Genomic DNA, 72,089 nt, shown 5'->3' on the forward strand with positions numbered 1-72,089 from the left:
ACCTCTACCTCTACCTCTACCTCTACCTCTACCTCTACCTCTACCTCTACCTCTACCTCTACCTCTACCTCTACCTCTACCTCTACCTCTACCTCTACCTCTACCTCTACCTCTACCTCTACCTCTACCTCTACCTCTACCTCTACCTCTACCTCTACCTCTACCTCTACCTCTACCTCTACCTCTACCTCTACCTCTACCTCTACCTCTACCTCTACCTCTACCTCTACCTCTACCTCTACCTCTACCTCTACCTCTACCTCTACCTCTACCTCTACCTCTACCTCTACCTCTACCTCTACCTCTACCTCTACCTCTACCTCTACCTCTACCTCTACCTCTACCTCTACCTCTACCTCTACCTCTACCTCTACCTCTACCTCTACCTCTACCTCTACCTCTACCTCTACCTCTACCTCTACCTCTACCTCTACCTCTACCTCTACCTCTACCTCTACCTCTACCTCTACCTCTACCTCTACCTCTACCTCTACCTATACCTATACCTATACCTCTACCTCTACCTCTACCTCTATTTCTATTTCCACCACCACAAGAATGCATAGATTGTCGAATAGTGAATTCACACGTTATCTACGCCCGTCTCAAACAGGATAGATAGAGTTAGACCTAGAAAAATCTGCAGCGATTTTGATAGCCCACGGAGTGCAAGTGTTATTCTGCCGTCATAATCCCGATAATTCACAACAAACACCTATAACGAACTCTGCGAAACATGAAGTCATAAATGTCATGTGAAAAATGTCGTTATGACTTTTTGACTATTTTATTTTAAGGTTAGGCTACAGGGCAAACCCTTAAACCGATCGTCTTTATTTTAGGCTCAAATTCTAGCTGACTAAATTGTCCAGAGCCGTTTTTCTCAAATTTTTGATATCATTCTTCGTTTCCAAATAATCGAGCACCAAAATCAAAAATTCGGAAAAAATTTAATTTTATTTTCACTATTTCGACCATAACTTTTTTCAGTTTTGACTTTCTCGAATAATTATTTTTGCACCTTACAGCTCTCGTGATTATGCGTCTTTTGAGCCTTTTTTTAATATCATATCTTCACAACTTTCCGAGATATAAGGGGATCGCACTTTTTCGTGAAATCGGACCCTATACTGGAGCGAACGAAAAGACATTTCCAATGTCAAAACTCTAAGGTTAATTACATCGAATAACTTTTCATCTAATCTCCACTTTTCAAAAAAATTTTGAAAACTAAGTCGTTTAGTAACTTAAATGTACCAGTGATTCTCCAAATCACCGACTGGATAAGCGACACTAAAGTCGTCAGATGGGTACGAAACCTAGTCCATTCGATGCAGAAAAATCTGGCGATTCCAACGATGTATATAACTCAATATCTCTGAAAATGTCGCTTATCCAATTTCTCCTTTCCAGCGTAGATATGTAAAAATAAAATGTTATCGGGGTTTGAATGTCAGTTTTGCACCTACTCACCCCATTTTACGGTACTTTGTCATACATTTCTACCTGTGGAAACTTGTAATTGGCTTACTGTTTCTATGTTATTACCTAACTTGTTACTCTAGCTGTAAGTTTTCCTAACAAATAAAATAAATAAATAAATATTTGCCTATATATTCGTGTTGCATCTTTAATGTCTTTATAAAACGCGATAATAAACCAAGAAGTAAATTGCTCGCATGAGAGTGAGACCCCGCTGGTTATGAATTGAGACCTCTCATAGCAGCTGCAGCAATTCGGCACTACTATATGTACTTACTTGTCATTGTCACGCCGCCGCCGCCGCCGCGCCAGTGTCACACTGAGCCACAGAACGCAACGTAAGGTGTATTCGGGTATTACCGAATGTCGGATAATTCCGAAATTCAGATGAAAATCACCCTTAATTCCATCGTAATAAAAGTCTCTTTCGGAATTATCCGACAGTTTTCGACATTCGGAATTACCCGAGTAAACCTTACGTTAATTGTATACATATATACCTACATAATACCTTCCTACCTATTTAAAATTATAAATCCACGTGCCAACAAGGACGCTACGTTTAAATATGATAACGCTCTATTTATTTATACATCGTAAATCCGTCAATTGTGATAAATCCTTCACTTATATAACACGAGACTGAATCGTCAGCTTCTGTAAACAATGTAATAACAAGGAAGTAACGTTAATTAAGTAATATATTATTATCTCATTACCTAATTATTATTTGACATGCGTTTCGTTGATAAGCCGAGCCGCAACCTGAGGACCTTAATTAAAAGTCTGCCCCATAACGCGTAATGTGAAATTCGGGATTTCGTTAATTTGTTTACCGTATTTTCGTGCAATGAAATACAAGTTTGAACTGATTGTGAGTTACCAAACAACTGGCATGCGTGTTGGGGTAGAATACGCATCATAATCATCGTATCACCACAGAATAAATAATAGTACTACCGTACAGAAAGGAAACTTCCTACAAAACCGAAGTTTGACAGCGGTTCAGGGTCGAACCATGCTGTCCCTTTCTAATATATGGCACTATCCCTTTCGGCTATTTAGGGTTATCAAAATTCAAGCCATTATCTTATCTGTGGTCGTGCATGCAAAGGGACGTTAAGTTGTGTCAACCCTAATAATTGCTTGGAGCAATGCTGAGCCGAGCGGAGCCGAGTTTGGCCGAAGTCAGGAGTTTCGCACCCCTGGTATCACCTAAATGAACACTTACAAGAGGTTTCCCAAAATGGTCCTTTCTACAATTCTAGACGCCTTGTACGTACAATTAGGGAATGCAAATCGGTTATAGCCGTAACCGAAAAATCGATTATAACCGAATATTTTGACAACATTTCATAACCGAATATTGGAAACTCGAATAACCGGTTACGGTTATTTTCGGTTATTTATTTATGACTTAAATTCTATGTTTTTGTCATCCAATGACTACAAAATCCTGCCTTTTTTGGCTGTAACTATAATTTTTGTCATTCGTGTGCTTTAATAATTAAAATATACTTCCCTTATTTATCAAATATTTTTATTGAATATTGTATCACGTCCAAGGTCATATTTTACTTTTACTGTATTTTTGTGTTTTATTAAAAAACGAAGACTTATACTCACATTCCCTAATACTGTACCTTTGTTTTCGTTTTTTTTAATTATGTATTTCATTGTAAATTTATAATTTTTTGTCGAAAATAACCGTGACCGATTATAACCGATATTCGGTTATTTTTCGGGCATAACTGTAACCGAAAACGGTTATGAAGTTTGGCCGGTTATTGCATTCCCTACGTACAATGTACATCCTAATACTGTACAGTGTTTCTTCAAGCTCATTCAATTGTTAGAATTTTAATATAGCACCTACGAACAAACGTTTGTGGAGCAGAGTTGTCTGCATTAGTCTTACAAATAAGGGGTTGTGCACAAATCACGCGAGGTGTTTTCGGCTACTTTTTGACCCCTCCTCCCCTTTGGTGATATTTGGTGAGGTTTTTGGCTACCCCCTCCCCCACATAACCTCACGTGTATACTTTTTAATTTTTCTATCCGACCGGTCAAGGCTACGTGCTTCAAAATTTCGTAACCGAAAAAAAGTATCTACGCATGTGGTAGGTATTTTTTCTTAGTTTCGTTCACTGTATAAAAATACACGTGAGGTCTCCTTATAGCCCCCCTCCCCCAACGTGATCTGTCGTGATTTTTTCGTGACCCCCATCGAACCTCGCGTAATTTGTGCACAAGTCTTAAATAGTAGAAGGGTAATGCCAGAATTATGTTGTCGGCGACTTTTTGTACGAAAGATGTCAAATGCAGTAAGGAGGCCGGGCAATGCGACGACAAACAAAGGTTATCGCACACATGACCACTTGCCCGGTGCCGCTTCGCCTTATCGGCCCGTTACATAAAAAGCGCCTACGTAATTTATTAAGCAGAGCTGGCGCAAAATGTTTATTATAATGTAGGCTGATGCCTGTGACAGTTCAGTACAAAGCTCTTATAAATGTACCGCGCAAACGACCCAACTTTTTCGTAAGTAATATATTGTCCCAGTCTCAAACTAAGGGATGTTATAAATAAGTTTGACGTGTGTCTGTCTGTGGCGCTTTATCTCCCAGACAGATATAATAATCTTAAGTGTATATAAAATAAAATTCATTGCTTCGAATTGCGGTCTTTCCTGGAACCGTACCTACCATGAGTTACTGACAGTGTCAACACTGACATATATACGCCTACGTCTACGTCGCACTAATACCTATGTCAATTGTCAGTACGTGCGAGATGCATAGAAACTAAGTTCCGAACTGGTGGTTGCCTGGTAGCCACATAGGACAACGATCTACGGGCACAATATTGCGAACGAAATATATGAGGTTATTAGAATTGTCCAGTGAAAGTTTATACGTTGCATTTTTTTGCAATAGATTATTTTTTTAAACTTTGACATGTCTTTTATTGAAAAACGCTTAAAAACAGTAACTCTTACTTATGAAACCAAAATAATGTAAATATTATATGATATATCCGTGTTACTTTATAATATATTATAGGTATTATGATTATATTGATTATAATAAAATATTTAAAGGGTAATTTTAAGGGCCCTAGAAATACAAATAGCAATCAGCATTACCTTATTGTTTTTTATTGTAATAAATCTGTTTGGAGGAGTAAAAAAAAGGCTATACCTAAAGTTATTTTACGTAGAATAAGTAGGTATGGATATATGTAGTAACGTTGCTTCGTTTAAAATATTTACATTAGCATTTCTGGTACAGTCAAAGTATTAATTATCGACACGGACAAAGTGGCAAAAATATGTGTACACAACCTTATTGCCCATACATTAAGGTGATGATGATGATATCCTGTTATCCCTCATCAGGGACATAGGGTTCTCAGAAGGGATTTCCATTTTTCGCGGTCCAGCGCGGCCTCCTCCAGCTCCGCCCAGCCGAGTCCAACTGGTGCATCCTCTTTTTCCACTGTGCGCCTCCAGGTGGTACGTGGGCGACCTTGCCCTCTTCTTCCGGGAATTTTTCAAGTCAGCCCTTGCTTGGATAGGTGGTTGTTTGGCCTTCGTAAAATATGTCCTATCCAGCGCCATTTCCGCAGAACATTACATTTAAAGTAGTGTGTACATATTGTTGGCACTTTTCCGTGTCGAAATTTAATACTTTGACTGAACCTAACACCAAGATCATTTTATCGATTTAATATGAAGCGACGTTTAGTATTATAATTTATTTCCATTTATAAATAATAAAGATTGTGATTCGATCTAACCTGATTTTTGCAATATTTATATAAACAGAGTCATTTCGTCCATTTTACTTATCTGACCCCATTATGAAAGCTAGGTCGTTGTTATTTGACCCCGATAAGGGAATGTGTGACTTACAAGTGATAAGGGAAACATGTATGTCATCGTAATAAGTCAAAGTAATAGTTGCGAAAACATAAATAATTTAACCGAATTTATGTATATCACTTTTGTTTTAAACAGTCCAGAGCACAAAATCTAAAAAAATTTTTGGTCATATGCAATAGGTATGCGAAGCAAGCATGATCGATTGAGCTTAAATAATAACATTGCGTTTTCTAATTGTACAGTCAACTGCAAAAATATGGGTGTAGACAACTTACTCAAAAATATGTCCCATAGTTCTTAATTCACTGACATAAGAGTTATGGGATATATTTTTGAGATGATTTGTACACCCATATTTTTACAGTTGACTGTACCTACCCCGAGTTCGAGTAATTCTAGCACAATACAAAATATTTGTCAAAACTTATATTGGAAATATTATTTGATGTTTACCAGTTTTTGGTCTAGTAGTCAAACGAAAAATAAGTTTTTGGTAAAAAAAAAACAATTTAGGACAAGCTTTTATCTATGACTATAGGTACTTTTGTTTCCACAGGCAACCAATACTCATCGAGACAGTTCTAACTACTATTATCAGTTGACTTGACTGATGGTCTACCTATACGGGGTTCCCAGCTGTTGGTTTACGAGTAATTTGATGCGAAAAAGCGTTCTTCAAACCCATCTTGGTTTGTTTCATAAAATAATTTAAAACTGATTCATCTAGCGTATGATGAACGTATTAGGGGACTCACCAATGTTATGAATATTATGATATCAATGGCGACCACTGGGTAACAAAAGGACGTATTTGAATGGAACTTGTAAACTGTTACGATATTTTTCTAATATGTTACAAGACTTCATTGTCCACACATCCTACAAATAGGATGGTTGAAGACAAATACCGCTAGTTGATCACAAACAGACTATAGGATCATACAGTATTGTTCCTGTAATAAAAAACCGTTAAAGATGCGCGTCACTGCTGTTTTATTGGTTCTCGTTAAGTTTTGTGTTGGTCAAGATAATGGTATGTCTTTTTGGTGAATAATTAATAAACTTCAACAGTAGGTATAAAAACGCACAGATGGCTGATTTAATGCCAATGTAATTTTTTATCATTCAACATTTGTTAGAGTTCAATAGCTGGACAAAACATTGTATTACATAATTATTCGATATTTATGAAAAAATATTGTTAGTTTTGTACTTTCCGCGTGATCGCCATGAGTCCAGGAGTAAAATACTAGTTTATAAATCTTATAGGAATCTAAAGATACCTAGCGAACCTAATCTACTCCACCACACACTGTTTTCTATAAGCCTATATTTTGTGTCACCACTTTGTAAATCAGCCTTTACCATTATCTACTTTTCTCTAGAGTGCGGTGTTGTGCCAATGACCCAGTGGGCGGGCCAGCCTAGTCTGCGCGAGGATCCACTGCACAACCCCGTAGACCTGGTGATCATCCAGCACAGCGTATATGGCGCGTGCACCACCGACGAGGACTGCGAGAAGGCCGTGAGAGGAACCCGAAAATACCACATTAACGAGGAAGGGTTCACTGATATAGGAGAATCGTGAGTGTTTTGTGCATTACCTATTTGTTTTAAGGCGTAGGTAGGTACTTACTTATATATTATTCTCTTAACAGTACATGCAACGAAAATGACAAATTAGAGTTCCCGAATTAGCGCTTAAAGTATTTTTGTCTAAAAGCCTTATTACAACGAAAACATTACCTACCTATTACAAAGTTAGTAAAACAAAAATTCAATTATCGCTTTTTAGGGTTCCGTACCCAAATGGTAATTACGGGACCCTATTACTAAAACTCCACTGTCCGTCTGTGCGCCTGTCTGTCCGTCTGTCTGTCTGGCACCAGGCTGTGTATCTCATGAACCGTGATAGCTAAACAGTTTAAATTTTCACAGACGATGTATTTCTGTTGCCGCTATAACAACAAATAAGGTGCAGCGAGGCAATTTCGACTGCAGGGTCATTTCAACTAATCTAAATATCTTCCATGTTTTACATTATTAACTAGAGTCTCACACAACACACACAACACATCTTTTTCGCTATCTGGACATATATGTCACTCTAGGTAATACTATAAAACATGGAAGATATTTCGATTAGTTGAAATTATCCCGCAGTCGAAATTGCCTGCACTTTACTAAAAAGTACGTAACCCCCGGTGGGCGAGTCCGACTCGCACTTGTCCGGTTTTTTATTCTTCAAGATAATAACTTAACGGTAACTTTTCAAGACGAAATTATATTAGAGGAAACTTAAGCGCTTCATTCTACTTAGATTGTATTGATATTCTTAACGTTGGGCTGCAGCTGCGTACTGTTTTTCTTAATGCTCTTTAGGATAGTGCAGCTAATAGTTAAATCTTTCGAACGCAGGTTCCTTGTCGGTGGCAACGGCAAGGTGTACGAGGGCGCAGGTTGGTCGCTAGTCGGCGCGCACACCAGACATTACAACAACCGTTCTATTGGAATATCCTTCCTTGGCGACTTCAGGAGTAAGTAGCCAGATCAAATGGAAATTATTCTTTGATCGGACGTTCCTTGTCGGTGGCAACGGCAAGGTGTACGAGGGCGCAGGTTGGTCGCTAGTCGGCGCGCACACCAGACATTACAACAACCGTTCTATATTGGAATACCCTTCCTTGGCGACTTCAGGAGTAAGTAGACGGATCAAAAGGAAATTATTCTTTGATCGGACGTTCCTTGTCGGTGGCAACGGCAAGGTGTACGAGGGCGCAGGTTGGTCGCTAGTCGGCGCGCACACCAGGCAATATAACAACCGTTCTATTGGAATATCTTTCCTCGGCGACTTCAGGAGTAAGTAGCCAGATCAAATGGAAATTATTCTTTGATCGGAGGTTCCTCGTCAGTGGCAACGGCTAGGTGTACGAGGGCGTAGGTTGGTCGCTGGTCGGCGCGCACATGCACCAGGCAATACAACAACCGTTCTATTGGAATATCTTTCTTCGGCGACTTCAGGAGTAAGTAGCCAGATTAAAAGGAAATTATTCTCGGAGGTTCCTTGTTGGTGGCAACTGCAAGGTGTACGCGAGCGCAGGTGGGTCACAGATCAGTGCACCCACCAGATATTACAACGACCGTTCTATTGGAATATTTGGAATATCCTTTCTTGGCAGCTTCAGGAGTAAGTAGCCCGAACAGAAGAAAGTCATTCTTTGAAAGTGAGCCTGGCGACTTCAGGAGTAGGTAATTGAAACGCAGAACACAGGGATGTAATTCTATTAGATGCTTATAGGAATTATTATTTACAAAGGACAAGAACAAGGGATGAAATTGATTCGAGAGACAGTAGGTGCCATCGCCGCTGCAAGGCAATGGTAGATATATTGTCCGAGATGTTTAATTGAAACATGTGTGACAAGTCGAATTCCAAAATTATAGTTGTGTCGGGAAACCCACAGTGAAAGGTATGTGATCATAGTTTGGTATACGAAGTTTATTCAACCAATAAAGTCGACGAGTAGAAAAAATAAACGAACACTTTGCAAACTTCATTACTTAATGATGAATGGTCAAGTACTTAATTAATATATGTATATATCTACTTGTCTTGTGCTCTTTAAATAGGTATCTCAAGTAGCAACGAAGGAAATAACTTTTGAAATCTGGTCGATTTTCCCATTGGAGGGCCCTTAATTTGCGCTGAATTAATGAAGCAATTTAGTGGAGTCAAACTGTTTTAATTAATTAACATTTCAAGTGGGACTTTTGAGACACTAGGTATGTAACCTAGGAATTCGTTATAAATGACATTTAGCCGCTTGTTTTAACTTGAGCTAAATCGTAGTTTGAAAAATGCAACTTAACTTATGTTCCATTTCCACGTTACAAAGACACTGCAAGTACCTAACAATTAGTTAATTGTGCAACGTGGGGGGTAAGTGGAATATTGTACGAGAGTCTTATTATATTCACGACAGCCATAGGCTGGAGTGAATTAAAGACTCGACTAACAATATTCTCACTCCCGGAGTTACACACAATGTTTTTCATCACATTTGCGAAACTAAACTAAATTTTAAGCGAAATTATTGAAGGTTGAGGGAGGCGATGGCTGAGATAAGGATAACTCACGTTAGACCGCACCGTGTCCGGGCCGGAGCTTCCGGCGCATCGTTTTCTATGTAAAGCATCACGTGATCACCTGTCATGTCATAGAAAAGTAAGCCCCGGAAGCTCCGGCCCGGACACGGCCCGGTCTAACGTGAGTCATCCTATACGCGTCATATACTGCTGGGTGCTTTTTGTGGAGACTGGTCTGTTTAAGCTAACACGAGTTATTATACTTAGCGCCACTTGTACCATCTCACTAACCCAAGGTTAAACCTGTTAACCGGTTAAACCGTTAACCCAGTGTCAAATTGTACTGGTAACCATGGTAACTCCAGGTTACACCGGTTAACCCGGGTTAGTGGGATGGTGCAAGTAGCGCTTAGTAACTTTACGTACGTACCTATGTTTCTTTTCACTTAATGAATGTGTTAATCATACAGGATTTTGACTCTTGGAGACCTTGGAGAGATTTGATAAACTATATAATCTTATAGTTCTGACACTTAGAGACATTTACACCTCTAAATATTATAGCATTTTTTTGTTGTGTTTTTGTATTTGTTTTTTTTTTGTATATTATTGTTATAGTGGTATGTTTTTACCAAATAAAATCATCACTTATTATACCTAGTTATTTTATGTAATTCAACATTAAGAGACCATACCTATACATCTCTAAGTAATTGTAGCACGTTAGTTTGAATTGGTAGTTGCAGTTAGTTTTATTTTATAATTGTTGATGTATTATTATTATTTTTGCTTGTATGTAAATTCAATGTTGACATGTAAAAGTGCCCTTGTGGCCTATTTGCTGAATAAATGTTGAAGTAGAAGTTAAAGTTGAATTCGTCCGCCATTTTGAATTTTTTTGGCAGTGTAGGCATCGAAGGCACAGACCCATCGACATTCAGCCACAATTGAAAATTGTGTAAAAATATTTTAAACGGCTATTAAATTACTCAAATAGCTATTGAGCTTAGCTATTTTTTTCATAAACTATAACTTCCACGGGAACAATATAGGCCTTAAGTTCTTCAGTACACCTGCATGAAATAAGGTATTTTTCGAGCAAGTGTGATGAAAAAAAAAATTACAAAGCACAAAAATATCACGAGTTCTGTTTATAAAGCACTTAGGTGGAAGAAAGTTACTGTTGTGTTCGCCTAATCATAGGTAAGAGTAAGAGGGGTTGCACCCTTTTTGGTCGAAATGCCTAAGTCCACCGAGAGCCCTTTCGACCCATTGTGCTTTGGAAAGCGTACATCGCAGTTCTAGTTTATAATCACGTCAACGCTCGTGCGAGTACATTTAAATGTTTGCAGGAAATATCTATTATCCTGGCTCAACAGAACATTGATTTTTCTCTAGTAACTTTTTCGATTCGAAACCTGATTTTTTGAGTTTCGCTCGATAGAAAAATACCACGAACATAGGTCTAGAACGGACCTTAAAAATTTGTATAATGTTTTGCGCAAAAGCTAAAATAATGAAAACTCATGGGGCCTTAAGCTTGAGGTTTGTTATTATGTTGCGTCCCTGTATCACTTTCCTTTGACATATTCAGGAAAGAGATGTACCGTAAAACGGGGTGAGTAGGTTTCGCGGGGAGAGTTGGGTTATGAATGGGGAGAGAAGGGTTGAGAGGGGGGTGAGAAGGGATTTTAAGGCTACTGCTACAAAAATAATGTATTCCAATTTAAAATGGAGCTTTAGTAATACGCATAATAAAAAAAAAATCGATCCACAATCTTCCAAAATCACCTTTGTATGAAAACCCCTCTCACCCCAAATACGAGGCACTACGGGGTGAGGTGGGGTTTCCTCTTTATCGTCAAAGTTATGAAATGGAACTACCCAAAATAAAATAAAACTAAAATACAAACGCCCGGAACACTTATTATATACACCATTCAATTTTGCATATGTAAAAATAAAATGTTATCGAGGTTTGAATTTCAGTTTTGACCCTACTCACCCCATTTTACGGTACATAGCGCAACCCGATAACAAACCAAGAAGTGAAATGCGAAATGTATCACATCACACCACATCACATTGGTATAGTTGAAGAAATATTCGGCGAAGAATTTTTAAATAATTAGGAGAGCCAACCCACCTAATGTGGGAAAGGAGCGAGGAGGAAGAGACATCCTATTTGAAACGAAAAATAATTAAAATAATTAGTATATTATTTACATCGCTAGTTACATAAAAGCTCATTCAAACCAAATGGACCCTGCAGACGCAATCCCGGAATCTACATAAATCGTTTGTTCCCGTCGTGGTTTCCATTTAAGAAATGAGCAAACACACTGTATTTTTGTTTTCCTAGTGGCTAGACTTCTGGCAATATCCCTTTCGTTGTGAAACTTGTAAACGTCGGGATGGTTGGACCACATTCTAAGTTTACGACTTTACGAACATTTAGTATGAATTATGTGCTCCTTTATTTCCTTCTTGGATTTGTAAGGTTGATTCTAAGTACATAGGTATCAATAGTCAATTTGATTATAAGTTTGACTTTACCAATGTTAAGCAGGTATCTGTTTTTTGTGCCTGTTTAGTACCTATTAATTTAAAACTTTAAAGCTTGATTTAATCATTAATTAGTATCTAATTGTCAATCTGTCTAGTACAAAATTACATGTCGTTCAGCCAATCTGACAAAATTTAACTTTGACACAAGTTAAAATTTCGTTTTAAACTCATGTAAAAATTGTCAAAAAATCCTTATTGTCCAGCCATCTTAACGTTCACCTTCCACAGCAGCGATCACAGTCCCAGTCATAACAAAGTGAGTGGAAAATATTATATTATTTATGTCTAAGATAAAATTGTTAGGGGACAACCAAAGTCACTAATTACCACCACAAGTACATATCCATAGTGAACCATATTATTACCAAAATAAGGTTGATTATTGTTTAATTATTTTTTAGTAAATAGTGAATTTTGCTTGTCATCTGACACCTGACGAAATGTTATAAGGAATATTTTGAGGTATTCAAATGTTTGCTAGGAGGATATTTATCGAATCTTGTAAGCAAGACTAAACATCTCTTTTTACAAGCTTATTTGAAAAGATGACGTACTTACTCGTTTTTAGGGTTCCGTACCTCAAAGGAAAAGCAGAACCCTTATAGGATTACTCGTGCGTCTGTCTGTCTGTTTGTCACAGCCTATTTGTTCCGAAACTACTGGAAAAATTAAGTTGAAGTTTGGTGCACATAATTATGTAAGTCGGTGATCCAAAGACGGACACGCAACGTAAATAAATGTTTCTTAAACATAGGAGTGGTTCCTATGTTTAAGAAATATTTTTGGGAGGTAAATGAGACAAAAATTTTTGCCTAATATAGGTATCGTGTTTTATAGCTATTAAATGAAAGGGCTTTTATTGTGAGCATCTCATTTTTTTATAATGTTAACTAAGTTACATACACAAAATACAATTAGGTACCTACCTATAGATGACAAGAAAACCGGTTAGAAATCTACAGTCAAGCGTGAGTCGGTTTTAAAAAAAATATGTTAAAAAACCCTTGGAACACGAGTCCGACTCGCAGTTAGTCGAATTTTTAGTGTTCCGTACAATTGTTCACGGAACACTTATGGGATCGGGATCACTTCGGTCTTGCAAATCAGTTAAATGCGTTTTTTTTATAGTGCAATTCAGCCTGTTGAAACACGCAACCTGAAGTGGTTGGAATCGGCAGTTTGCATAAAAAGAGCTTTTCTTGTTTCAGAGACCTTGCCGACTTCAGAAGCTCTCCAAGCAACAAAGGACCTTATCTACTGCGGCGTATCGCACAATTATCTGGCGCATGAATACCGTCTTATAGGTCATAAGCAAGTCGTCAATACTGAGAGCCCGGGTACGAAGCTACAGAAAGAGATAGAGACTTGGTCTAACTGGGTAGAAAATATATAGTGAAAAACAAAATATCTACCTTACCAAATATTTTATTTTTATTGAAAACCTTGAAACTTCTTCCCGCAATGACACTGGACATTTCTTTTAGTTTTGTTAAAGGTAAATTAGACGGTACAGATGTAGTTCATAATTATTTTCTTTCGTATTTTCACGGAAACGTATGAACGTGTCTTGCTATTTCAGTCAGTCTCGGTACAAAAAGTCCTGACGTTGGCTGAACTAGCACGACAAATACGAACGTTTCCGAGAAAATACGAAGGAAAACAATTATGCACTATACATCTGTAAATTGTATATAAGTAATTTCTGCAAATATTCTTACCGCGACAGAAAAATGTTTCAGACTGATAAACTTCAAATCAAATGAGTGCATTACAAGTACGACATACATTCATTGGATTTGAAGTTGTAATAACTAATAACTTTTAATCTAACCTTGTGGAAATGTACGTTTCATATGCTTTAATCAACCAAGAACTTAGTCTAATTGGAGTTTTCTCCCACAGTGAGAGATGTCTGGAAAGTTCGATATGGCAATTTTACGGTCCCCGAAGGGAATCACCGAATTTTCCATTAGTCGGTATTCGGTCGGTCGGTATCTAAAGTAAACTGTTATTGTAATGATTTCATTGATATTCCAATTGTATTAAACAAAGTTGACTTATTCATAAAGAAGGATCATTTTTTAAATTACACCGAAAATAAACCAGAATATTTTCGTATTTGCGATTTAGTCGAGTGTGCTCAGGCCATAAAAAGGTCAACTACGGCGTTCACTGAATAAGAGATTTCCTTTGGCAGAATTAATCTTTGTGTTCCTAAAATGTATATAAGAAGTGGAGCCACCCAGATTTTTGATGCAGGTGGGGGGTGGAGGGGTTTTAAGTGTCGGCGACGTCTGAGGTTAATAATTTTTTAAAGTTTAGGTTCTATGTCAAGTTTAGTATCATTTTCAACTAAATCAAAGATTTCATCTAAATCGGTTCAGCCGTTATTGATTCCCCATACAATCTTACACCTTCCTTTTCACTTTGAAGTGATTTTTTTAAATAATAACTATCCTATGTTCTTTCCCGGGACTCAAAATAACTCTATACCAAATTTTATCAAAATCGGTTCAGCGGTTATTGAATCCCCATACAAATTTTCACCTCCCTTTTCACACCCTTAAGGGATGATTTTTGGATTAAAAGTATGCTATGTTATTCCCTGGGACTCAAACTATCTCTGTACCAAATTTTAACTAAATTGATTTAGCGGTTTAAGCGTGAAGGGGAATTAAAAAAAAAGTATTTTTTTCATATTTTATTGTTTTTACTTCGGTATCATTATAATATCGTTAATGAATTCGGCATCCCCGATTTATGGGTCAAACAGATCACTGTGTTATGTCTTTCCTGTAGACATACACAAGAGTTAAGGGCTACAAAGGTTAATTTTCTTATTTAACCCTTATCCACGTGAAAAGGTCATCCTTTTATTTAGAGAACTATAATAAAATCATTGCTTACATGCCCACAAGCTGTTAACTATTGCCCACAGGAGAGAAAACTAGCGTGTTATCGCGAACAGCACATTTTTCTCTAAAAGGAGGACCTTTTCACGTGGATAAGGGTTAAATAAGAAAATTAACCTTTATAGCCCTTAACTCTTTATTATTATTAAATATTTTATTATTATTAAATACAGCAACTATCCTTACAGGTAACCCTAATACAATAGTGCCTTAAATTAAATAATTCTTATTACTACTTAACTAAATACTTTAAATTAAAAATTCAATATATTACTATTTCATATACAACAAATACACAATAAAGTCAATTTAAATTTCAATATTTCATTACAATTTCAATCCATTACATTCCATAACACAATACATATAAACAGGTTTTTGACAATTCCCACATTGGGCAATAAAAAAGATCTGTCTTATCGGCAACCAGATTCAAAATGTGTATAGAACGGCTGAGAGGTGCTTTACGTTGCAGATTCGTCCTGCCGGTTGGCTCTGCCAGCAGTGGCGGTTGCCGCCGCCGCTCGGTGTACCTGTCCGGCACGCACAGCTTAAACATTTGTAAAATGTCTGGGTTGCAGATACTACCACGAAGAACCCGAAGCAAGTAGCACGCGAGCGCCAGATCCCTGCGAGTTTCTAGTTTGTCGTAACCGACCATGCCAATCACAAAAAGTGTGGGATACATCAGCGGATAGAAAGGATACACACCATACCGTTTCCAGTATAAGTACCTGGTAAACTTATTTTGTATCCTTTCCATCATGATGTTGTATTTGGCCTCATGCGGAGCCCATATTGCAGCGTTAAATTCTAATTGGCTTCTTACTAGAGCATTGTACAGCGCAGCGATGGCTTTTATGTCTGTGAAGCCTACTGCTCTGCGGAGTACAAAGCCCAGAATCCTGAACGCCTTTTTACACGCACCGACAATATGGTCCCTGAAGCACAAGCTGCTCTGCATGCGCACTCCCAAATCTTTCACGGACTCCACTCTTTTCAACTGAGCTCCGGCTATCTCATAGCTGTGGTTGAGAGGTGTTTTGGACCGAGTAAATGTTATGGAAACGCATTTATCTACGTTAAAATGCCGTTTGTTTCTCTGGCTCCACTCCACCACTCTGTCTATGTCCCGCTGGAGACGCTCACAGTCTGCCTCATTTTCGATTGCCAAGAGCAACTTAATGTCATCTGCAAACAACAGGCATTTAGCGTCCCTGACCACCTCTGGTAGATCATTAATCATAATAATGAATTCCAACGGCCCCAAGTTACTACCCTGACTTACCCCGGTTCTGGTGAAATACGGCTGAGACTTGCAATCCGCGTACTCCACGTATTGTTGCCTGTCCCTCATGTAGTCAGCAAAGAACCGTAGCAACTTGGGAGTGCAGCCCACCGCCGCCATCTTTGACAACAAGAGATCATTATCGACCATGTCGAATGCTTTCTTGAAGTCAAAGTACGCGGCGTCAACCTGAACCCCAGCGTCAACCTGTGGAATCACGTATGACATGGCGCTCAGAAGATTGCTCGAGGTGCTCCGTGCCTTCCGAAACCCGTGCTGTGCCTCCGATAGCTGCGCTGATACCTGATCTCGGATGCTACGCTGCACTGCCGACTCAAACACCTTAGCTGGCGTCGAAAGTATCGCTACGGGTCTAAAGCCACTTATCTCCGACCCTGCACCCCCTTTAGGTATAGGGATCACCCTCGTGACCTTCCAACGCTTCGGAAAGTATGACCTTTCTAGGCATAAGTTAAAGATGTGAAGGAGCGGTTCTTCCAAGACTCTGCCGCAATCTTTTACAATGAACGCCGGAATGCCGTCCGGTCCCGCCGAGCGCTTTGGCTTAAGCGCTGCGAGCGCCGCGCGCACCTCGCGCGACGCCAGTCTCGGCAGCGACACGCGCGCCGCGCCGGCACCCCCTGCCCGTACAGTGTCCTCCACATTCAAGTTCGCCGGAGAGTTTCCATATACAGAGTGGAAATAATTAGCGAACTCCTCTGCACATTCCGATTCCGACAAACTCTTTCCGTTCATAGTTACGGCCCTGTGATTTCGCGCTCCCCGTTTCGACTTGACGAAGTTCCAAAATGACTTTGGATCGTTAGTCAGCTGGCTCTGCATCCGCTCCTGGTAATGGTTATGGGCCTCGGTTATCATAGCCTTGACCTTGGATCTACAGGCCGAAAAAGCCGCGTAGTCGTCAGTCGCTCCGCTGGATTTAAACAATTTATGTAGCTTCGCTGTCTACAGGAAAGACATAACACAGTGATCTGTTTGACCCTTATACGAAAACAATATAGCCGGAGAGCTAGCCACGTCAAGAGGTATGCAATTTATAGAGCCACGAAATCCCTCTAGTTAGTGTGCCATACTATCATTATTAATTAATCCGGGCGCCTGGCAGCTGTTCAGCGGTGGGTGCGGGAGTGGATGGGCAACAAAGGGGTTGTAAAATCAATTGAAGGTGTGCAATTTATAGAGCTCTGAGTTTGATGTGGTATAATAGCTAATTATGTATTTAATTAGAATATAACAATGCCAGGCGTTTTATTTGTGGGAAAAGTAGTGCCAGGTGATGAAAATACACAATCACTTGTGCGCCTGCAGGAAGATCACGAGCAAATTGCACTGGCTGTATGTCTTCTACTTTTTCCTATCACTTACCTAGGCGTGATCTTCCTGCAGGCGCACAAGTGATTGTGTATTTTTATCACCTGGCACTACCTACTTTTCCACCAAATAAAACGCCTGGCATTGTTATATTTGAATTAAATACATAATTAGCTATTTTATCACACCAAACTCAGAGCTCTATAAATTGCATACCTTCAATTGATTTTACAACTCCTTTGTTGCTCATCCACTCCCACACCCACCGCTGAACAGCTGCCAGGTGCCCGGATTAATTAATAATGATAGTATGGCACACTAACTAGAGGGATTTCGTGGCTCTATAAATTGCATACCTATTGACGTGGCTAGCCCTCCGGCTAATACTAAACTTGGCCTAGTAGCTTAAATGATATAGATATCAAGATCAAGTTGAGAGCCCCCCCCCCCCCCCCTAAAAATTTACATCAAAAATCTCGGTGGCTCCACTTCTTAAATCCATCCTTGGGTCCTAAGGACCAATCCTGCCAAAGGAAATCTCTTGTTCACGCAACGCCGTATTTTAGGACCAGCACCTTCCGCTAATTCTTGTAAGTAATAAGGAAAAAAGCGGAACGAATTTTCTATGGCGTATACCTTTGGGAGCTGGAATTCGTGTAATTAAACTAAAAAAATACCACGAATAACGAAAACACATTAACGTTTCATTCAGTGGATATTTATATTTTATGAACGAAAATCTTGGCAATGTTGACGTGCACGTAACACTGTGGAGTTGCAGGCGTGGATAAGCTACAGTGACTGCTTACTAGTGCTTACAATCAGGTGGGCCGTATGCTTCTTGACGACGTGGTATTTAAAAAAAGATAATAAAAATTTACCAAAAACCCATTTATTAAAAAATCTTGCCTGATGCAGATGATTTCCGGATCTGATGGTTAAGCTGTATCTACTTGTTTATCAGTTGGGTAACAGTAACAACACCAAACTTATCAACCAAACACATTCAAATTGCGTTATTACAAGTTTTAATTAAGTGTTAATGAAATAGTTTTTGTAGCGCCGCTAATAATACTCTTTGTTCCCATTTGAAGTGTGTGTGTGTGGTTAGATCTGAATCCCAGTCTCTTAAGTTACTCGCATATTTCCATGCAGTGCAAATTTAAGCAAGTTTTATATCATCTTTTGACTTCCTGCTGCTTCGATCCGGGCCAGGGTTCTGTTTTTATAATTCTAATATAAATCTAATTAAAATACAGTTAACAGTCCGTCGCACAAATATTTGTTCCTGAGTTATGGATGTTTTCTATATATATTTAAAGTATTTATATATATATATATATATATATATATATATGTCGAATACCGATGGTCCTAAAAGCGGTGGGCGCGTGGGGTAGTATCTCGATGTATTACTTCACAGCTAAACCAGTATGCTACCATGCTACCATGCTACCAGTGCATGAAATAAACATTAGGACTCGTTAACCATACTAGTGCCTACTATACTTCAGTACTAAATGTTTAAAAGAACTAATTGCTATGTTTAACTCAAAGGAGCGATATGAAAGTAAACGTTTAAATCTTTATTCAAGTCAAACTAGGCCGGCTTCAACCCTACATATCTGACCTGAGAAGATTTAGCCCTATATGGGACCGGCAACAAACTCAGAGAGACAAATCTTTTCAAAACAAGTTAAAACAACACATAACACATCATTTCTTTATTTCACAAAAGTAAGCTTCTAATGAAACATAAGAAATCAAAATAACACTTGAAATAAAACACTTAGCTAAATGGTTAAAGAACGCGGGATTTTATAAGCTATCAGAATAATCCTTTAGGTATAAGCCTTCAGGAACGTAGCGAGTTAGGCACAAGGTTGGCTAACGAGTACGTCCGATCTCTAGCGCGGTCCGATCAAGAAGAAGTACCAGCGGCGGAGCCTCTCCGCTCCCGCCTCAGTCAAGTTGGTAAACCTGCTCGACCAGTCTACCAACATACCGACAAAAATACCAACTCGTGCCTACGCTCACTCGAGAGAAACCTCTCGACGTTCCAAAGCCTTCTACCTGTCATTTTAGTTCAACAACACGCCAATAGATGGCGTTACTCTCTACGCGACTTTATTTCAACAATGCGCCAATAGATGGCGTTACTCTCTACGCAACTTTATTTATTTCGTTACAATCAAATAACATGTAGCTCAACATTGCTAATCGATTTTATACAGGCGTCTAAAATAATGAACTATAACGCTGCAATACATCTTTCTGATGTCAGGGTCCGACACGGCCGTCCTGCGCTACACACGTCCTCGTGTGTGGGTGTATGCATTTGATTCTGTAACAAAATACTCAGCACAGTATCTCATCGCTCGGTCATTCCTGACCCACAATTTGGGTCTCTCTCAAATTACTATTAAAATCAAACTTTATTATCAATCAAACCAAAAAAATAGTTCAAAGTCATTAATCAATCCTCATTTCTCTAGTCAAAAATAGTCCATCGAGCAACGACTTAATAAAAATAATCAGTAATCATCGCCGCTATCTAGCGGATACACTCCAATAATCATCGCCTCCATCTGGCGGATACTCTCAAATTTATGTGAAAACAGAACAATCTCAAACATCAAAAACACAAATCACAACAGCTCTAATTCATTGCTCGGCAGTATCACTACCATTGTCATCAATATCAATTTACGGGGAAATTATCTGGCATTAAAAAAAAATATTTTGGTCAAATGTGATAATAATCATTGTAGGGCATCTTAAAATAAATAGTACTCTGACTTAATAATGCCAATTTTACTCATATGAACACAGTACATCAACGGAAATTCATTTTTAACAAAACAACACCAGTCCTTCGGTGCATTGCCAGTCCTTCGGCAGATACCAGACCCTCGTCAGAAGTAACCATCTCAGCCGCGTAAGTGCTACTCCTTGCAAAGAGCATTCTGCACATAAAAAGCAGACCACGTGCACCTCTTACATGCTCTGGCACTTCTGATGCGGTCACTAAACAATACCCAGTCCATCTAAAGCAAAACATTAGTGCCCAGTCCATCGGGCGTGCCTTCAGTCCATCGAAAGCAAAACAGTAGTGCCCAGTCCATCGGGCGTGCCTTCAGTCCATCGAAAGCAAAACAGTAGTGCCCAGTCCATCGGGCTTGCCTTCAGTCCATCGAAAGCAAAACAGTAGTGCCCAGTCCATCGGGCTTGCCTTCAGTCCATCGAAAGCAAAACAGTAGTGCCCAGTCCATCGGGCTTGCCTTCAGTCCATCGAAAGCAAAACAGTAGTGCCCAGTCCATCGGGCTTGCCTTCAGTCCATCGAAAGCATGACAGTATTGCCCAGTCCATCGGGCGTACTTTCAGTCCTTCGAAAGTACAAGCTTTCAGTCCATCGAAAGCAAAACAATGTTAAGAGTGAATTCCAAAAAGAAAATAAAAACGGTTCTTTAAATCATGTTACTCAGAACCATTGGTACTATCAGCGTCAACTGATCAACTGAAACTGAGATAGCTTTCTACTTTAGCTTTAACAACAGAAACTCAGCTTTCTACTTTAGCTTTAACAACAGAAACTCGCTCAAAACTTCTATGCAGAAGTAAATCCTCTCAAAATATTCCCAACAAAATGGGAACTGCTCACCAGATTAATAAAGCATGTTGCACGCGTCCCAGTCAAAGGTGGTGGTGAAGTCCAACCCAAGCACGAAGGCTGATGCTTTCCGCCTTGCAGTTGCCGTTGCTGTGGCAGATGGCGAGATGCACGATGTAGTTTAACATAGCTGGCTGTTACTGAAATCATCATTAACACGGCATCAGGTTTATCATGTAAGCAGGATAAACTCAAAGGTTTATTAAATGCAATGTAGCAGATACAAAAAAAACGTGTTTCCAATGTATTTCAAAAACCTCAGAATAAAATTTAAACTTCAATGAGTGCGTTTTATTTCATTCTATGAACAAACAAACATGTGTTCCAAAAATAAGTAACACGGTAAAATGGGCCAATACGAAAAGTGACAGCTAATTAGTTACGTTAGACTGTTATGCTTCGCCATTACACTGAAAATAAAATTCACTAATAAACAATTGGAACGAAACCTGTCCTTTTATTTCCAAATCTCCAGAACAGACGATACTGCACAGCTGCTTCTGTGTTACAGGTTTGATGGCGTCTGTAAGTTGTCCCTGCTCAGGTTGCAGCACACTGTAACATTAATTTTCATATGCGTAGCTCATGCTTTCATAGTATGCACGATTTGTGATCTATCACGGCATTACGGGCAATAATTTGTAGCAATTTTACTAATTACTAAACTTTACAGGGTAGGAATTACACAATCCTATGCATTGGCAAATCAGCAGGATCCATTTCTAACGGTGCATTGTATTTTCAAAAAAAAAATATTTTTGAGGGTAGAAGCACAAGTGAGCGATGAAATAATATCACGTCGTGATAGCCGATATTTGGTTGTAATTAACAACATGGATTTCACTTCAAAATAATTCAAGATCACTTAGATTTAAATCGATTATAAAAATGAATTGTATCTTTATAAAAAATCAATTATTGAGGGTAGATTCACAAGTGAGCGATAAAATAATATCACGTCGTGATAGCCGATATTTGATTGTAATTAACAAGATGGATTTCACATCAAAATAATTCAAGATCACTTAGATTTAAATGGATTATAAAAATGAATTGTATTTTCATGAAAAATCAATTATTGAGGGTAAATTCACAAGTAAGCGATGAAATAATATGTGACGTTCCACGGCAAAAGGTACCTTATGGCGGCTGGCGCTTACGTCGCATAGCGCCGCAATAATATTGGAGCGGCGTTAATAATAGCGTAAGCGCCAACCGCCATAAGGTACCTTTACCCGTGGGACGTCACATATCACGTTGTAATAGCTAATACTCGGTTTTAATTAACAGTATGGATTTCAAATCAAAATAACTCAAGATCGCTTCGATTTAAATGGATTACAAAAATTAATTCCAAAGAAACGTAACGATCACAGAGATGACGTCACGTAACGACCGCTATGCTCGACTGCCTCAATCACAATTTTATTCACAATTTCACAATCATTCTCACCAAATAACAATGAATTACACTCACCTTTCAATCAAGGTTAGACACGTGAGCTTACCATTACCGCGTGTCCAGATCATGGAATGTAGGTCACCAGAAATACACCACGCTCCCAGGTGGCTAGATGTAAGCAATACATCAAACTTTGCATTCATCCCACTTGCTGATGTCGAATACCGATGGTCCTAAAAGCGGTGGGCGCGTGGGGTAGTATCTCGATGTATTACTTCACAGCTAAACCAGTATGCTACCATGCTACCAGTGCATGAAATAAACATTAGGACTCGTTAACCATACTAGTGCCTACTATACTTCAGTACTAAATGTTTAAAAGAACTAATTGCTATGTTTAACTCAAAGGAGCGATATGAAAGTAAACGTTTAAATCTTTATTCAAGTCAAACTAGGCCGGCTTCAACCCTACATATCTGACCTGAGAAGATTTAGCCCTATATGGGACCGGCAACAAACTCAGAGAGACAAATCTTTTCAAAACAAGTTAAAACAACACATAACACATCATTTCTTTATTTCACAAAAGTAAGCTTCTAATGAAACATAAGAAATCAAAATAACACTTGAAATAAAACACTTAGCTAAATGGTTAAAGAACGCGGGATTTTATAAGCTATCAGAATAATCCTTTAGGTATAAGCCTTCAGGAACGTAGCGAGTTAGGCACAAGGTTGGCTAACGAGTACGTCCGATCTCTAGCGCGGTCCGATCAAGAAGAAATACCAGCGGCGGAGCCTCTCCGCTCCCGCCTCAGTCAAGTTGGTAAACCTGCTCGACCAGTCTACCAACATACCGACAAAAATACCAACTCGTGCCTACGCTCACTCGAGAGAAACCTCTCGACGTTCCAAAGCCTTCTACCTGTCATTTTAGTTCAACAACACGCCAATAGATGGCGTTACTCTCTACGCGACTTTATTTCAACAATGCGCCAATAGATGGCGTTACTCTCTACGCAACTTTATTTATTTCGTTACAATCAAATAACATGTAGCTCAACATTGCTAATCGATTTTATACAGGCGTCTAAAATAATGAACTATAACGCTGCAATACATCTTTCTGATGTCAGGGTCCGACATATATATATGTGTGTATATTATATATGTCGTCGTCTAGTAAGTACTTACCCACAATACAAGCCTTATTGAGCTTACTGTGGGACTAGGTCGATTTGTGTAAAATTGTCCTATAATATTTATTTATTTATTTTATATATCAGGTTCCTTCTAAGCTTATTATGTCTGCACAGACTGCACTGACAAAGTGTGGATCCCACTATTATTATGGTGGTACCTACTTCAACACTCTGCCGTTTGTTGTTAGCTTATGCCTAACACTGACCTGCCTTTTGTGCAGTGCAGTACAGTGCAAATTAATAAATATTATAGGACAATTTTACACAAATCGACCTAGTCCCACAGTAAGCTCAATAAGGCTTGTATTGTGGGTACTTACTAGACGACGACATATATAATATACACATATATATATATAAATACTTTAAATATACATAGAAAACATCCATAACTCAGGAACAAATATTTGTGATGAACACACAAATAAATGTCCATACAAGGATTCGAACACGGGACCTCCTGCTTCGTAGGCAGGGTCACTACCGACTAGGCTATTAGGAGGCCGTTGAAATATAAGTACGGTCTTTGTTAATTCAATTCCAACATAATAACACTACGTCAAATGATCATTCGAGAATTGTCCTCTCGAGACGAGTTTCGTACTGCAGCAGCTGCGAATATTGTGCTTGAACAAATATGTGTGCATTAAAATCCTCATTTCACGATGGATCCGGCAGATATAATACTTCAAGGTTTAAGTATACAATTGCTTTTAAGGATTTATGATATTTTACTTTCTGCTGTTATTCAAGCAAAACATGCAATCAATGCTTTTCAATTCGATGTTCTTATCTTATAGTAGTACTCGTAGCTTGGAACCTTAACTGGTGATATTAATGAATTTCATAATATGAAATAGTACGGCGGATCGAGCTCGTCTTCTTGCCACTGCGGAGTGGGAGTCGGGTCTGTGGCTACAAGCTCTACCCTCTATTGGACAACACCACCTTCAGACTGGCGACTTGTTTGCGCATAGGGACTGTAACAAACGTCCCCCATCACTGCCGTTGTGGTGCCATGGTGGACAAATTTGGACATCATGGGCTTTCCTGCGGCAGAAGCGCCGGACGCATACCCAGACACGCCAGCATCAACGACGTCATCCGAAGGGCCTTTGTCAGCGTCAAAGTCCCGGCCATGCTCGAGCCCGTCGGTTTGGCTAGGGACGATGGCAAGAGGCCCGACGGTATGACGTTGGTGCCTTGGAAGATGGGACGGCCTCTAGTCTGGGATGCCACATGTGTTGACACCCTCGCGCCGTCCCACCTTCCGGGCACCAGCAGAGATGCTGGTCATGCCGCGTCCATGGCAGAAGACCTCAAACGCCGCAAATATGCCACCCTTGGCAGTAGTTATATTTTTGAGGCGTTTGGGGTCGAAACGCTGAGGCCGTGGGGGCCAAGCGCGCGCCGTATATACAGGCCTTAGCGGAGCGCCTTATAGATGCCGCAGGGGACCAGAGGGCTGGCCAGTATTTTGCTCAACGCGTTAGTATTGCCATACAACGTGGCAATGCGGCCAGCCTTCTGGGCACACTGCCCATCGGCAGTGACTTGGGGGACGTTTTTTATTTTAAGGCTTTTTATTTTAAGTTTATGTGTTTAGTTTAGAGATAGTTTGTATTATTATTTTTAAGCTAATTTAATGTTTTATATTTATTTAATAGTGTTGTAATAAATCTTTCTTCATTTATTAAAAAAATGATAACATTTCATAATATTAACATTGTCAACGTCGTAATTGTCTTAAATTTCGAATTATGTATTTAAACTAATGTTACAGTACATATGGTCGTGCGTATGTCAAAAGTTTAAAGGGGGTTACTGTAATACATTGTACGATACACGTGCGAATAGGTAATTCGCAACTCGTGTCGATTTAAAACACTCCCTTCGGTCTTGTTTTAATTTGTCGCCACTCGTTTCGAATTTCCTCTTTTCCGCACTTGTATCGTAAATAACTACATATATCCTCACAGAATCACAGTGTTAAATATTACCGAGTTTTATTATGTGGATTTTTAAATGCTCTGAGTATTAAATTGAGTCTCTCGGGATTATAACGTCCATATGGGTTAATATAACTTTTAAATTGTAGTAGCGTACTGGTTCAATTTATTTATGTAAATATTGAAGTTACTAGCGTACTGGTTCAATTTATTTCAATATTGAAGTTACTTATGCGATATTTGAACACATAGAGAATAATATATCATTCAGTGTTAAACTGTTATGATTTTTAATCCCTCATCCCTTTAAATATAACAAAGTCGTACTGCACTGACCCAGTATCAGATCATTCAACGTATTCAACTCTGTTAATGACTCCACTAATGACTTTACCTTGATAGTGATATTCAAAGAGGTCGCGTTGATTAACTTAATAAAAATAACACTTATTTATGGTAATTAACCCCGGGTTCATTGCAGGAAACGTCTACAGTCGAGGCGTTTATCGAAGTAACTTGTACACAGCTTGGTCAGAGGGCGGGCCTTGTGGTTAAACTACAGTAATTATCAGAAGTAGCTGTGCGAATGATGTGCTCAAAACTATCTATCTGTTAAGTCTAACTATAAAGTTGGAAGACGAGGTAATCTGTGATCTGGTCTGATGAGTTAGACAGGATCACAGGAGACATGAACTCTGGGTGCCTAGCCAAGATGGCAATCGTTGTCCCTCTTTCATACTGCACTCTTTCATAGTGCGTTAGAGACTGGCGGCCCGATTCGAACTTTCAGATACGCCAGTTAATAGATCTAGAAACGATATGGATTAGATACCGTCAATATAGTCAACTTTGCCACCAGGGGAAACTTTGCCCAAAACGACAATTTTAAACAAATTCTTTAATGTAGAAAAAATTAAAATACTTATGGCCACCCTGCTATTTTTAGCAGAAAATAGGTTAAATTTGTGACAAAACTATATACCAAACATGTGCACAACTTGACTTGGGAATTTCAGCGAGTTGTCAAATATAGGGTTTCGGCGGGCAAAAAATTGTTGAAAAATGAATGCAAGTAGAAAAAAAAATGTTCGTACACTAAAGTAAGTTTTTAAATATATAATGTATTTGATTGGTCTTATTATCCTTTATTTAGATGTTTTATCCCTTTAACGCATGAAAAATACAACAAAACTCATATTTTAGGCCATTAAACTATTGTAACAGGTTTTCTCTAAAGTGACAACCCTAGCCTTTGTAAAATGCTTAGGTGAGTCTTGTATGGAAATGGCCAAAAACGGGTAGGCAACATTGCCCACCAAATTTATTCAAAAGTTTTTACACTTATCGCCAAGTTATTAACAGGGAACGGTAGGATTGCCCAAAACCTTTAAAAGATCCTTAGACGTCATCATCATACGAGCTGTATTTGGACACCAAATTGACTTGGGCAATGTTGGCTCAAACCCCGGATATCTTTGCCCGCCCTTTAAAACGCCAAAAAAGTGGGTAAAACATGATTTAAAAAATTTTTCTTCAATTAAACTGATGCGTTTCATCACTATGAACGTGCTGAGCAAAACAAAAGTCATATGATGTGATATATTTTTTTTGAGAAATTCGTGTTTTTTTCAAAAAAAGCGGGCAAAGTTGGCTATAATTACGGTATGTCAGTGTCAACTGTGACGTTTCTTCAAACAAAAACGTCACTTTTGACCCGGACACATCTAATCCATATCGTTTCTAGATCTATTCATTGACGTATCTTAAAGTTCGAATCGGGCAGCGGTTGCGTTTCGTTTCGTTTCTCTGCGAACGATTGTTATCTTGGCTAGGCCCCCTAAAGTGATATGGCTATGAAGTTTGGAATGCGAAATCAAAAATATCTTTACCGGCTTCTTAAATGTCTTCTTCAACTGAAATAGTGCCATTATCCTTATAAAACCCTTTAAGGTCTGCATTAACTTCTGCGTTGTCTTGGATAATTGGATAATTACTCACACATTTTGAAAGTGTTCTTTACGTAGGTACCTAATAAGAATTTATGACTGAAATTAAGGCAGTGAACCAGAACTGAAAGCAAAAGTTCCAAATTGACGCCTTTGTGGGCAAATTGTATCAATTATGTGAAAACAAAAGGCGGGAATGACGAGTGATTAATAATTCTGGCTCAAATTGAATTTGTTTCATTTAGTGATTGACCAAACAATTGTGTTTGTTTGTTAAGGCCCCAGTACACAATGGGCCATCGCCGGCCAGCCATGCGGTAGAATGAGATAGCAATATCACTTGCTCCCTCTAACGCATAAATGCGTCCCTTGGAGTGGCCGGCGATGGCCCATTTTTACGAGACTCAGTCCAACCGTCCACCAAATGACGGTGACTGAACGCCTCACACGGTGGGGCGTGACTTGAAGCAGTCTACACAGCAGAGACGAGATCACAGCCTCCCACGAGAAGGGTGTCGAATGATCTACAAGCAATGACATTCAGCGCTTGAAAAACTTCTGAGCCTTTAAGTCCCGGAGCGGGTACTTTATTGAGTATTTTTAAACGCAACTCAAAAACCAGAATAAAGACTCCATCAATAATTTTATAGGTTTTATTTAAATAACAGTTTTCGAGAAGTTGCTTCGTGTGCTTGCTGCCATTGACATGACGCGATTCGTCGAATCGCTGTTGAAAACTAGCCATAAGGTTGTAAGAAGGGCCTTAGACTATGAATTAAACACTTGCAAGAGCTATCGAGCCTTAGTCGGCTTCATTTTGTTTTTAATATTAAGAACAAAATTTCGTTAGGGCTTCTGAAGTCACGTACATGGAAAGTAAATATTTAGGAACAAACAGCAGTTCTTAAATTGGTAAGTACTTAAACAACACTTTCGCTACAAAGTCAACAAAATGAAAGGTGATTGTTTTAGAAGTCTAGACATTCTTAACTTAACGAAATTATAAATTCCGTTGTGTGAAACTGCATGTTTGTACATTTACAATAAACCTAGGTACCTACCTACATGGAGACACGAAAAATACATTGAACATCTAAATATTAAGTAGAGACTATCTTATCTTTAAATACAACAGTCGAGATACATTGTGATCCATTAATCCCGGGTATATTGCAGACCAAACAAAACTTATAGTCTAAGAGCTAGCCACGGAAATAGGTATGCAATTTATAGAGTAACGTAATCCCTCTAGTTAGTATGCCATACTATCATTATTAATTAATCCGGGCGCCTGGCAGCTGTCTAGCGGTGGGTGTGGGAGTGGATGGGCAACAAAGTGGTTGTAAAATCAATTGAAGGTGTGCAATTTATAGAACTCGGTGTTTGGTGTGATATAATAGCTAATTATTTATTTAATTCAAATATAACAATGCCAGGCGTTTTATTTGGGGGAAAAGTAGTGCCAGGTGATGAAAATACACAATCACTTGTGCGCCTGCAGGAAGTACTCACAATTGCTTTACGCATAGATAGTGAGTCAGGTGCAATTTGCTCGTGATCTTCCTGCAGGCGCACAAGTGATTGTGTATTTTCACCACCTGGCACTACTTTTCCCCCAAATAAAACGCCTGGCATTGTTATATTTGAATTAAATACATAATTAGCTATCATATCACACCAAACACAGAGTTCTATAAATTGCACACCTTCAATTGATTTTACAACCACTTTGTTGCCCATCCACTCCCACACCCACCGCTAGACAGCTGCCAGGCGCCCGGATTAATAAATAATGATAGTATGGCATACTAACTAGAGGGATTTCGTTACTCTATAAATTGCATACCTATTTCCGTGGCTAGCTCTCCGGCTATTACTTAAAAATAGGTATCTTCACTTGTAAAAAACAGCCATCAGACTCTACATCAGGAGTTATTTTGTTACCATAGTATTTTCGCCCTGTGCGCTATTTAGTGCTATTTCGTTGTAAAATATGGCCAGTGATGCAAGTAACGGTTTCCCATTATTCAAAGTGACCATGCATTGAAAAATGGCGACTAGGAACACTGCATCAAAAAGCATGCATGTATGCAACGGGTGCATTGGATGTGCATTGGTGTCTGGTATATTTGACTAAGTTTTCAAGAATAACAATATCTTCAAAAACAACGAAGACTGGATAATCTAATCTGTACCTAAGTCCGTGGCGCTCACGACAAAAAAGTGTGATATTCGGCAAATGATGATGATGGAATTTCCTTTTGCAGAGTTGCTCCTTTTGACTCACAGATTGATTTAGGAAGGGGAGCCAACCGGATTTTTAATGCAAAATTTTGACCTAAGGGGGGTCCCCCGAAATTTGTAAAAAAAATTGTTTGGCTATGTGCGCAAGATTGGTATCATATTCGGGTAAATCAAGGATGCTAAATTAATTTCTGATATTTAATTTATACGGATTCATATAAATAATTAGAATAAAATAAAAAAAATCTATTTTATTTTTTCCGAATAAATGCCAAAATTTTTCTTATTTTTATATATACACAAAAAATAAAAAAAACATGAAAAAGCCCTACTACTCCTCGTTATAAAAAGTATACACATTGCATATTTTTGTCTAAAAACATAAAGAAAAAAAAATTAAATGTAGACCTTCTTTTGACCACCAGCATACAAAGATATGAGTTACAGCTATGAAAATTACGGCGTTTGATGATGATGAGATACCCTTTAGCATAGTGAGTCCTTAGAACCCTTATATCATTTTAGGAACGGGAGCCCCCTTGATTTATGGTGCGGTGTGGTTGAAAGGGTGGGGATGATTTGTCCCATACAATCAGAAATTTTTTTTCTGCATTAAGTTTGGTGTCATTATCGAGTAAATTAAAAGAAAAAAAAAGAGAAATGGACTAATTTACATTATTTCGTATTTTAAAGATTTTACTGCCTATATATCTGTAAACACTCTTTAACATTGCTTATGCTAGGTGCACAACGTAATCCAATTTAAGGGACGTAGCTATGCGGAGGAAAATAATTTAAATATCAGTCAATATTTACATTATTAATTTGTATTTTGAATATTTAATTACCTAAATTATTTCTGTCTTTTGATTTACTCGAAAATGTCACCAAACTTATTGCAGAAACCTAAACAGGTGCTTGCATAAATTTATGATTGCATGGGACAAATCACCCCATCTTTCATCCCGACCGTATCGAAAATCAAGGTGGATCTCCTTCCTAAAATGTTCTAAGGGCTCTAAGGACTAACTATGTATAATAAAAAAATAAGTTCAATAACTAAAACCCGACTACTGCAAATCGCGCTCTAAAAAGTATGAAACAAGATAGAATTCTTATCTGAAATTATCATACAGGAAAATTATAAGAGTTATATTTTTTTTATATATTTACAAAGATATTCAAAGGATCGCCGTGGACGTATGCCACGATTATAAACTTTAAGGTATAGAGGCATACGACCACGACTATCCTCTGAATCTCTGTAAATATATTAAAAAATGATAACTCTTATAATTTTCCTGTATGAAAATTTCAGATAAGAATTCTATCTTGTTTCATACTTTTTAGAGCGCGATTTGCAGTAGTCGGGTTTTAGTTTTTGAACTTATTTTTTATTTTATTAATTTTGGGGTCAGGATTTCGTTACTTACTAATAATATTTGAAGTCACTTTATATTACTTTTGCGAGGGCGTCCCCAGTACAGAAATGCACGCAGAGCGCCGCATATATCGGGCTACGCCCGAGAACCTTTGGCATGAAGGCGCCTTCGGCGCCTGGCTTTGGAACGCGTACCTACAGCGAGCCTCGTACGTCGGGCTACGCCCGACTCTTTTAGTATGAGGGCGCCGAAGGCGCCCGGCTGTGGAACGCGTACATCGTGCCTCGTACGTCGGCCTACGCACAGTATAATAAATACTACTAACGTACAGTATGGACACTCCCTCCCGTTGAAAGTGCCGCCCACCCGCTCTCGGTTACCTCACAGTTACCGGCTGGCAAGGACGCGACGACGCGGTGCGCAGAGCGGAGGCCACGTAAAATATTCAAATATTAAACAAATATTTACAAAACCTATCAGAACACACTGAAAACAACACAATATCTATATGAACAAAAAAATCATGTTTTTAACTTACGTAATATTTTGGTGGCCTGAATTTCCTTATAAAAAATTTGTTACTTCGTTTATAATGGTTTATACTGATTCAAAATAGGAAACTATTGTATAAATCGAGCTTAGATACCCACCTTACAACATAATACGATTCTTATTTCTTCCTAATTCGCGCAATGAGTTTTGAGTCATTGAGGTCATCGAACTTGAGAACAAAATGGCGGAAACCCTAGCACGTCTTATCTCACTCATACAAGCATGGTACGCGTTCACCTACACGAGCTTAGACTGTGTGCGTAGGAACGCGTTTGTTTCATACATTTGATCGCCAGTGTCCGAGGTGTGCTTTTAGTATGAGGGCGCCGAAGGCGCCCGGCTTTGGAACGCGTACATCAGGCCTCGTACGTTGGGCTACGCACGACTCTTTTAGTATGAGGGCGCCGAAGACGCCCGGCTTTGGAACGCGTACATCGTGCCTCGTACGTCGGGCTACGCCCGACTCTTTTAGTATCAGGGCACCGAATGCGCCCGGCTTTGGAACGCGTACAGCGAGCCTCGTACGTCGGGCTACGCCCGACTCTTTTAGTATGAGGGCGCCGAAGGCGCCCGGCTTTAGAACGCTTACATCGTGCCTCGTACGTCGGGGGTACGCCCGACTCTTTTAGTATGAGGGCGCCGAAGGCGCCCGGCTTTGGAACGCTTACATCGTGCCTCGTACGTCGGGGGTACGCCCGACTCTTTTAGTATGAGGGCGCCGAAGGCGCCCGGCTTTGGAACGCGTACAGCGAGCCTCGTACGTCGGGCTACGCCCGACTCTTTTAGTATGAGGGTGCCGAAGGCGCCCGGCTTTGGACCGCGTACAGCGCGCCACGTACATCGGGCTACGCCTGACCCTTCTAGTGTCGCCTTTTGGACCGAGTCCGGTGCGTCACATAGGTACATTTCGCCTGACCACTGCGAATTTTACGAGATGAATATACTAAGCTACTTTTACCATGGGACCAAACCACATCTCGTAAAAAAATTTGCTGACCTGGACTTCTATACCTATTCACGTTATAAAATATTGCAAGTCATTAAAAAACACCATGTACATATATAGCGGCTTAACAAATTTATTTTGAAAAATCCTTCTTGTACCTATCGCCGTAGTCGCGTAACACGCGGATAGATAGAATCCAGAGCGATTGTAGATTCGTAGTTCGAATTACCTACCAGATAAATTAATGTTTTATCGGGTGCATGCAGGCAAAGCCGGGTGCAAAAGCTAACAATATGTATATATTTGAAATGTGCTAATTGAGCTCTTTCAAATCATATACAACACGTCATCATTACTTATATTTATTTTTTTGGTTCGTGACTTTATGACTTCTAGAGGGCGCCGTGTTCATTTTTTTGTGACGTCATATAGCCTATAACCAGCGGACGATTAAGACGATTCGAATGACACGTCGTTTGTCAAATTTCAATGAACTTGACAAACGACGAATGATACTTTTTATAACGAGAAATAGTAGGGCTTTTTCATGAATTTTTTATTTTTTGTATGCATGTTAAAATAAGAAAAATGTAGGCTTTTATTCGAAAAAATTAAAATCGATTTTTTTTTCTTTTTTTTAAATTATTTATATGAAACCGTAAGTATAAATTAAATATCAGAAACGAATTTAGCATCCTTAAGTTACACAAAAATGATACCAAACTTGACCACATAGCAAAACTTTATTTTTTACAAATTTCGGGGGGCACCGTTTTAAGTCAAAATTTTACATCAAAAATTCCATTGGCTCCCCTTCGTAAATCAATCTGTGAGTCAAAAGGAGCAACTCTGCAATAGGAAATTCCATCATCATCATTTGCCGTATAATTAAGTGAACACCAGGGACTATACACAAAATAATTCGCAAGTTGTTCGCTTACGTAAGACGCTGCGTAATTGTCACACCACAAACCACAATTAACGAAAAACAACACAGGGCACAAATTACAAATTGAGGCAGGCAAAAGTCAGGCAGACAATGTTACCTTCACCCTTTACTAGGTACATTTGTTATGGAGGTGCCTCTATAGTTCTAGATACTCGCCTTTTAAGGTCTCTGCCCACTACACCGTATCATACCATGACCGTGCTATGAACGTGTCAGGCAAAAAATTATTCTTTGTATGAAAAAGTATGGGACTATGCCCACTAGCCCGTTCCGTCTCCGACCATACCCGTCGCGTGCCATGCACGGACCGTCAAAAATAGTCGGCGAGGATATTAGCAGGCGTGGCTCACTCCGCGATTTCGTCGCTTTGCTACAGGTAGCTAAAAGTACATCCATTCCACACCAATTTTGGTGGCTAGCCATAAGCCGCGCGTGGCGCTGTCGCCAACTAGCGGCCATATCTGTCCTGATCGTAACGGATGCGCTTTGTTAGAGAGTGAGTCTTCTGTACCTAGTACTATTATTTATTTTGTGATACCTATTAGCATTTACAAATGAAACATCTGCTACGAGTTAGTATACCTGCCTGCTAACCTACTTTACTTTAAGACTGCGTCGACCGTCCAGTGGCGCCCTCATTAGTAGGGGAATTGTTTTTTCTAATAAACCAATAAATGTATGTATGAATAAGTATATTAATATTGTTGTCCTACTGATTCCCCAACTTTTGATCTATGTCACGTAGTTTTATTTTGCTTATTTTTTGCTTTATCACCTAAACGGAAAAACGTGGTGTGGCCTCCATTGGTTTATTAGAAAATAGAATTCCCCTGTGCCATTCTCAACCAAAAGGTTTCTTATTTATTTTATTGTCGGTTTTCAATTAGGCGCTATTTCCATATTATAACTTCAATTTAAAATCAACCTTATTGATAACCGACAACGTGGTACCTGTTGGCTGAAAAAGTCACCCATAATGAAGGCGCCACTGGACGGTCGACGCAGTCTTAACCTATCTTCTACAGGTTTATATACGTAACGATTTTTTTTCACTACAAAGGTTTCTAAAAAAAATTACAGTCACTGCACTTAGCAACACAGTGACTGATCTTAGCTTTACTAAGGTTACCGGATGTACAGTCACCAGCGGAAGTTGCTAATCGGGCCAAATGGTCAAAATGATCTTGATGAGACTTTATTGTTAAGAGAATAAGAGCATTTCAAGGTAATTTTGAGCACCTCGTCCGCTTAGCAACTTCTGCTGCTGACTGTACGTTGATGTTACCGTGCCCATTGATGTATATATCTCAGGACTGGCATTACGGGCAATAAGAATGGGGCATGAATGGGGCCAGTACAGCGGTGTGACATCGCTACAACGCGATTGGTTGATGAGTTTGCATCACGCACGCGATTGGTTGATGAGTTCGCATTACGCGCGCGATTGGTTGCAACTAGTTGCGTTAGGCTGCACGATTGGCTCGAATTCGTGAGTGATACCGCTGAACTAGTACCATTTTTAGTGCCTGTAAAGCCAGTCCTTAGATATAACTAATACGTCAATGACCGTGCCACTCCCCCCTATCACGTGCCATGGAGGTGCCTAAAGTTTATACCTAAGGACGTCACTTTGTATGGCAATTAGCATTTGTGATTATCATCCCGTGGTATGTTGCTTAGTGACAAGATAGTGACGCACGCAGAACAGGATTCGGTTCAGAACTAGGTTGTCATGCGACATTCATTTGAATAATAGGTATCTCATGACATGACAGAAATTATTACCCAAATATTTAATTTAATTCTGCAAAAAAACTAACATAGCTTTTTAAGATGCAAATTTTTGTATAATAAGTAAATATATATTGCAAAAAAAAATTATAAATATTGAGTCTCTGACTGACATTTGTTAGATGTTTTCAAATTTATATTACACTAGACAGGCCCGCAGCTCGGCTCGCGTAAATGAAATAAAGAGTTTAGTTAAATACCGATATTATTATGTATTGAACGCTGCCAGGGTTTATAACTGTGATAGGGACTTCTTATTTGTAACCGATATTTGAATAACTTAATTCGCAAATTTCTCAAAAAATTATGTGATTTGATAAAAGGCAAGATTGTATTTTTTCATCTACGTATGTATTTATTTAAAACTTGTTTCAACATAAAATTATGGGGTTGCATTTGAATTACGCATTATAGGGAGGGGGGGAAGTAGGATCCCCCCCCGAACCCATCCCCAAAGTTAGGAAATCAATAGTTAGCACGAAAATATTTTATTTTTATTTTTTGAGGTTATGTTCAATAATACAACCAAAGCGTACGAAAGGGTAACCAATTTGGAATTTCGTATACATATTTTTGAGCACTTTGTCCGTATACATGTTTTGAGCACTTTGTCCGTATACATGTTTTTGACCACTGTATTTCTTTTTTGACAGCGAGTCGGGTGTGTTGTGAACGCAAGATACCTAACACTCCTCCTCGCTTCGCTCGTCGTCGTACCTAACGGTGACTCTGGCACTGTATTTCGTTTTTGACAGCGAGTCAGGTGTGTTGTGAACGCAACTTCAAACACGTATAAAAAAACTACGCGTCTCCTAGACACAAATCGGGTGTCATTTGAAAGGAGTGACCGACCCCTATAAAATGCCACCCTTCCGCCCGCCCCTCCCTATAATGCGTGATTCAAATGCTAACCCAAAATTATTATTTATTTTTATAAGCCCAATTGCAAACACGTTCATTAGAATAATTTCCGCCTTAAGACGAATATGTCCGACCACCGCCCATAAATCGCATTTTCATACAAACGTAAATAGTCCCCATTTCCCTGTCTGGATATTGACATTACTTACGACGGCTACGGTGATGCAACGACCGAAAATGAGTCCTGGCTTCGGACACCAGATCACGCCATGTTTCCCGGTCTTGCGATAGCTCTCGCCAGTCGCCATGGCCGAGATTGATCAGATCTTGAGCAACCCTTGAGCTCCAAAATATCTGAGCATGCACTTTAACTACATTATAATTTACATTGTTCAGATATTTGTGAATACCTCAGCCGTTCCGATATATCTGATGGTGACTGTTTAGCAAGAAGAAAAAATCCTACCTGGTCGAGTCGTATCGTATTACGCGAGAAAACAGTTCCCGAATTGGTTATATCTGTAAAGTCATTAAAGTATAATTATCACACACACATTATTACGGGCACCATCCCTTGAACTGATGGGTTCTCTGGCCCATCTCGGCAGCCCGTTCCCCGGACGAATGGCAATGTTTGCCGAAGCCGTGAAAGTCAATCTGAATAATATGGGGAAGAAGAAAGAGAAATTTAAAACAATAAAATACAAATTATTAACACGATAATCATACGATAATATTACTTTGATTGATATGTCATAAATGGCATAAGTCACTCGTATGGGCTATGGACTAAGGTTGAGGTTGGCAGCACTTTTTATTTTACTTCGTGTAAAAAAACTCAGAAATACCTGTATACCAACATGACAAACATAATTTAGTTTACTTTAACTTACGGATTATTTGATATAATCTGTAGCACCGCCAAACGAAAGCAACCGAGAGTTGCCGAGAAATGGCCGATGTCGTAAAATGAAGATTGTTAAATACGCATCGGAAGCGATAGTTTTTATGCTCTAGTTCTATTCCCATATGTAGATAATTGATTTGAACAGGTTTTTCTTATCATACGTGCGTCGTATTCGAGAAACGTGTCAAAAACTTTTTTAGAAATTTGTAAGGCGCCATGTCGCTTCTTCCCTCGTTTTTTATCCCGTTCTGGTTTTTCAATTTTATATATATGATTATATTGAACTGCGTTTTTTACACTTGAGTGGTTTACGAGATTATAAGCATTTGAAATTTGTTTCATTGCTTTGTGTTAAGGATTGTAGTCTTAAAATAATTTCGCCTGGCAACATTATCGTTCAAACTTAAAAAAAAAAAATATATTTCCTTCTTCTCGTATCGCGAATGTAAGATGTCGGAGCGCGCCTCGCTGCGCTAATTATTATTTTCGAATATTATCGTCTCGTTTCATCTAAAAGATTCAATTTCATCTGTAAATTGTGTATAATCCTTGTGGACGGCTAATCAGTTGAAAGAAGCACTGCTCCTGCTCCGTTTCGGTGTCCACGCTGGTTCAGGTAACTCGGATTCGAGGTAAGTCTGGACGAGCCCAGGGTCTGAGCAGCCTACGCCAGCCACCACCGAGAGCTGCACCGTCATCTACAGCTCAGCAAGGTGAGTGCTTTCCACAATTGATCTAGCCTGTCCTAAGTTCGTATCGTATATCGTTTCGTGTCTCGTCTCGTAATTCGTTGAATACAGTCCACATAATTTTAAAATATCGAAGTAAAATAATCCCATTAACATTTTTTGGTCCTTCGAGCCGGATAATTTGTAAGGTGACCGTGGTTATTTTCGCTTTAAAAACCAATTTTCGTCAATAAATTGTTCATTGTAAAATCATAAAAACATTGGAGGGTAAGATTGAAACACTTGGCTTGGGTGTTTTTCCGTTAGTTAAACTATCGAGCGTTTAGTTCATAGACTAAAATTTTGTGTCGAATTAGTTACGTTTCTGAACGCAACTTTTAGCTGTCATTTTTTGACAAGTGTCAATTTAAAATCATAACCTTATCATATCTGTGTTATCGAATCAAATAGTTTTGTTGTTGTTTTAGTGAATTAGTATACATATTTTACAAAATAAACATGACAAATGGTGCGAGTTCGTCCGAAAGTTTCGACAAGAGCCGTGTAGGTCGGGATTATGCGTTTGTGCGGATGGAGTATATAAAGAGTTCCGATCTGCAAGGTTACTGTTTACAAGATGTAATTAAATTTGAAAGTGAATTTCATGCCTTTCAAATTGAATTGCTTTCTGCGATTTCAGCTGGTGATAGGTCAAGTGAATTAGAAATATCTTCACAGTTCGAACAAATGGTAAAATCCATAAAAATACGTTTAGCGGAAATGAAGACTGATGTGGTAAATAAAAGTGACAGTTGCGGTTCAAGTTCGAGTGTTAAATTACCTAAAATTAATATAGTTCCTTTCGATTCGAAAATTGAGAATTGGGTGTCATTCATCCAGATCTTTGACTCGCTGATTCACAGTAAAAATATCCCGGCAGTAGAAAAGTTGCATTATTTGTTGTCGAGTGTAACCGGCCATGCTTTTGACTTAATTAAAAATTACCCATTATGTGATGAAAATTATTTAATGGCCTATAACACACTAAAATTACATTTTGAGAAGAAAAGAGTTATAAATAAATAAATAAATAAATAAATAAATATTAGGGGACATCTTACACAGATCAAACCTAGCCCCAAACTAAGCAAAGCTTGTACTATGGGTACTAGGCGACGATATACATACTTGTATAGATAAATACATACTTATATACATAGAAAACAACCATGACTCAGGAACAAATATTAGTGTTCATCACACAAATAAATGCCCTTACTGGGATTCGAACCCAGGACCATCGGCTTAGCAGACAGGGTCACTATCCACTAGACCAGACCGGTCGTTATTGCCAGTATATTCTATGAAAAAATATTAAACTGTGAGGCGGCGAAGTCCAAGACTGCATCGGAATTAGTTAGAGTATGTCGAACCTTTAAGGAAAACTTAGAAATTTTATCAAAGTATCAATTGCCTGACAGGAACTTTATGTTATTCCATGCACTTTGGTCAAAATTAGATGTTAGTAGTAAGGAAGCTTTTGAGTTGCAACTTGAATCGAACACAGAAATTCCTAGTTATGAGAAATTAATTTCGTTTATTGAAAAGCGGAGCCAAGCATTAGAGAACAGTGTTGGTAAGTCGTTAACATTACCTAGTAAACCAGTGTATAGTAAGCCAGTGTCGAATAAGGCTAAGCCTGCTCTCCTTGTGCCGCCAGTGAGCAACTGTGCCATGTGTTCTGCACCGGGACACAAATTGGACAATTGTACTAAATTTTTGGAACTGCAGCCATTGGAAAGGTTTGCTCAGGTTAAGGAGAGGAGACTTTGCATACTTTGTTGTAGGCCATCCCACTCGGTTAAAAATTGTAAATCATCGGTGACTTGTGGCATCTGTAAGCACAGACACCATACATTATTGCATTTCAATAAGGATAAGGAGTTGGAACCAACAGCTCAGCCGACCCAAGTGGCATTGGCTGTGCATAATGCAAATGCACCAAGTTTGTTCTCGACAGCTATCGTGCTGATAAAAAATAAATTTAATAATTTTGTGCCAATCCGAATGCTGATGGATAATGCTTCTGCTTGTAACTTTGTATCATTGAAGTGCGCTCAAAAACTGGGAATACCAATTAGAAATAACTCACCAACGGTGAACGGTGTTGGTCTTTCGTCGACTGACACTTTTGGAATTGTCGATTGTGAGATAGTTCCTTCGAATGGGGACTCCTCATGCAAATTTTCGTTTGAAGCGTTCGTGCTTCCCAAGATCTGTCATGATATGCCACCAGAACCACTGAATGTCTCTTCTTGGAGGCATCTGAAGGATTTAGATCTCGCTGATCCGTCTTTTCACAAATCTGGACCTATAGACATGTTGGTTAACGTCAACCTTTTCGCTGCTGCACTACAATCTGGCGTTGTCAAGGGCAACGCAGATGAGCCCATAGCTGTCCGCACTGTTTTCGGCTGGTTGGTGATGGGTGAGTGCCCTATAAACGTTAACACTTCTCGTTCTCGTTGTCATAAAGGTTCAGAAGGTGATACTCAGAGGTGCTATCTCGTGTCGAGTCTATCATTAGACAATAATATCAAGCGCTTCTGGGAACTGGAAAGTGTAGATCCTCCCAAAAATATCGTTTTGTCGAAATCAGAAATGTCGTGTGAAAACCAAATGGAAACTTCATATTGTCGCACTCCTGAGGGTAGGATGGTAGTACCATTAACTTATGTCGATCCTCAGGATAAACCCAGGTTTTCAAATTGTCGTGAGATAGCTCTCAAGCGTCTCTTAAATTTAGAGAGGAAATTCAAATTGAATCCTCAGTTTCGGACAGCTTATGTCAATTTCATGGATGACTACCTTAGTTGCGGTCACATGGTGGAAGTTGATCCTCCCTTGTCGTCTGAAGGTCAGTTTTATTACATCCCCCACCACGGAATTTTGCGCCCTGACTCCTCCACTACTCCTCTTCGTTGTGTTTTTGACGCCAGCGCCCAAGATTCTTCAGGGAAGTCCTTGAATGATACACTGCTCGCCGGCCCTAAATTGCAAAATAACATATTTGACTTGTTGGCTCGTTTTCGATGGCATGCAGTAGTGTTCACCGGTGACATCAAACAAATGTACCGGCAGTTCCTTGTCGATTTGCAGGACTGCGACTATCAGCGCATTTTGTGGCGTCCGTCACCTGATGACCCTGTGAAAGATTATCGTTTGCTCACAGTGACCTATGGTGTGTCCTGTGCTCCATATCAGGCGCTCTGGTGCATATCGAAATTAGCAAAGGAGTTTTCGTCTCGTGCTCCTCAAGGTGCTGCAGTGTTGGCCAGGGATGCGTATGTCGACGACGTCGTTTCAGGTGCAGACTCAGTCGAAGATGCGTTAGTGTTACGACAACAGTTGGTGCAAATATTATCGTCTGCTCAGCTTCATCTGCGCAAATGGACCTCTAATAGCCCTGAATTCTTAGGCAGCTTGCCTGGTTCAGAGCTGTATTCAGATCAACTTCACAATTTCGAAAACGTCCATGATTTATCGTTAAAAATTCTCGGTTTGTCGTGGCTTCCAAGGAAGATACTTTCACATTCAAGACCTCCTTGAATGATTGTCGTTGTACGAAGCGATCGATCCTCTCGGACATCGCTCGTATCTTTGATCCTCTAGGTCTATTGTCGCCTGTCGTATTTTTCGCAAAATATTTAATTCAACTTCTATGGGTTTCTGGTGTCGATTGGGACAACGAGGTTCCTATCGCTATCGCTCAAGAATGGCGTAAATTCAAATCGCAATTGGCCGAAATGAGCTCTTTGTCAATTCCCCGTAGAATGGTTGTATCTTTCGTATCGTTACAGCTTCACGGGTACTGTGACGCCTCGGAGAAGGGTTACTGTGCTGTCATTTATTGTCGTGTCGTTCAAAATGACGGATCCGTTGTCGTGCGTCTTTGTTGCGCTAAAACGAAGGTGGCCCCCCTTCGTAAATGCTCTATTCCGAGATGCGAGCTGTTAGCTGCTGTCTTGTTGTCGGACTTGATTGTCTCGTTTACCGAAGCTCTAAAAGATTTTCACACCTTTGATGATATCCACGCTTGGTCAGACTCTACTGTCGCGCTGACTTGGATTCGTTCGTGTCCATCAAAGTGGAAAACTTTTGTGGCTAATAGGGTTGCGCATATACAAGAAAACGTTCCCCCTGAAAATTGGCACCACGTTTCTGGTTCGGATAATCCAGCAGATTGCGGCTCCCGCGGTTTGTTACCTGCTGATTTAATCCAGAATACGCTATGGTGGGCGGGGCCTACTTGGCTGTCTAATCCTCAAGAATCTTGGCCGCAATCTGAGATCTTTTCAGATCAAGCTGCTTCGAACGAGCAAAAAATCTATAGTTTGTTCACAGACTCTAATATATCGTTGATTGACAACATGTTGAGCAGATTCTCGTCTTTACAACGCATATTGCGTATTTTCGCTTATTGTTTTCGGTTCATGCATAACTTGCAAAAATCATCGTCGAAAATCACAGACCCGAATCTGTCGTCTGAAGAAATTACGAAAGTTCTTCATTTTCTCGTGAAACGTGTCCAGGAGCGAGCCTTCGCCTCAGAATTGCGGTGCTTGTTGACAGATAAGTCGACCCACTCTCTATCGAAACCCATGCGGAAATTGGCGCCGTTTGTGGATGAGCGTGGAATGCTCAGGGTGGGCGGCCGCCTTTCTAAAGGAGACCTGTCGTTCGATGTGAAACATCCACTGTTATTGCCTCGTGATCATAGGTTGACTACGCTGATCATTGAGGATTACCATCACCGGTTTATGCACCCTGGATTGCAAACGTTGCAAAATTTATTATCCCAAGAATTCTGGGTTCTATCGGCAAAAAGGGCTATAAATTCGGTTATTTCATCTTGTATGAAATGTTTTCGCGCTCGGCCTAAAGTGGCATCTCCGCCAATAATGGGCAATTTACCATCGTTTCGCATTAATCAAATCAAACCATTTTCGTCAGCCGCAGTAGACTACGCTGGTCCCTTTGACACAAGTTTGGCCCGGGGCCGTGGTTTACGCACATTTAAATCGTATATTTGTGTTTTCGTATGCACTGCCACCAAAGCAGTACATCTTGAGCTGGCTTCAGAGCTCACCACAGAGGCTTATCTCGCAGCTCTGCGCCGTTTCATTTCGCGCCGCGGCCGGTGCTCTAGGTTGATCTCGGATCAGGGTAGAAACTTTATTGGCGCATCTAATATGCTCCAAGAATTCATGGCCAAGGCTTCACGTGCAGAACAAATAAATTTCGTTTTTAACCCGCCCGGCAGCCCACATTTCTCGGGGTTAGCCGAGGCTGGTGTAAAGTCAGTAAAGACACATCTCGCTCGCGTCGTGGGTTCTCAGCGCCTTACATTCGAGGAATTTTATACCATTTTGACCCAGATTGAGGCGATGCTGAACTCACGGCCTTTGTCCCCTGTCAGCTCAGACCCAAACGACCTGTCAGTGTTGACCCCCGGACATTTCCTTACTTTGGAGCCGCTCACCATATTGCCTGAAAGCAACATGGTCGATGCGAAATTAGGTCCACTTCAGAGATGGAAATTGTTACAAAAGATCCATCAGGATTTCTGGCGTAAGTGGCACGTCGAATATCTGCACACATTGCAGCAGCGCCACAAATGGTTCGATAGCCAGAAAAACATTGTCGTCGGGACGCTCGTGCTTATTGTCAATGAGCAATGTAGCCCCATGAAGTGGAAAATTGGCCGGGTAGTACAACTCCATCCAGGGAGTGACGGAATTTGTCGAGTTGTCACAGTTCGCACAGAATCGGGCGAACTTAAACGTCCGATAGTTAAACTGTGTCCCTTACCTTTGCAAAACTAAAGTGTTAATTCACTATCTTATAGTCATAAGTACTAATTTTATCGTAGCTTTAGATTAAAGAAAAAAAAATAGTAATAGGAAAATAAACCCTAAGCCATATCGATTCTATCTTATCCTCAGTTGACAATAATAGTACAAACTTGTGGAAAATACGTTGTATTTTGGTGAGCGGAAAATGTTAAGGATTGTAGTCTTAAAATAATTTCGCCTGGCAACATTATCGACTTATCGTTCAAACTTAAAAAAAAAATATATTTCCTTCTTCTCGTATCGCGAATGTAAGATGTCGGAGCGCGCCTCGCTGCGCTAATTATTATTTTCGAATATTATCGTCTCGTTTCATCTAAAAGATTCAATTTCATCTGTAAATTGTGTATAATCCTTGTGGACGGCTAATCAGTTGAAAGAAGCACTGCTCCTGCTCCGTTTCGGTGTCCACGCTGGTTCAGGTAACTCGGATTCGAGGTAAGTCTGGACGAGCCCAGGGTCTGAGCAGCCTACGCCAGCCACCACCGAGAGCTGCACCGTCATCTACAGCTCAGCAAGGTGAGTGCTTTCCACAATTGATCTAGCCTGTCCTAAGTTCGTATCGTATATCGTTTCGTGTCTCGTCTCGTAATTCGTTGAATACAGTCCACATAATTTTAAAATATCGAAGTAAAATAATCCCATTAACACTTTGAATGGTAATCTTTTTCATGAATATTGGCAATCAGTTAAAGTTAATACGGTTAGGTACAAACAAGAGGTAGGTAAGTTTAGCAATCCTGTCATCATCATCATCATCATCATATCAGCCAGAGGACGTCCACTGCTAGCTGGATATAGGCCTCCCCCAAAGAGTGCCACAATGACCGGTCTTGTGCCACCCGCATCCAGCGGACTCCCGCGACCTTTATCAGGTCGTCAGTCCACCTTGTGGGGGGGTCTACCCACGCTGCGCCTTCCGGTACGTGGTTGCCACTCGAGAACCTTTCCGCCCCAATGGCCATCGATTCTACGGGCAATGTGCCCTGCCCACTGCCACTTAAGTTTAGAGATTCGGAGGGCTACATCGGTTACTCGGTTATTTCTGATGCGATCACGCAGAGAGACTCCCAGCATAGCCCTCTCCATTGCCCTTTGGGTGACTTTGAGCCTTCTCATGAGGCACACAGTAAGCGGCCACGTTTCAGTTCCATATGTCATCACTGGCAACACACACTGGTCGAAGACTTTCGTCTTGAGACACTGCGGAATATTAGTTACCCTTTAAACCTCAGAAAGTAATTGTGGTCTTGATTTGAAAAGAAATACCCGTAAATAAAGGGTAGGTAAAAAGGTGGAAGTTTTGAATGAACGGCAAGGAATGCGGCATCCAAACCGTTGGTCGTGGGTTCAAACTCCGGATCATACCTCTACCACTGAATTTCTCGGGGACTATAGTTTTTATGTAGTATAATATCATTTGTTGGATTAGTATATAAGTTGTATGTATAATTGATGTAAGGACATTATAGGAGTTGTGTGTCGCGTCCCCAATCCACACTAAACTAGCGATGGGACTATAACCCCAACCTTCTTGCACAATGACAGAAAGGCAGTGCGTAAGGATGTACATATTATGTATCACTATTTAAATCTAAATAATTTTTTCTGATAAATATTACATAAAAAGACTCGATTCGAACTTTAAGATATGTCAAATATTACGTCTACATACGATATGGATTAGATATGTCAGTGTCAAAAGTGACGTTTCTTCAAACAAAAACGTCACTTTTGTCATACGTCACTGACATATCTAATCCATATCGTCTTTAGACCAAATATTTGGGATTATCTTATAGTTCGAATCGGGCCGAAGTCAAGAGGAGGGAATTCCCGACGTCCTTGAATCTATAAGCGTTAATGCAAATAATCTTTTTAAAATATGTATTTGACACTTTTGCCGTGAACATGACACTGTCTCAGCTCAGCATTCTTAACCCGGGAGTCATTTGCGTCAAGGCACTGTTAACGAAAATTTCCTAAATGTGTTGTTTAGTTTGTTTGTGTAGAAATGCGTCCGACAGAAAATGATTTTGATGACTCAAGATATGTTATAGGCCTTCCAAAATTGAAGCCCTTACCTTGTGACAAATTGTACAAGTTGCCTTTAGTCGCACCTGGGCAAGCGCGCAATGTGCACGTGCTAACGAGCTCCCGCTCACCGAAAGAGAAAGAGACAAGCTCATATTTAACAACGAGCATGACAATGATGAATGGAATGCGAATATTAATAAAAAATAACAGATTTCTTCGTAGGTACCGTAAAATGGGGTGAGTAGGGATTGCGTGGAGAGTTGGGTTATGAATAGGGAGAGAAGGGATGTCAGGGGGGTGAGATGGTTTTTAAAGGCTACTGCTACCTAAATAATGTATTCGTATTACAAATGGAGCTATATATAGTGATATTCATAAGAAACAAAAATCGATCCAACAATGTTCCAAAATCACCTTTGTATGAAATCCCATCTCACCCCAACTACGAGGTACGGCAAAACCTAGGATTTACCGGTAAAACCTAGGTTTTACCGATGCCGATCGGTAAAAGCCCGAAATGTTAAATCTTACTAGTTTACTTCGGGCTTTTACCAACACCGATATGGTAAATCCTAGGTCTTACCACGGCGACCGGTAAAGTTTGAATCATACACTGATTCTCAACCCCTCCCGCTCAAACCCCCCCGTACACCGCACCGCATGCGCCGTTAAGTGGGTTAGGTTAGGTTTGAACTGCGATCCTCACAGAACCGAACAAAAGTGGGTTAGGTTAAGTTAGAACTGCGACCCTTACAGAAACGAAATGCTACTAGAAAAGTGGGTGGTTTTTACCTCCTTTTCTACATAGTGCACCATCTACCATAATCTTTCATCGGGCCCATACCATAGTCGGTTTTTTTTTCCTAAAAATTATCATCTAATAATCTCAAGAATCAGTGCATGATTCAAACTTTACCGGTCGCCGTGGTAAGACCTAGGATTTACCATATCGGTGTTGGTATAAGCCCGAAGTAAACTAGTAAGATTTAACATTTCGGGCTTTTACTGATCGGCATCGGTAAAAACTAGGATTTACCGGTAAAACCTAGGTTTTGCCGTACTTCGGGCTTTTACAGTAACATATATACCATTCAGTTTACATATGTAAAAATAAAATGTTATCGAGGTTGGAATGTCAGTTTTCTCTCTACTCACCCCATTTTACGGTATATAAAATATAAATATGGAACTACGAGTGTAACGTATCTATAGTTATATAATATCATTGCCGACAGACCTAGGGCTCTGTTCTGTAGCCTTATGTATTTACTGTTAGCAACGACCTAAGGGCAACAAAGAAAAGCAATTACTTATCATACACGGTGCGACGTCGAATCGTGCGACGAGAGTGCTAAGAGTTGTAAAACTTTCTGCTATCACTTTCCAGGGCGCTATACTCCCTCTTAAAGAGATTTTCGTCATTCATGATGGAAAGTACCTAAGTATGGCTACGAATATTTATCTGACAGCTAAAAGTCTAGATCAGGCAGATGCGCAGCATTTCGATTTTCCATGTTCGTGGTAGGTAGGCATTCTGCATATTTGCGAAAGACTCACTAGGTCAACCACCTACACATACGGTCGTACGAATGAGCCAGATTTTAGGGGTCAGAGCTTAGACAAGTAAAACCTTTCCTTTATCTGTGTTTCATGGGGCAAAATACATATTCTTTGTCGTCATCCCCGCGCCTAAGTATTGTACCTACTGGCGACCCTGTCACCTTAAAGTATATTCTTGGTTTCTCAAAACATAAACATATCGCTTACAAAAAAACTCACTTGCGTGAGATTTATAATATTATTATGTCAACGTTTTAAAAAGTTTAAAATATATTGGCTTATTTGACTTTCTGACAAAAAAACAAACAATATTATCTTATGTAGTCTTAAACTGTTAAAAATAGGTACCTACGTAATGTACCTGTGAGATCATTGAACCAGCAAAAATTGTCAATGATAAAAGGCTCATCTAGCAGAAACGTTTGACTTTTAGATACAGTGACATCATTGTGCTTGAATAGTGATGATGACGAGAACGTGTTTCACGGATTTCAACTAAAATAAGGTCTCATCAACCACTATAACGAGTCTAAACTCAATGAAACTCAACAACCTGCTCAATCAATATAATTATAGGAATGCCAGATTTGGGAACTAAATTAGATGACGGTTGCAAAATAACTGTAATTTTTAAAACATACTCGTAGAAGGTGCTCTTGTCAAGTACCTACTAAATTCGTTTTCATGTTATAAACGTTACATGTACCGAGCTACAAAGAGATCACACACGAGTGTGATGTATGATGCTGATGAATCAAAATCCTTGGTACAATCAATTACTTTTATTTTACTCCAACTTCTTACTTCAACACTCTTTAACAATCTTAACTTAACAAGCCGTATCCTTCGTGCTGCATGTTACTGGTTCCAGCGCCAAGCGAGAATGCCCCTTCCATCCCATGGTAAGTTACATTTATACTTTTTCATCATTAGAATTGGCGGGTAGGAGAGAAGGGTCATTTTCGCGACTACCCACAGATTAATTAACAAATATTCGGGTAAACACAATTCACATTTTTAATCACTACCCACTGAATGACATAAGTTTAACATAACTCACACAAAATAATTATAATTTATTCTTGAAATCTTAAGAAATATCACACGAGTATATAAGTAGTCAATTAATAAGAAATTTGTTACCATGTTAACCCTTTACCAGGCTAAGGGATATATATTTCCCACTTACGGCACTTCAAACATGTATTTTTGATGAGTAAGACGGATATTCGATTGTCATTTTTGAAATGTCAGCCGGGGAAAGGGTTAAGCATTCCATCGCTCATAAAAAATGACAAACATGGGAGATTTAGTTATCAACCCGTAGCGCGTGACACGTGACTACAAAACGGACAGGTCAATTATACAGGTTAATCCACACGATCACTCATCCCCAATATTGGCAAATTCGACTGGATCAGAGACCCTGAACAGTATATTATGGTAAAACAATAACGTTAACTCTAGCGTCCCCAGAGCGGCTACCGCGAAAACCGAAATTCGCAAATTGCGGGGATCTTTCTCTTTTACTCCAATGAAGGCGTAATTAGAGTGACAGAGAAAAATCCCCGCAAATTGCGAACTTCGATTTTCGCGGTTATAGCCCAGGTCCTAATACTAGAACAAATGACCTCCGATGGAATTGAAATGATTATTAAATGCAACAGAGTTGCTTTTGTTTAGTTTCGTTCGAAAACGGTTAAACGGTATATTTAATAATGTTATTAGGTTAAGTAGTTGATTAGTTTGTAATTTTATTGCAGTGCCCTTACAGGGTTGTGTTGAAACATAATATAATAATCATAAGATCTTTTTGTACACACAAAGCAATGATAAAATGAATGAACGTTGAACTAACAACATGACATCACTCATGCTATTTTTGTGAAAACCTAGATGTAGGAGAGGTTACTGATATAATTTATTTGATAGTTGAATAGTTCACAGCTCAATAAAATAATGTGAGGTGTTGCTTACACTTCAAGACAAAATTATACCGCATAACACACTGAGTATAACACACAACAATTCAAATGAGGACATTTCTTTGAACGTAGTAATTTCACTCGTTTATCGTAATTTCGGTAATATTTAATACATGAATTGGAAATACATTTTACACTGATTATTTCATTAAATAAGATCCTCATATATATTACTTATAGACCTTCATGTTAAAAAATAACTTTAACGCTTTAAAATTGGGGTCGAGACACTTGATTTTTCTATGAAAAACCCATCTCAGACATATCAATAAGATCAAAAAGAAAAACGTTGACCTGCTGCTTTACCACTTGTACTGTGACTCTGATTCCATAAGTCCGATGAATCGGATGAATATTTATCGCGGTATGCGCGCAAACTGGTTGCCCATATAGGAATCAGGATTAAAATTAAGATAAAACTGCTGATATTTTTTAAGATTTAAAGGGGCCCATTGATTAACAGTCCGCCGGACGGTATTGGCCTGTCAGTTGTTCGGAACTGTCAAAATTTTGTTCTAACTGACAGGCCGATACCGTAGCTGACACGTAGATACACGATACACCTAATTAAGGGGCCGGTATATGACGTTTTCGATTTAGACCTCACTTTGTGACCATAATTTGATTAATAAATTTTGGCTGCTATTTAACTGATCACCAGATTTAGTAAAATTGAATACCAAAAAAATCTACTTTACCACCCTTAAATAATAAACGATCACCAAAATTATAACACCATTTTAATGTGAAATGATTACCAATTTTATTACATTTTACTATCCTATTAAAGGAAACGACACCAAACTAATCATTATTAACCCAAAAATTGTAAATGATTACCAAATTTCAAACCCCATTTTAATGTGAAATGATAACCAAATTTTTACATCTTGCTATCCTATTAAATAAAATGACACCAAAATAATCATTGTAAACCCAAAAATAGTAAATGACCACCAAAATTAGAACTCCATTTTAATGTAAAATTGTAACCAAATTTTTAAATCTTGCTATCCTATTAAAGCAAATGACTCCAAAATAATAATTGTAAACCCAAAAATAGTAAATGACCACCAAAATTGTAACCACATTTTAATTAAAATTATGCAAATATTTAATATATCGTTATCCTATTAAATTAATTAATCCACTTCGTCACCTTTTTCTAACCTAATCTAACCCACTTTTCTAGTAGCATTTCGTTTCTGTATGGGTCGCAGTTCAAACCTAACCTAACCCACTTTTCTAGTAGCATTTCTTTTCTGTAAGGGTCGCAGTTCAAACCTAACCTAACCCACTTTTCTAGTAGCATTTTGTTTCTGTAAGGGTCGCAGTTCAAACCTAACCTAACCCACTTTTCTAGTAGCATTTCGTTTCTGTATGGGTTGCAGTTCAAACCTAACCTAACCCACTTTTCTAGTAGCATTTCGTTTCTGTATGGGTTGCAGTTCAAACCTAACCTAACCCACTTTTCTAGTAGAATTTCGTTTCTGTATGGGTTGCAGTTCAAACCTAACCTAACCCACTTTTCTAGTAGCGTTTCGTTTCTGTAAGGGTCGCAGTTTAAACCTGACCTAACCCACTTTTCTAGTAGCATTTCTTTTCTGTAAGGGTCGCAGTTCAAACCTAACCTAACCCACTTTTCTAGTAGCATTTCTTTTCTGTAAGGGTCGCAGTTCAAACCTAACCTAACCCACTTTTCTAGTAGCATTTCTTTTCTGTAAGGGTCGCAGTTCAAACTTAACCTAACCCACTTTTCTAGTAGCATTTCAGTATGCTACTAGAAAAGTAGGTTAGGTTAGGTAGGTATGCGGTGCGGGGTACGGGGGGTTGAGCGGGAGGGGCTAATAATTTTGGCATCATTTTACTTTTTTGGTAATATGTATACATTTTTTGGTAATCATAGTGGTTTATTTAGGTGAAAATATCGCATTAATTTGGTCTTCAAGATTTGGTGATCATTAATGATTTTTGGTGATCATTCAATATATTTGGTATTCAAATACAATTTGAAGTGCAGTCGTAATTAAAACGGTGGTACTTTTGTAATTTTAGGCCTTATTTTTTTGGTGTTCAGTAATTTTCTTTGGTAAGCATGATTTTTTTATTTAGGGTACCAAAGTATTTTTTGGTGGTCATTATATTTGTAGCCATAAATTTTTAATAATTGCATTAAATTACACGTACCTAAATTTGTTCACGAAGAAACCGTGTACCGACTCTTCATGCCATTATATTTTTAATTTGCTGTTATTCTCTACAAATCGACACTAAAAGTATCAAAAAATCAAAATATGGAGTTCCGTTTGAGAAAGAAGCAAAACAATTCTGTCTTTGACAGTAATTGAATTATTGTGTGATTTTGAAAGCTAGATAATTCAACTACCAATTTATTTTCGATTTATATTTTTACTCACAAAGACAACACAGAAATTCAATCTCAAATGTAAACTTTCGAACAATTTCCATACATTGACGACATCACTCAAAATTCTTCTTCAAGTCAGATGCCCGCTGGGGCTGCACCGGAGCACACGTATACTTCTTCAAATGAAAATGACAGCTTGATTTGCTTGCTTTTGACAATTATATTGACATTAAATCATATACGCACACGAGAAAGCATACCAGTAGATAAATTGTATTTAAAAAATAGGGTACATAAATATCAGCTCTCGTCGTCTCATTTAAATTTGATTTGCTGTTATTTACGGGTCATAATGGTTGAGATTCGCAGTAAACTATCTTAAAACAATACGATTACAGTCGAATTTAAGTATTATGTTCCTTCAAAACTCGCTTAAAATTAAAAAAGTTTAAAGACTCATCTTTACTGATTGGGATTAATTTTCACTATGCTGGTATTCATTTTGCGTCATTTTGAAAACGTATTTGACTTCTGTACGTCAATGAATTTTGATGACAATTGTAATCTTGTATTATATTATAGAACTTTTATCTTAAAATATTGCCTAATAACAGGAAGCCTTATGTAATTCGTATAAGTAATACCTGAAAGTCTTGTACCTAGATCTGTAATACCATGGATTGCGACGAATAAATGATTATGATTATGCCGTTCGTTCCATCTATATGTATAATGCGTGTACGTGCTGTTCTCTGAAAATCTTCAAGAAAAAATAACGGCTAGACCAGCACTAAGTACTAGCGAGTTTTTGCGGCTTTGGAGACCGAGATGAAGCTTACAGGCCAATACCGCTGTGGCCTGGTTATTGTTATGTATACCTATGTATAGAATGTTTTATAAATTTACTATAAAAAGCAATGTTTTATTTCGATTTGGTCTACATTTTGTGCATATTGCATATCTGAAGTATTTTCGTACTAAACTTGAAACTTTCGTTGAAACTAAATAAAATAAGTATTCCAAATGTACAGTCACCTGCAATTTATGTTACACAACGAAGGCTGCAAAAATATCTGACACGATCTTATTTGTAGAGCCATAAGAGTATGTCACATATTTGTGCGGCCTTCGAAGAGTAGGTACCGTCATTATCACCAACTTTGCCCGCTTTTTTTGAAAAAACACGAATTACTCAAAAAAAATCACATCATACGACTTTTTTTGCTCAGCACGTCAATGCAAACGCATCAGTTTATTTGAAGTAAAATTTTATCTATCGGGTTTTTACCCATTTTTTTGCGTTTTAGAGGGCGGGCAAAGATATCCGGGGGTTTCGCCAACACTGCTCACGTCAATTTGGTATTCAAATACAGCTCGTATGATGATGATGTCTAAGGATCAGTTAAAGGTTTTGGGTAATCCTACCATTCCCTGTTAATAACTTAGCGATTAGTGTAAAAACTTTTAAATAAATTTGCTGGGCAATGTTGCCTACCCGTTTTTGCCCATTTCCATATAAGGCTCGCCTAAGCATTTTACAAAGGCCAGGGGTTTCACTTTTGAGAAAATCTGTTACAATAGTTTAATGGCCAAAAATATGATTTTTGCTGTGTTTTTCATTCGTTAACGGGATAAAACATCTAAATAAAGGATAATAAGACAAATTAAATACAGTATATATTTATAAACTTACTTTAGTGTACAAACATAACCTTCTTTTACTTGCGAAGTTGGGTAAATGAAAGTGACAACCCTATTCCGTTTTTGGTGGTGGGCATGTGGTGGGCAATGTTGGTATGGATGCCAAATTACCGGATTACTTTGCCCCCCGCTAAAACTTTTGTGTATTTAGGCCTTTTTAGTTTAAATCTCAATATACATAATCTATGCGTCATGTGTTATAACTCAAACCCGGAAATATTTGTCAAAGGGTTCTCAATTTTTTCTACTTGCATTCATTATTTATAAATTTTTTGCCCGCCGAAAAATACCCTATATTAGACAACTCGCTGAAAATTCCCAAGTCAAGTTATGCACAAGTTTGGTATATAGTTTTGTCAGAAATATAACCTATTTTCTACTAAAAATAGCAGGGGTGCCATAACTATTACAAATTTTTCTACATTAACGAATTTGTTTAAAATTGTCGTTTTGGGCAAAGATTCCCTCGAGGCAAAGTTGGCGCTAATGACGTAACATATTATTGCAGGTGACTGTACATAAATGTTTCGGTGATTTTGAGATTATTTTCCAGGTTAGTTTACTAACAATCAAGTTATGCAGATACCGATTTCGTGAACGTATAAGTAGTAAGGTACCGCTATTGTTTAGCGATACCGATTATTTTTAAAGGTAAAACTATACCGGTTGAAATATAAAGATATTAAAATTACAGCAGGGACAACCATTTTTTATAGGTGTACCTACACCATCATTGGCCGAGCGTTAGCAAAGGTGTCCGTTTCAGCTTGGGCAAAAATGCTTTTGTATGTTCTCCTTTGCAGATCACATTTCTCAACTGATTCTCGTGAAAATTTGTAAGCAGGTTCGATAGAACTATTCTGTTTCGCTTTATCCGCCAAAATGGAATTGCCACCCTGCCGAAACTTTATTTATTTAAATTCCCATTGAATGGATTTTGCATCTTATGAAAAACCGTATAGAGTAGTAAATAACATTTTACATCTGACTTAATGACATCTTGTTTTATTCGCTTTAATTGTACAAAACGCGTATCTCGACAAAGCAATATTAGGTAGTAAAACAGTCAACAATCAAATGAATTAAATAGGTACGTCACGTGTGACATGAACAGACAAGGAAAGCAAGATTAAATTCATTGTTTCTCTTTCATTTTTCAATGGAACGCTTTTACCCTCAAAGGAGGCCAGTGGTCAATACTAAACTAAAAGTCCAATCTTAAAAAAACATGATGGGTCACTGACCTGACCCAGTAAAGTGAGGTAGTGTGCGTGAAGTGCGCTTGTGTGTGAAATGGGGTAAATTTACAGAATCTGAAATTTTACCCACCGCTACCGTCGCCTTAATAAAATACTTACACCTAATTCCAACCATCATATTCGTAATACAGTATGTAAACTAACGAAAAACATTTACCTACTCAAACCCATTTTAAATGTTTTTCGTTAGTTTACATACGGTATTACGAATATTGAATAAATATAATATAATATTATACATACGTCTGTATATTTTTTATACTTATCTCAAATTGTGATTGTGACTTAAAGTAAGGCTTGCCTACTTTATCACTATCACTACAGCTTTTAAAACAAAGTCCCCCGCCGCGTCTGTCTGTTTGTGTGTATGTAGGTACATGTTCGCGATAAACTCAAAAACTACTGAACGGATTTTCATGCCGTTTTCACCTATCAATAGAGTGATTCTTGAGGAAGGTTTAGGTGTATAATTTGTTAAGGTTTTATGTAACCTGTGTGAAGCTGGGGCAGGTAGCTAGTACCATGGTATAATAATATACTCCGCCTGGTACTCCATTCCGAGATTCGCGTATGACCTAACTGACACGCGCCTACGTCATCATGCTGTTTACAGGTTCTCAAACTTTGAAATGTGGGAGAATTTTAACCAACGGTGAAAATTATTTTAACGGCATTAATTTTAAGTTATTCATGTAGAAACATAGTAAAATAAAACAAATCTAATGTATTAAATTAAACTTTATTTATCTATACAAGACAAACGTTTGAAAAACTAATTCACAGTTACACATTAATTACCAAGCTTACGGCGTGAAAAATTTGGAAAACACTGCGACTGCTGACACTGAGCGAGAAGGAAATAACAATTAACACGCGTTCGACAAGGATGACGGTCAGGGCATGAAGTTATCTAGATCCGAATTGTCAAATGTGCACAGCGCTATCCTGTGTTGCCAGTAGTATAAACAGAATTACCCGAAAGTCTGAAATTTCTTTCGTGAATCGGAAGATATTGCTAACGAGTAATTAAAAATGACGTGTTATTGTAAAATTTAAGCAAAAATACATATAAATGAAAATTATAAAATTATAAAGAAATATTTTAACTTATTAACCATAGGTATAATGTACCTATGTAACATGTTATGTTGAAATAAAGTGGCAATGTTATTGTGACGTAGGCCCGTGTCACTCTGGGAATGGAAGACCATGTTTTATTAGACCATGGCTAGTACTTTTATAAGTGTGAATAGGTTCAAATTTTGCGTCCACATTCGCTAGTAGATATGTATTAGGTACATAGGAAAAACAGCAAGTTTATATTAAACAACTGTCTTCGTTAACCGCAACAGTTACTCAATAAAACTATTTTAAGTGATTAAGTATATCGCATAATACATATATTAAAAAAAAAATAAGTACCTATATAAAAACTTTTTACAAAAAAAAAGAAAACCGACTTCAAAAAGGATGAAATAAAATATTATCCTTTATTAAGTCTATGCGTTACCAACTGATATGTTTGAAGTCGGTGCCAAGCCATATTTTGATGCATACCTACCATGATTTTGGTGCGATTCGATAAGGATGTATCTACGTTGGATTGCCTTACACGACGATAATGAACGTACTTTTTGTAGGTACAGTCGACGTTAAAAATATGTTTACACTTTTCGCCTTATTACAAAGGAGTAAGGTGCAAATATGTAAACATATCATTGCCGTCGACTGTACCTAAGAACACACCTCAGAACACACGATCAAACCTTCTTGGCGCAGTCCGTACCATGTTTGTCGGCACATTAGTGTAAATCCAATGCATTTTTTTTCCGTCGTGTTTTTTAAAGAGCATTTCTTACTAATGCTCGAACAGTCTATAGCACGCAAGTGTGGGATTGGGACTGAGTTATTTCCCGTCCCTTATCCAGAGGACTACACAAAATATAAAACAATTCAAGGAATTTACCTTCTTGCCAAATTTCACCTAAAGCGGTTCTGTTGCTTAGCCATGAAAAGGCGACAAAGAGGCAGACAGAATTACTTACACATTTATAATAGTTATTAGTACAGTTCTTATGGGATTTATAGCCATAAAGCTTTTTATTTTTGACTGGTATTGTTTACTACTTGGCTTGGCACCGACTTCAAACATATCAGTTGGTAACGCATAGACTTAAAAAAGGATAATATTTATTTCATCCTTTTTGAAGTCGGTTTTCTTTTTTTTTGTAAAAAGTTTTTATTTTTCCATTTTTAGTTTTAACGCATTGTTAAGAGCGCGACGCATGAATGAAAACCAAGATCATGTTTTACACTAAATTCCTGTACCTATTACTTGTAATCAGGAATTTTCTCGAGTTCGTCTGGGAAATTATTATTCCTGTCACTACACTAAATCCATCCTCCGCCCCGCCACTGAGCCAATCCCTCAACCCCCCGATCACTCAACCTCACAGCGCACCAACCCCTGATCCAGTAACCCCTCGACCCTGAACCAGCAACCCTTCAACCGCCATTCCCCGACCCCTTAATCCCTGATGACCCCTTAACTCCTAACCCTAACCCCCGATCAGTAGCCTTACCAGCTTAACACGAGTTTGACATTGATATATTCGCTAGCTTGTGTGTAACTAACTTTCTATAAATCTCACTCGTACTAGCATATTAGTGCGAACGAGATGCATAAAAAGTAAGTTACGAAGACGTTAGCGAATATGTCAATGTCAAACTCGTGGTAAGGCTACTGATCGGGGATAGTGTCAAACTCATAGTAAGGCTACAGTTGCACTACATCAAATTGGTGGTTTTCGGAAGCAATTACTCGGGTTACTTTAGAAAACACCGAAATCACTTTACGTGCCTTTAAAAATTGAGGAGTTCCCTCAATTTCTCATGGATTCCATCATCAGACCAGAACCAAGAATAATACGGAAACACCTTGGAGGTAACTTCTTCCAAACAAAAAAAGAATTACTCAAATCGGATCACAGGTGCCGGAGTAATCGCTGAACATACTACATTTAAAAAATCATCATCATTATCATCAAAACAATCATCATCATCAGGTCTACTTCATCAAATTGGTGGTTTTCGGGAGAAAATGCTCGAGTTGCTTAAGAAAACACCCAATTCACCATGCATGTGCCTTTAAAAATTGAGGAGTTCCCTCAATTCCTCATGGATCCTATCATGACTATCATCAGAACAGAACCAAATTAATATGGGACCAACTTGGAGGTAGCTCCTTTCCAACAAAAAAAGAATTACTCAAATCGGACTACGGATGTCGGAGTAATCGGTAAACGTACATAAAAAAAAATATAGCCACAACCGAATACAGAACCTCCTCCTTCTATGAAATTGAAGTCGGTTAATAAAATAACAGGAGAGGAGACTGAGAAAAAAACGTATATTATTCGCCTCTGTCAAGACTACATTGTACAAAACTCATACAACATTCATGTAAAATAATAAAATAAATATTAAAGTAAAAAGTTTTCTTATGATACAGGAGCAAACGAATAGACAAATCGCCTGATGGTAAGCGATTACCGATGCCTATGGACACCAGCAACACCAAAGGGGTTGTAAGTGCGTTGCCGGCCTTAAAATTTTTCGATATTCAATTTTGGAATCTTTCGCTTGCTCGGGTATCAATATTAGCACGAGCGGTTAAACAACAACTTTGCCCCCTTGTAAAACAATAGTTATCTGTTTAACCCGAGCAAGCGAAAGATTCCAAAATTGAACCACGACCGTAGCGAGTGGTTAAAAAAATGGAATCTTGAGCGTTGCGAGGGTTTCAAAGCACGAGGGTTAAACAAAATTTGCCCCCGAGTGAAACACAAAAATATTCACCACACCAACCCGAAGCAAATATTAAATGTAAAATATCAAACAAAATCAAACCAAATCAAATTCAAATGAATGTTATTAAATATATATACATCATCCAAAATCATCCAAAGTCAATTCTACGGTAGAATTGAAGATTGGTAGAATTTCTACCAGCAAACATAAGAAAACAACTCAAAAATTGCATTTGATTACTTTGCCTCACATGTGAATTACTGATAGCAAAGTGCAACTATGCTATCCGTTTTTGAAGTGCAAAGTAAGCCTTTCCAAAATGGTGTGGTGAAAATAACTATTACCTATCTGATATGTTATTAAGAGAGATTCAAAATTAACTAATTGGTTATTCATCCATTCATTCCATGGTTACGAAACAATTGTTATTTTTCTCAAAGTTCTGTTTTTGGTCACGATGGTGCGCACGAGCCATCATAATGAATTTCGTTACACGTGGAAGTTTAACTAAGTAGTTTTTTCATTTGGTATTGTGACGCTAAAAGCAAAAAAACCTTAAAACACAACAATAAAACACATTTTAAAAAATCTGACGTGAAGTTGGCAAGAATAGTATAAATGAGAAAAATAAATCTCTACTAATCCATAGGTACTAATATTATAAATGCAAAAGTAATTCTGTCTGTCTGTTACCTCTTCACGTTTAAATTTGGTATGGAGATTGTTTGAGGCCCGAGAAAGGACATAGGATTAGTTTATATCAATCAATTAAATAATAAATAAATAAATAAATAAATACATAAATAAATATTAAAGGACCTTCTTACACAGATTGACTAAGTTCCACAGTAAGCTCAAGAAGGCTTGTAATGTGGTTACTCAGACAACGATATATATAATATATAAATACTTAAATAGGTACATAGAAAACAACCATGACTCAGAAACACAGACCAATCCCTATAGACAGAGCTTATAGGACGACTCGCGGTCACCGCCTGTATGGTGTAGGTTATAACCATGGTATAATAATATACTCCGCCTGGTACTCCATTCCCGTCTTTTCTAGGTCACCTAACTGACACGGGCTTACGTCATCAAGCGACAGCGCTATATGATAATATGCGATAGCGCTATATATAGCGGCCATGTTGTTGTGACGTAGCCCCGTGTCACTCTGGGAATGGAAGACCATGTTTTATTAGACTATGGTTATAACATAAGATTGCTCGCGCGCCGCTCCGATCAGTTGCGCCCAAGGTTACGACCTGTTAGCAGTGTGCACGAGTCTAAGAAAATAAGTAGTAAACTATGGAATTCATTGGGAAATCATGGGATATTGCAGCGTAAAATGGTGTGACAAGTCATCTAAGACTTCTTCTTACAAAACAGATGGAAAAACATCCTACAGGAAAGTCAAATTCATTATTTCATTGAATAATGTTTCTTGTCCGCGGGGTTCATTTTATACTGGTTAGTAAGCAGAGGCGAAGTATGTCCGTCCCTTTTCGTCAACTTGAAAATGCAATGTGCTATCCCTTTCCCTTTACGACTAGTGACGTGACGATGATGGTTTCGTCAGTTGCGGAAACTTCGTGCTTTCGTTCATACCGTATTGTACCATTTTAGACATAATATATTATATAGGTAATATGTTGTGTAAGTTTTTTAGAGCAGTTAGGTCTCATGTCACGAGATGGACCTGGTGATGAACTTTAAAGAAGTACGAGAGAACTCGGTGTTGATTTGTAATAGGCATATGTTATTAGTCCATTTGAATATGTTTTCAATACAACCTTCTATGACCTTAACAAAACGGACAAAAGAAAATTGTATGAAATTTTGGCGACACTTTTTTCTCGTATCGAAAGAGATTGCGATTCTGAGTGGAAATAATATAAAAATTCTAAACTTTAAAATTCAAGTTCTGGGTACTTTAAACAGAAATGCCCAATATGTTAAGTACAATTTTCAGGTACATTGTTAATTTACTTAATGAAATATTAAATTAATCAATATAAGTATTAAGTAAGTTTACTCTAAGTATACTAAATTGGTAACAATTTTACCACAATAAATTTCTGGGATTCGAACCCAGGACCATCGACTTCACAGGCAGTCACTACCCACTAGGCCCGACCGGTCGTCAAAATTATAATATTCATAATGATCATCCTACGCAGCCGAAGTCGCGGGCAGAAACTAGTTTATTTATAAGCGTCATGTCGCTGTTCCAAATAGGAATAAGGCTAAAGGGGCCCACTGATTAACAGTCCGCCGGACGGTATCGGCCTGTCAGTTAGAACAAGATTTTGACAGTTCCGAACAACTGACAGGCCGATACCGTCCGGCGGACTGTTGATCAGTGGGCCCCTTAAGATTTGCTTTACAATATTTGACACCCCGAAAATCAACTGTTGAATGTTAAATATTTTTCTTTTTTTTTATTGTGGCCCATGTCCCACGTAGACCAGAGTTGATCATCGTTGATTTTTTCATTTATCTATGGCCAGCCTCTGCCCTCGACTTTGTCCGTGTATAAGTCTTTAAACCTTCACCTGAAAGTCGGAAAAGTTTAATACTTATTGATACGAAAATACCTAATTTGAATTCGCGCGTGAGATTCTGGTAGGCTTCCGTAGCTCAATTGCTTAGAGCTAACGCACTGATTGCGGAGGTTGCGGGTTCAAGTCCTGCCGAAAGCGTAATTTTTCAATTTTTTCCTTTAATATAAAATTTCAAATATCGCTCGCAGACGTATCTGCATGTTTAAAAATTGATTTACCTAATTTAAGTTTGACTAACTAACTAAAAGGCACCCTCAACCCTCGTTAAAACACTGTAGGTACTTTTCATTTCAAATACCTACGAAGAAAGTAAAATATTTAGATATGTTTTTTACAAAAAATATATATGTAGGTATAGTATTTACATGAAGGGTAGGTACCTACTTTCAAATTAACAGTTTAGGTAAAATAATCGTTGTTTATGGAATCGGGTGTTAAATATTTTAAGAATTTAAATTATACAACAAATCCATTTAAGTAGAATCGTATTTCCATTGCTAATCGGTAAAAGGACACAAAAACGTACTTGGGAAGTAAAACACCGTAGGCCAAAACATATCATTTACAACTTTCAACCCGTTTTATAGATAAACTCTTCCCCCCGGACCGCCTTCGGGTGTAGACGTGTCTCGGGATCCGATTTCTCATTTTTAACACAATTTAAATACAATTCTTACAAAAAAATCAAATAAAAAAAAATAGGAGTGCATAAGTGACCAGAAAGTGTGTGCATCTACTTGAAAACGAACATCAAAAAATCTACTGCTGCTGCCCTGGTACACCCACACTGCTACATCTACAGGAATGAGGTACGGTGGCCATTTTTAATTCCATCAGCGAATAGGCGCGCGCGCAGATAGCCCGCCATTAATTGACCGCGCCCACTGCAACTCTATTCGTCATCGACGCCCCGCCCCATTTTGGAAATTCTAAGAATCCGTTCGCTACCACAGAAAGTGCCTATACGACATTATTATCATGACGCCTGGTAACAAGAAGCTAAACATGACTACGAGGTCATCTACGGATAAAAATACAACTCGCAAACAGGAAGAGCAAAGTATTGACTATGAAAGATTAAAAAGTGAAATGAGAGAGATGATTAAATCTATGCTGAAACCACAAGAAGATGAATTGAAGAAAATATCTCCCGCACTTCAGCAAATTAAGGAGACAAATGATAACATAGAGCGGAATATCGCTTTTCTCACAGAGCAAAATGAAGAGCTTAAAAAGAAAGTTGAACAGCTGGAAGTTGGAAACAGAAAGGACAAGGAGTACATATTATTGCTAGAAGATAAACTTGAGAACATGCAGAAGGAAAGCCGAAAAAGAAATATAGAAATTAAAAACGTGCCTTTTAACGGGAAGGAATCCAAAGACGACCTGCTACAAATTGTTACAAAGCTATCAGAAAATATTGACTGTAACATGGCTCAGACAAATGTAATGGATATATACAGAATAAGAGGAAAAAAACAAGAAGAGAACGCACCAATAATAGTGGAGATGTCATCGACCATGTTGAAAGATAATTTTTTAAAGAAATGTAAGGAACACAACATTAAAAACCGGAACAACAAACTAAGTGCGAAACACCTCGGCCACACTAAGAACGAAAACACACCGATATATGTCTCGGAGCATCTGACGGCGAAAGCAGCCCGCCTGCGGTTCCTGGCCAGTGACCTGACAAAATCCAAAGGCTACGCGTTTTGCTGGACGAACATTGGTAGAGTCTTCGTTAGAAAAAGTGAGAATTCGCCTGTAATACTGATTAACAACGAGGCTCAAGTGAATAGGTTGATGCAAGAGGCGTGACTATTTTGGTTCATAGAAATTAGTTTTCGCTACACCTTTCACTTTTCTTTCCAGAGGCATCTAATACTCGTCGAGACAATTCTAAAAACCCCAAACACAATTAGGTCGCGTTGTTCTATCACAGGGTTCCTATGGCCACCTCCTGTTTCCATCATCAGATCAGCTCTATGGTACCATAATAATGCATTGTCACCCGACTTATATACGTATGCAAATTTTCAGCTCCATCGGAAACTAGAAAGTGGGTCTAATTTAACTTGCAAGATTTGACCCATAAAAACATATTTACATACTTACATTAGGTATATTGCAAGTTAATAAAAAGTTTGTAAAAAAAGAAAAGGGTATATGAATGAAACGCTGGCTCAAAAAACGGCATTTGTTGAGTCATTTCAACTTAATGAATTCGCTGGACTCTACGCTACGGGGACATACATAACTTTCTGAGAATGAAGAGGAAAGTATTTGATGAATTATTAGAAATGCTACTGAGTACCCATGGCATGGCTATTAACCACACGAGCGCACACGGCGCGTCCTTCTAGCGAAATGGCCTAGTGCGGTCGGCGTCGGGCGGCTACACGGTTCCGGACCGACCGCTCAGACCGCGGTCGCTGGCGCGCGCTCGCATGCCAAGGGCGTCCGGAGGTCAAACGAAATTTTGTTGGTAACAACTGTCTACACGGTCCGGGACAGACCAAGGCCACGCGGTTTGGGGGCTTGTCGGCTGCCGTGTAGCAGGGGCTTCAGTCAGAAAATTACCTCATTATTATTAATTAATATTAATCTTAGATTAAGATATTATCATACACTTAATACACTTTTAATCTCAAGTAGCCCATATAAGATACACAAAATAAGTATATTCCTAATGTGTGTTTTAGAATACGTAAAAAACAAACACGAGAACTACATACACTTATACAATAACATTTTTGCTAATATCAATACTTACATACCCTGCAATTACACCCATCTTCAATTGTTTAGTAGAAAATGGATACTACACTAACAACGTTAAATCAACTAGACAATTTAGCTGTCGCACAATCTTTTGAATGCCAAATTGAAGACTTAACTAATCACACTAACATAAATAAATCAGATTTTACAATCATATCACAGAATATTAGAAGCATATATAGTAACATAGATGAACTACGTCTAGCTTTATCTCAGTTTAACTTTCATGTAGATTTATTAATGTTAAGTGAATGTAGGTTAAACCCGACCAAACCTGTACCGCAAATTGAAAACTATAACACTTTTGCTACGACCTACCATCTCAATCAAAATGACGGTGTGGTTATTTACGTTAGAAATACACATAAAGTTAAGGTTAAAGAAATAAAACTATCACAAGCATCATGTATGGAATTAACTTATTGTAATTTTAAAATTCTCGGTATATATCGCTCTCCCTCAAATCGAAACGCAGATAGTTTTATATCCTCTCTCAACGATTATATAGAAACCATTAAATCATATAAAAATATAATTATCACTGGTGACTTAAATATTAATATAATACATAAACTCAATGAACAATCATACGAACACATAAATCGGCTTAATTATTTAAACATGATGTCGATGCAAGGTCTACTGCCAGGTCACTTACTACCGACAAGAGACAAAACTTGCCTTGATCACTTTATGATAAAATTAGATAAAAATAAATCTTGTGCGACTACATTTGTGTTAAAAACAACTATTACAGATCATTACATGATATTCCTAAAGCTATCCAAGATCAAAACCATAGAAAAGGCTCAATCAACTAAAACAGTTATTGACTTCAAAAAAGCGCTTTGTACTCTATTTAACGAAAATCTCTCAAACCTGAGCACACATACAGATCCTAACCAATTGACCGATACTTTGTTAAGTAAATTAAGTACTTGCCTGTTACAAAATACTATTGTAACACAAATTCCTAGGAAAAATCGTATAATTAAGCCTTGGATGACAATAGGACTATTAAGGTGTATCAAAAATAGAAATAACATGCAGCTGAAATTACGCTCTGATCCTGAAAATATTACACTAAAGATAACGTACAAAAGATATAGAAATTTCTGCAATAATCTTATTAAAAAGCTGAAACGAACATACGAAAAACAAGAACTAGATAAAGCAAGTAAAAACCCAAAATGTCTTTGGAAAGCTATAAATAATATAACCAACCGAAAACCTAAAAAAACAGAAAATAATGAATTACTTGATATCAAAAACTCTCCGCTTGACTCTGTGAATGCCGTTAACGAATTCTTCGCAAATGTTGGCAAATCCTTAGCCGAAAACATTTTATCAAGTAATTTAAACCGCTATTATACTATTAATGAACCGCTAAACCCCGTATTGTCTTCTTTTGTTCTATTAGAAACAGACCCCCGTGAAGTGCACACGATTTTAATGAGCTTGAAGTCGGATAGTGCCCCGGGATGGGATAACATTCCTGTAAAATTCTTAAAAATGGCTAGTTTAACAGTTGTTCCCATCATAACTCATCTTGCAAATATCTGTTTTAAAAATGGTATCTTCCCAATTGCACTTAAAAAAGCAATCATCACCCCGGTTTACAAAAATGGAAAAAGAGATGACACAACCAACTATAGACCAATTTCAGTATTACCCGCAATTTCCAAAATACTAGAAAAACTTCTTAATAACCGCATTCTTAGTTACCTAACGAAATTCAAAATACTATCAGATAGCCAATATGGCTTCAGAAGAGGGCTGTCAACAGAAGATGCTGTTACAGCTCTCTCATCACTGATCGTGAACAAAATAGATAAGAATAAAAAATGTTTAACAATATTTTTAGATCTGAAAAAAGCATTTGACACAGTCTCCATTTCTTCCCTAGTTACAGTATTAGAAAGCACAGGCATCCCACTACAACTCCTTAAAGACTACCTGCAAAATCGTACACAAAAAGTTAAAATCGGAACCCACATTAGCGAAGAAACGGATACAACTTTTGGTGTACCACAGGGGAGTGTCCTTGGGCCGACCCTATTTTTAATCTATATAAACTAGTTATGTAATATGTATATTAAAAACGGACACATTTTTTCTTATGCTGACGACACTGCCATTGTCTTCACTGGAGACACTTGGGAAGACGTGAAGCATTCTGCAGAACAAGGTCTGTCAGAAGTTGCCTGCTGGCTGCGCTCTCGACTTCTTACGTTAAATACATCTAAAACAAACTATATTTGCTTTACGAACTACAATAGTACACAACCAGATCACCATTTTAATATAAAAATCCACACATGCAACAACAATACGCAAAACTGTACATGCTCTACTATAAATAAAGTTGAAAATACTAAGTATCTAGGGATACTAGTGGACCAACGCCTAACATGGCATTTGCACATAGAGCTGCTCATGAGCCGTATCAGGAAACTTGTATGGGTCTTTAAAAACCTAAGACACATTTGTACCTCACAACTTCTCAAACAAATATATGTAACCCTTGTCCAATCAGTCATAAGTTACTGTATACCGGTCTGGGGGGGTGCTACAAAAACCAAATTTTTAGAACTCGAAAGAGCCCAGAGATCATTGCTTAAAGTTATGTATTTCAAGCCGTTTAGATTTCCTACCATAGAGTTATATAATCTTTCTAATGTATTATCTGTCAGAAAACTGTACATATTATTTACGACCTTAAAATTACACAAGACCGTACCATATACACCAAACACACATAATAGAAGGAGAAGAAACAATTTAATTCCAACAGTTCAAATAAACACAACGTATGCTAGTAGACAATTCGTTTGTAAATCCGTTAAACTATATAATTCTATTAATAAAGATTTAAATATATATCCATTATCATATTACGAATGCAAAAAAATCATAACAAATTGGCTAAAATTTAAAAGCTATCATGATATTGAAAACTTAATCCATAATGTTTTTGATATCTAAATACACAGACACACATTCGCACACACACGCACACACACACACACACACGCGCGCGCGCACACACACACACACATTCGCTCATTAATTTCAGTTTAAATTTAAATTATCTCTAACTACTTTTGTTATTCACTGAAATGTTAATATTATTTCTTTTAATTTTATTCATGAAATAATTTATTATTGTTCACTTAGCAACTAAGGAAGAGCGGTGCCTCTTAATACAAGTATCTGTTTACTTAAAAAGAGGTACCAACCCTGTACAATGTAACCTAACACTTATAATGAATAAACAATTTTATTATTATTATTCTCTTTATTTATTTTTCGTCTTAAGTTAGGTATTTTTAACCGACTTCAATTTCATAGAAGGAGGAGGTTCTGTATTCGGTTGTGGCTATTTTTTTTTTTTTTTTTTCTATGTACGTTCACCGATTACTCCGACATCCGTAGTCCGATTTGAGTAATTCTTTTTTTGTTTGAAAGGAGCTACCTCCGAGTTGGTCCCATTTTAATTTGGTTCTGTTCTGATGATGGGATCCATGAGGAATTGAGGGAACTCCTCAATTTTTAAAGGCACATGCATGGTGTTTTGGGCGTTTTCTTCAGCAACTCGAGCATTTTCTCCCGAAAACCACCAATTTGATGAAGTAGACCTGATGATGATGATTATTTTGATGATAATGATGATGATTTCTTTAAATGTAAGTATGTTCAGCGATTACTCACCTGTGATCCGATTTGAGTAATTCTTTTTTTGTTTGGAAGAAGTTACCTCCAAGGTGTTTCCGTATTATTTTTGGTTCTGGTCTGATGATGGAATCTATGAGGAATTGAGGGAACTCCTCAATTTTTAAAGGCACGTGTTAAGTGATTTCGGGGTTTTCTAAAGTAACTCGAGCATTTGCTTCCGAAAACCACCAATTTGATGTAATGCAACTGTAGCCTTACCACGAGTTTGACATTGACACATTCGCTAACGTCTTATGCATCTAGATGTAACTTTTTATGCATCTCGCTCACACTAAGGTTAGTACGAGCGAGATGCATAGGAAGCAAGTTACAAACATGCTAGCGAATATATCAATGTCAAACTCGTGGTAAGCTGGTAAGGCTACTGATCGGGGATTAGGGTTAGGAGTTAAGGGGTCAGGGATTAAGGGGTTGGGGAATGGCGGTTGAAGGGTTGCTGGTTCAGGATCGAGGGGTTCCTGGATCAGGGGTTGATGTGCTGTGAGGTTGAGTGATCGGGGGGCTGAGGGATTGGGTCAGTGGCGGGGCGGGCGGATGGATTTAGTTGACAGGAATTATAATTTCCTAGACGGACTCGAGAAAATTTCTGGTTCAGGGTCGAGGGGTTCCTGGATCAGGGGTTGATGCGCTGTGAGGTTGAGTGATCGGGGCGTTGAGGGATTGGGTCAGTGGCGGGGCGGAGGATGGATTTAGTGTAGTAGTGACAGGAATTATAATTTCCCAGACGGACTCGAGAAAATTCCAGATTAGGGGCTGTCCATAAATTACGTCATCGTTTTTTGACGATTTTTGACCCCCCCCCCCTAAAATCATCCAAAAATCATGCTTCGAATGACCCCGTTTCCTCCTACGACATGCTACCGTCTTCCGATGACCAGACCCCCCCCCCCCTAATTTGAAATGACGTAATTTATGAATAGCCCCTTACATATTTATTAAAGAAATAGGTACACGAATTTAGTGTTAAACATGATCTTGTTTTTCATTCATGCGTCACGCTCTTAACAATGCGTTAAAACTAAAAATGGAAAAATAAAAACTTTTTACAAAAAAAAGCAAACCGACTTCAAAAAGGATGAAATAAAATATTATCCTTTTTGAAGTCTATGCGTTACCAACTGATATGTTTGAAGTCGGTGCCAAGCCAAGTAGTAACAATACCAGTCAAAAATAATCAGCTTTATGGCTATAAATCCCATTAGAACTGTACTAATAACTATTACAAATGTGTAAGTAATTCTGTCTGCCTCTTTGTCGCCTTTTCATGGCTAAACAACTGAACCGCTTTAGGTGAAATTTGGCAAGAAGGTAAATTTCTTGAATTGTTTTATATTTTGACATGTAGTCCTCTGGATAAGGGACGGGAAATTACTCAGTCCCAATCTCACACTTGCGTGCTATAGACTGTTCGAGCATTAGTAAGAAATGCTTTTTAAAAAATACGACGGAAAAAAATGCATTGGATTTCCACTAATGTGCCGACAAACATGGTACAGACTGCGCCAAGAAGGTTTGATCGTGTGTTCTGAGGTGTGTTCTTAGATACAATCGACGTCAAAGACATGTTTGCACCTTACTCCTTTGTAATAAGGCGAAAAGTGTAAACATATTTTTAACGTCGACTGTACCTACAGAAAGTACGTTCATTGTCGTCGTGTAAGGCAATCCAACGTAGGTACGTCCTTATCGAATCGCACCAAAATCATGGTATGCTTCAAAATTTGGCTTGGCACCGACTTCAAACATATCAGTTGGTAACGCATAGACTTCAAAAAGGATAATATTTTATTTCATCCTTTTTGAAGTCGGTTTGCTTTTTTTTGTAAAAAGTTTTTTTATAATATGAATATAAAAGTAAAATATAAAAACACTTACAAAACAATAAAAAATACATATAAACACATTATAAAAAAACCTAACCTAGAGTGCCGCCGGCAGCGGGGCAGGGCCCAAGCTGCCGGTGGTCAGGGCCGCAGAGTGAAGTTATTATTATTATTCTCTTTATTTATTTTTCGTCTTACGTTAGGGTTTTTATAATATGAATATAAAAGTAAAATATAAAAACACTTACAAAACGATAAAAAATACATATAAACACATTATAAAAAACCTAACCTAGGGTGCCGCCAGCAGCGGGGCAAGGCCCAAGCTACCGGTGGTCAGGGCTGCAGAGAGAGGAACCGGCGGACTATCCGCGCCGTGTCCAAGATCACCGCCTTCTGCATCTGACCCTTGATCCAACCACCTAGCGAGAGTCTCTCAAGATGTTGGTCGAGACTCTTCGCTATTAGACCGTTCACTGAAACGACTATCGGGACAATGATCGTCGAATCAACATCCCACATGGCGGTTATCTCGTGAGCCAAGTCTAGGTACTTACTGGACTTGTCCTTCTCGGCCTTCACGAGATTCTCATCATGGGGGATGGTGATGTCAACGAGCACGGCCCGACGTTGCGATCGATCTATTATCACAATGTCAGGCTTATTGGCTACAATAGTCCTGTCTGTGATGATAGATCGATCCCAATAGAGCGTGGCACGACCATTCTCGAGAACAGGCACAGGTAAGTACTTGTAGTACGGTACTTCGCGGTCCACAAGGCCATATAGAAGAGCAAGTTGCTGGTGAATAATTCTGGCTACGAGATTATGTCTGTGCAAGTACTCGCCGTTAGCAAGATGAGAACAACCGGAAATGATATGCCTGAGTGACTCTCCGGGACGGCGGCATGCCCGACAAATGTCGACCGTACCGTCCTTCAGGATATATTTCCGATAGTTGTTCGTCATCATCACTTCGTCCGCAATTGCACAGGCAAAACCCTCGGTTTCTCCGAAGAGGTCCCCGAATCGTAACCAGTTCACCGACGCGAGCAGGTCCACATCGGGTCCCGTGAGGGCCTTGTAGAACCGCCCGTGTAGCACCTTACTCTCCCATGCCGCCTTGCGATCCGCAGTACTTAGTACCACAGGTTTGCGCCAGTTCTCGTTTGCCAAGGAGAGCGGCGTGAGGTTCCTGTCTACTGCCACCACATCACGATGCATCCCACACTCGTTGTTAAGGAAATAATTCCTGAGATTGTACACCTCGCGGTTGTGGAGATCCTTGGCGTTTAGGAAGCCTCGGCCTCCACACTTCCGTGGGATGTACAATCTCATAACTGACGAGCGTGGGTGTAGCATGCGATGTGAGGTGAGCAGTGACCGGACCCTCCGATCCAGGGCGTCCAGCTCGGTCTGAGTCCACCTTAGTATGCCAAAGGAGTATGTGAGTAGGGGCATTACCCAGGCGTTGAAGGCGCGCACTTTGTTGCCTCCTGACAAAAGACTGTTAAGGACTTTTGTGAGCCGACTGAAAAAACGCTCCTTCACCGACCGTCTAATACCCTCGTCCTCAATACCCAACGACTGTGACATGCCAAGGTATTTATAGGTTTCTGATTCAGAGATAGATCTGAAAGACATTGTCTCAGAGAGTTGTAAATTTGTTGAATTTACAACCCTCCCCCGCTGTACATGCATAACCGCACATTTATCGACACCAAACTCCATGTTGATGGCACTACTGAAACCTTCGGTGGTTTTCAGTAGCTCCGACAAGTCTTGGCTATTTGGTGCAAATTTATTATTATTATTATTTGTATGTCTTTCCCATCACGGAACAATGGTGTTCCGGACCTTTGGGAGGCGTGCGCGGAGCCGAAGCCAACACGTAGAGGCCCTTTTGACACTTTAATGAAATGTAAGGGGTACACCGAGCGGATGCTGCCCTTGCCCGTGTCATGGGACGCACGCAGAGGCAGCACCCGCCAGGGTGTAAGGACTATTGAGAGTTGATGGAATCTAAAATGAACTAGGTTATTGGGTGAAAGCGATGGACTAAGAACTGAGCTATGGGGTAAAAAACCGGACGCCTGCCTAATAAAATGGTATGCAATTTTATTTCCGGCAGACGGTGACTCGCCCTCACAAGATGGGCCCCCACAAAAAGCGACATCTAGGATGGCTCAAGGGCAACACCGGTGTGAGCGGCTCAGGGGTGTCGAGAGGTGTGCGCCGCTTTCTACCCAGTGGCTGTTAACAGCCACTGTGCCAACTCGCGTCTTATGCATATTTCACTTCCACCCCTGGAGCTTATAGCTCTAACGACTCCACTCTGGCCGGCCGGCTAAGGCAAGCCAGAGGCAGAGAATCCTGTCCCACCCACCCTCCTTGCGGGTAACAGAACTCTCCAGGAGCACTCGGGTACGTGAGGTCGCTAATCCCCAACAGCTCGCCACAAGCTGCCCTGCGTTGACTGATTGCACTGGTAAAACCAGCGGGCGATGGGGTCGTCACATCCCTACGCC

General features: G+C 38.9%; 3 protein-coding genes across 3 annotated transcripts; 2 read left to right on the top strand and 1 right to left on the bottom strand.

Moving 5' to 3' along the window:
• Positions 1 to 6,195: 6,195 nt before the first annotated feature.
• On the top strand, positions 6,196 to 13,431 carry LOC134792231 (peptidoglycan recognition protein-like). The gene is made up of 4 exons (XM_063763494.1): positions 6,196 to 6,398; positions 6,751 to 6,949; positions 7,784 to 7,902; positions 13,228 to 13,431. The coding sequence occupies exons 1-4, from the start codon at positions 6,341 to 6,343 to the stop codon at positions 13,410 to 13,412; spliced, it is 561 nt and encodes a 186-aa protein (XP_063619564.1). The 5' UTR covers positions 6,196 to 6,340; the 3' UTR covers positions 13,413 to 13,431.
• A 26,968-nt stretch (positions 13,432 to 40,399) lies between these two features.
• On the top strand, positions 40,400 to 41,629 carry LOC134792342 (uncharacterized). Its single transcript, XM_063763611.1, has one exon. It carries the CDS (start codon positions 40,400 to 40,402, stop codon positions 41,627 to 41,629), a length of 1,230 nt encoding a protein of 409 aa, XP_063619681.1.
• A 27,982-nt stretch (positions 41,630 to 69,611) lies between these two features.
• Positions 69,612 to 71,356, bottom strand: LOC134792517 (uncharacterized). Its single transcript, XM_063763789.1, has 2 exons — positions 69,849 to 71,356; positions 69,612 to 69,653 (listed from the first exon to the last, which is right to left on the bottom strand). The coding sequence occupies exon 1, from the start codon at positions 71,290 to 71,292 to the stop codon at positions 69,898 to 69,900; it is 1,395 nt and encodes a 464-aa protein (XP_063619859.1). The 5' UTR covers positions 71,293 to 71,356; the 3' UTR covers positions 69,612 to 69,653; positions 69,849 to 69,897.
• Between the last annotated feature and the right edge of the window lie 733 nt (positions 71,357 to 72,089).

This window comes from Cydia splendana, chromosome 7 (assembly GCF_910591565.1).
Source record: "Cydia splendana chromosome 7, ilCydSple1.2, whole genome shotgun sequence".
Taxonomy (NCBI): domain Eukaryota; kingdom Metazoa; phylum Arthropoda; class Insecta; order Lepidoptera; family Tortricidae; genus Cydia; species Cydia splendana.

What these genes read in the sequence shown, in the direction of transcription:
- LOC134792517 (XM_063763789.1), bottom strand. Translation starts at nt 71,292, where the DNA reads ATGGAGTTTGGTGTCGATAAATGTGCGGTTATGCATGTACAGCGGGGG.
- LOC134792342 (XM_063763611.1), top strand. Translation starts at nt 40,400, where the DNA reads ATGTTGGTTAACGTCAACCTTTTCGCTGCTGCACTACAATCTGGCGTT.
- LOC134792231 (XM_063763494.1), top strand. Translation starts at nt 6,341, where the DNA reads ATGCGCGTCACTGCTGTTTTATTGGTTCTCGTTAAGTTTTGTGTTGGT. An exon ending in TTGTGTTGGTCAAGATAATG is followed by an intron (nt 6,399 to 6,750) that starts GTATGTCTTTTT and finishes ACTTTTCTCTAG; the next exon opens with AGTGCGGTGTTGTGCCAATG. An exon ending in CTTCCTTGGCGACTTCAGGA is followed by an intron (nt 7,903 to 13,227) that starts GTAAGTAGCCAG and finishes TTCTTGTTTCAG; the next exon opens with AGACCTTGCCGACTTCAGAA.